The following is a 72089-nucleotide window of genomic DNA, read 5'->3' as shown; positions in this document are numbered from 1 at the left end:
AATTGATTAAATTCAAACATTATAGACAGAAGGGGCTTTCTAAAATAAGATGAAAATCTCCTGCCATTTTGGTGTTTGTTTTTTTATTTTATTTTTTTATTTGCCAATTTCATGCATGAACTCAAGATCAGGCTTTTTTTTTTTTTTTTTTTTCCTTTAGAAAGAATCTTTTGGGTGAAAAAATAACGAGCAGAATTTTACCCCTTAGAAACTGTTGATGGGTGAACTGTAAACTTACAAGAAAGCAAATGCAGAGGATGTTTTTCCTGTTAGATATTTTCCAAATGTAGACCGCTACCAGAGGCTAGAGTGCCAGAAAAAAAAAAACAACTAGACGGCAAAGGAAATTATCCTGTACTCTTGTAAAGGATACAAAGCAAAGACATATGACAAATCCATCATCGGTATCATTTTTCAAACAATTGACATGTTTTTAAGTACATGTGGCAGGATGTTGGGGAATGGGCTGAAACATCTGAAGGGCAAAGTCTGAAATATATTATTTCAGGGATGAGAAAATGAAGAGCCAATATGCAATCAGAGGACCTGGAGAATTATGTCCTAGACAGGGGTTGAGCAAAGAGAGACTGAATCATAATTCAACTAAGTCCCTATCAAGTTTAAATTCTAATTGGATTAGAATGATCAATTCCTTATCAGCTGGAGGAAAATCTTTTTTGTGTGTGAAAAATAACTTCTTGACACATTATCCATCAAAAACCCAACAATTACTAGACAGGCAACATGGCAATAATATATGGCTGGTAATTAACAGAAACAGTAGGTAATAGATGGATATCTGCAGTTTTCCCACATATTGGACTTAACAGAAAATAACTGTAATTAATATGTCAAAGAAAAAAATTTTAAATGGATAAATGGAGGAAAAGATAGAGAACATCTCTAAAGGACTAGAATATGTAAAACAGAATCAAGACACTCTGTAATTAAACTTTGCAAATCTGATATTAAAGAATTCAATCTTTGGGTTAAATTACAGATTGGATGGAACGGAACAAGATTATTACACTCAAATATAGATCAATAGAAAATATACAAATTGAAGTACCAAGATTAGGAAGGTTGGTTGAAACAGAACATAGTACAAGGAATATCTGAGCAAAAATTCAAATTTAGTCTAAACTTAATTCAAGTCTAATAAGGGAGATACAGACAAAATAAGGTAAAAGAAATATCTGAAGCGAGAATGGCTGGACATTTTTTAAAACTGCTAAAAGACATCAATCTACATACTTAAGACCTCATCAAAGCAAAACATGAAAAACATACAGACAGGAAAGAAAGAAAGGAAGGACCGGGTAGAAAGAATAGGAGGGAAGGGAAGGAAGAAAGAGAAAGTAAACAAAGTCATATAAATATATCATAGCAAAACTGCTAAACAAAAACAAAAAACAAAACAAAACAAAAAAAGAAATTCAAAACAAAAAATATAAGATAGCCCATAGGAATGGGGGGGCTGGTTTTAGAAATGTTAACCTAGAAGGTACAGTAATAAAACTAACACCTGAGTTCTACAGAAGTGAAGACACTCAGAAGACACAATGAAATGGTCTCCTAAAAATACTAGAGTCAGAGGAGGAGATGAGTCTGAATTCTACACCCATATAACCATGAACAGTAAAATTCTGTACTCATGGGCAATATTCTTAAAAACAGGATAAAACTTAAATTTTTCAGGCAAGAATTGAGATAAATTTCTAGCCATAGCCATGAATGCATAAATTGATAGGTACATGACAGACAGAGGGATACACCCATAAAAGCAGAGAAGGAAAATGACCCTAAGGGAAATTAGAAAATTAAAGGAATACTAATTAACACCAGAATGGTAAAAATGTGAGTAAATATAAATTAATACTTATCATACAATTCAGTAATTGTAATGTCTTCTGGAATTTTGCTTCTGTAAAGAACTAAAATAAATGACAATAACATAATACGGGGCAGTTTAAGGTTAAAAGAAATTTCAGGGCTTTAAGGATCTATTGGCATCAAGAAAATGGTAAAATAATAATTTGTGTTAGACCATAATGTGATAAGAATACATGTTGTAATCTCTAGGGTAACCACTAAAAGGAAATTAAATCAATGTACAAATTGAAGAGGAAATAGGGTAAAGGGGAAATAATGGGATAATACAAGTATCTGCTTAATTTTTAAAAGAGAAAAGGGAAAAAACAGAAATAAATGTAACACTAGAATACAAGTACGTCCTTTTACATAGGTATATAATATATATTGCTAAATAAATCAGTATTACACTAAATTTAAGTGTACTACACACTCTACAAAAAAGTCCAAGGATGTTAGGAAAATACAACAGAAAAGACCCAAAAAATGTGTGTTCCTTAGTAGAGATATATCCTAAAATAAGGACACAGGCTGATAAAATGATGGGAAAAGATATAGAAAGAAAAACTAAGTATACTAAAGCTGATATATCTATACTGCTATCAAGCAAGATGTCTTCAAAGCGAGATGATTTGATGTAGACATACATTACACATGATAAAAGAAGTCAATCAACAGGAAAATGTAGCAATTACAAATTTATATGCATGTTAACATAATTTCCAAAATGAAACAAGGATTGATAGAACTAAAAGGATAATTAGACAAATTTCAATCAAATTGAGAGACTTGAACACACTCTTTCAATAATGTGAGATATAAATAATCTGATAACAGAATTAACAAACTTTACCTAATTGAGATTTATAGAAAGCTGCAACCAACACAAACAGAATATATAGTATCTTCAAAGGCACATGAAGCATATCCTGATTAAAAAAAAAAAGTTTATTCTCTCCCCAAATTGGATACCAGCTAGTAATCCATTAGAAATACCTAACTAGACAAATTCAATATTATTGAAAATAAACAGTACACTTTAAAATGATCAGCATGTAATACAAGAATTGAAAACAGAAATACAATAATATTTTGAAAGGAAATAAAATAAATATATTGCAGATAAAATCTTGTGAGATATAGATTTTTTTAAAAAAGTGCTTGGTGGGGATTTATACACTAAATAGGTATTAGCAAAGAGAAAAGCTAAAAATCAAGAATTTAAGCTTCTAACTCAAGAACTTAGAAAAAATAACTGCAAATGAAAACTAAGAAATGGAGGAACCTGGGTAACTCAGTCATTTAGTGGCTTGTTTGGCTCAGCTCAGGTCATGACCCCAGGCTCCTGGGATCCAGCCTCATATCCTGCTCCAAGCTCAGTGGAAAGCCTGCTACTTCCTGTCCAGCTCCTCTCCATGCTTGTGTTCCTTCTCTTGCTATCTCTCTCTATCATAAGTTAGATATTTTTCTAAAAAAAGAAGAAAACTAAGGAATGTGTAAGAAAAAATAATAAAAATAACAGAAGTAACAAAATGGAGAACATACAGTACATGAAATTAGAATGTAAAGTTAGTTATTTGACTGCTAAAAAATTGATAACTCAGAAATACTGCTCAAGAGGAAAGAAGGAAAACAATTATAACTCAGAAATTTAAAAAGGGGGGAATCACTACAAATCCTAGAGACATGAAAAAATCAATTAAGATGATATTATGAAAAGTGTAATATCAATAAGTTCAACAATTTAATTATACAAGTTATTTTTTAATACTTCTTCATGAAGTTGATAGAACACATAAATAATCTAATACCTATTAAAAAAATGAATTTCTTTGGGTGTTGAGTTTGCTAAGTTCTTTATAGATTTTGGACACTAGCCCTTTATCTGATATGTCGTTTGCAAATATCTTCTCCCATTCTGTCAGTTGTCTTTTGGTTTTGTTAACTGTTTCCTTTGCTGTGCAAAAGCTTTTGATCTTGATAAAATCCCAATAGTTCATTTTTGCCCTTGCTTCCCTTGCCTTTGGCGATGTTCCTCGGAAGATGTTGCTGTGGCTGAGGTCGAAGAGGTTGCTGCCTGTGTTCTCCTCAAGGATTTTGATGGATTCCTTTCTCACATTGAGGTCCTTCATCCATTTTGAGTCTATTTTCGTGTGTGGTGTAAGGAAAGGATCCAATTTCATTTTTCTGCATGTGGCTATCCAATTTTCCCAACACCATTTATTGAAGAGGCTGTCTTTTTTCCATTGGACATTCTTTCCTGCTTTGTCGAAGATCAGTTGACCATAGAGTTGAGGGTCTATTTCTGGGTTCTCTATTCTGTTCCATTGATCTATGTGTCTGTTTTTGTGCCAGTACCATGCTGTCTTGATGATGACAGCTTTGTAATAGAGCTTGAAGTCCGGAATTGTGATGCCACCAACTTTGGCTTTCTTTTTCAATATTCCTTTGGCTATTCGAGGTCTTTTCTGGTTCCATATAAATTTTAGGATTATTTGTTCCATTTCTTTGAAAAAAATGGATGGTACTTCGATAGGAATTGCATTAAATGTGTAGATTGCTTTAGGTAGCATAGACATTTTCACAATATTTATTCTTCCAATCCAGGAGCATGGAACATTTTTCCATTTCTTTGTGTCTTCCTCAATTTCTTTCATGAGTACTTTATAGTTTTCTGTGTATAGATTCTTAGTCTCTTTGGTTATGTTTATTCCTAGGTATCTTATAGTTTTGGGTGCAATTGTAAATGGGATGGACTCCTTAATTTCTCTTTCTTCTGTCTTGTTGTTGGTGTAGAGAAATGCGACTGATTTCTGTGCATTGATTTTATATCCTGACACTTTACTGAATTCCTGTACAAGTTCTAGCAGTTTTGGAGTGGAGTCTTTCGGGTTTTCCACATATAGTATCATATCATCTGCGAAGAGTGATAGTTTGACTTCTTCTTTGCCAATTTGGATGCCTTTAATTTCCTTTTGTTGTCTGATTGCTGAGGCTAGGACTTCTAGTACTATGTTGAATAGCAGTGGTGATAACGGACATCCCTGCCGTGTTCCTGACCTTAGCGGAAAAGCTTTCAGTTTTTCTCCATTGAGAATGATATTTGCGATGGGTTTTTCATAGATGGCTTTGATAATATTGAGGTATGTGCCCTCTATCCCTACACTTTGAAGAGTTTTGATCAGGAAGGGATGCTGTACTTTGTCAAATGCTTTTTCAGCATCTATGGAGAGTATCATATGGTTCTTGTTCTTTCTTTTATTAATGTGTTGTATCACATTGATTGATTTGCGGATGTTGAACCAAGCTTGCAGCCCTGGAATAAATCCCACTTGGTCGTGGTGAATAATCCTTTTAATGTACTGTTGAATCCTATTGGCTAGTATTTTGGTGAGAATTTTTGCATCTGTGTTCATCAAGGATATTGGTCTGTAGTTCTCTTTTTTGATGGGATCCTTGTCTGGTTTTGGGATCAAGGTGATGCTGGCCTTATAAAATGAGTTTGGAAGTTTTCCTTCCATTTCTATTTTTTGGAACAGTCTCAGGAGAATAGGAATTAGTTCTTCTTTAAATGTTTGGTAGAATTCCCCCAGGAAGCCGTCTGGCCCTGGGCTTTTGTTTGTTTGGAGATTTTTGATGACTGTTTCAATCTCCTTACTGATTATGGGTCTCTTCAGGCTTTCTATTTCTTCCTGGTTCAATTGTGGTAGTTTATAGGTCTCTAGGAATGCATCCATTTCTTCCAGATTGTCAATTTTGTTGGCATAGAGTTGCTCATAGTATGTTCTTATAATTGTCTGTATTTCTTTGGTGTTAGTTGTGATCTATCCTCTTTCATTCATGATTTTATTTATTTGGGTCCTTTCTCTTTTCTTTTTGGTAAGTCTGGCCAGGGGTTTATCAATCTTATTAATTCTTTCAAAGAACCAGCTCCTAGTTTCGTTGATTTGTTCTATTGTTTTTTTGGTTTCTATTTCATTGATTTCTGCTCTGATCTTTATGATTTCTCTTCTCCTGCTGGGTTTAGGGTTTCTTTCTTGTACTTTCCCCAGCTCCTTTAGGTGTAGGGTTAGGTTGTGTACCTGAGACCTTTCTTGTTTCTTGAGAAAGGCTTGTGCCGCTATATATTTTCCTCTCAGGACTGCCTTAGTTGTGTCCCACAGATTTTGAACCATTGTGTTTTCATTATCATTTGTTTCCATGAATTTTTTCAATTCTTCTTTAATTTCCTGGTTGACCCATTCATTCTTTAGAAGGATGCTGTTTAGTCGCCATGTATTTGGGTTCTTTCCAAATTTCCTCTTGTGATTGAGTTCGAGCTTCAGAGCATTGTGGTCTGAAAATATGCCGGGAATGATCCCAATCTTTTGATACCGGTTGAGACCTGATTTAGGACCGAGGATGTGATCTATTCTGGAGAATGTTCCATGTGCACTAGAGAAGAATGTGTATTTTGTTGCTTTGGGATGAAATGTTCTGAATATATCTGTGATGTCCATCTGGTCCAGTGTGTCATTTAAGGCCTTTATTTCCTTGTTGATCTTTTGCTTGGATGATCTGTCCATTTCAGTGAGGGGAATGTTAAAGTCCCCTACTATTATTGTATTATTGTCGATGTGTTTCTTTGATTTTGTTATTAATTGGTTTATATAGTTGGCTGCTCCCATGTTAGGGGCATAGATATTTACAATTGTTAGATCTTCTTGTTGGACAGATCCTTTGAGTATGATATAGTGTCCTTCCTCATCTCTTATTATGGTCTTTGGCTTAAAATCTAATTGATCTGATATAAGGATTGCCACTCCTGCTTTCTTCTGATGTGCATTATCATGGTAAATTCTTTTCCACCCCCTCACTTTAAATCTGGAGGTGTCTTTGGGTTTAAAATGAGTTTCTTGTAGGCAATATATAGATGGGTTTTTTTTTTTTGTTTTTTTTTTTTTATCCATTTGGATACCCTGTGTCTTTTGATTGGGGCATTTAGCCCATTAACATTCTGGGTAACTATTGAGAGATATGAATTTAATGCCATTGTATTGCCTATAAGGTGACTGTTATTGTATACTGTCTCTGTTCCTATCTGATCTACTACTTTTAGGCCCTCTCTTTGCTTAGAGGACCCCTTTCAATATTTCCTGTAGAGCTGGTTTGGTGTTTGCAAATTCTTTCAGTTTTAGTTTGTCCTGGAAGCTTTTTATCATTCCTTCTATTTTCAATGATAACCTAGCTGGATATAGTATTCTTGGCTGCATGTTTTTCTGGTTTAGTGCTCTGAATATATCATGCCAGCTCTTTCTGGCCTGCCAGGTCTCTGTGGATAAGTCTGCTGCCAATCTAATATTTTTACCAATGTATATTATAGATTTCTTTTCCCGGGCTGCTTTCAGGATTTTCTCTTTGTCACTAAGACTTGTAAATTTTACTATTAGGTGACAGGGTGTGGACCTATTCTTATTGATTTTGAGGGGGGTTCTCTGAACCTCCTGGATTTTGATGCATTGGGGAAATTCTCTCCAATAATTCTCTCCAATATACCTTCTGCTCCCCTCTCTTTCTTCTTCTTCTTGAATCCCAATTATTCTAATGTTGTTTCGTCTTATGGTGTCACTTATCTCTCTAATTCTCCCCTCATGGTCCTGTAGCTGTTTGTCCCTCTTTTGCTCAGCTTCTTTATTCTCTGTCATTTGGTCTTCTATATCGCTAATTCTTTCTTCTGCCTCATTTATCCTAGCAGCGAGAGCCTCCATTTTTGATTGCACCTCATTAATAGCTTTTTTTATTTCAACTTGGTTAGATTTTAGTTCTTTTATTTCTCCAGAAAGGGCTTTTATATCTCCCGAGAGGGTTTCTCTAATATCTTCCATGCCTTTTTCGAGCCCGGCTAGAACCTTGAGAATGGTCTTTCTGAACTCTAGATCTGACATATTACCAATGTCTATAGTGATTAGGTCCCTAGCCTTTGGTACTGCCTCTTGTTCTTTTTTTTGTGGTGAATTTTTCTGCCTTGTCATTTTGTCCAGATAAGAGTATATGAAGGAGCAAGTAAAATACTAAAAGGGTGGCAAGAACCCCGGGAAAATATGCTTTAGCCAAGTCAGAAGAGATCCCAAATCATGAGGAGGGAGAAAGGGGATAAAAAGGTTCAGAAAGAAGGAAAAAAAAAAAAAAGAAACCATTAAAAAAAGAAAACCAATAAAGAAAAAATATAAAAAGAAAAAAAAATATATATATATATTAGATAAACTATTTAAAAAACATTAAAAAAGAAACCAGTAAAAGTTAAAAAAAATTAGCAGAAGAAGAGAAAAAAAATTGAAAAAGAAAAAAAAAATTAAATTAACTGCAAGGCTAAAGAATCATGGGGAGAAAGCCATGAGTTCTGTGCTTTGCTTTCTCCTCCTGTGGAATTCCGCTGCTCTCCTTGCTATTGAAACTGCACTCCTTGGTAGGTGAACTTGGTCCTGGCTGGGTTTCTTGTTGATCTTCTGGGGGAGGGGCCTGTTGTAGTGATTCTCAAGTGTCTTTGCCCCAGGAGGAGTTGCACCGCCCTTACCCTGGGGCCGGGCTGAGTAATCTGCTCGGGTTTGCTTTCAGGAGCTTTTGTTCCCTGATTGCTTTCCGTAGAGTTCCGAAGGATGGAAATAAAGATGGCGGCCTCTCAGTCTCCGCCCCAGAGGAGCCGAGAGCCTGGGGCCCCACTCCTCAGTGTGCCCTCAGAGAACAGCGCCCAATTACTCCCGTCACCCTGCCTCCGGCCGTGCTCCGAGCTGACCAAGCCTGCGACCAGTTCAAGGTAACCCAGAGCTTAGAGCTCACTCCTTGGCTCTGTCTCTGTAGCCGGCTTCCCCGTTCTAATACCTGTAAGCTCTGCGACACTCAGACACCCCTGATCCTTCTGTGACCCTGTGGGACCTGAGGCCAGGCTAACCCCGCATGGACTTCACCCCGGTTAAGCCTCTGGAGCGATGTCCCTCAGCAGAACAGACTTTTAAAAGTCCTGATTTTGTGCTCCGTTGCTCCACTGCTTGCCGGGAGCCGGCCCCTCCCCCCGCAGTCTATCTTCCCGTCGCTTTGGATTCACTTCTCCGCCAGTCCTACCTTTCAGAAAGTGGTTGATTTTCTGTTTCTAGAATTGCTGTTCTTCTTCTCTTTGATCTCCCGTTGCATTTGTAGGTGTTTGCAATCTTTAGATAAGCTATCTAGCTGATCTCCCGCAACCTGAAGTAGTCTTAGCCTGCTACTTCTCCGCCATCTTGACACCTCCTTGTGTGTTAATTCTGAGAACAGTCAAGTGATGGTGCTGTTCAAGTCAACTGTGCCCTCCCTTACAGATTTTCCATATGTTAGAGCAGTGTTGAGGTCTCCAACTATAATGGTAGAATTGTCCACTTCTTCTTGCTGTTCTATCAGTCTTTCTCCATGTCTTTTTATGTTCTGTTATTAGGTGCATACACAATAAGAATTGTTATGGCTTTTTGAAGAGTTGATCCCATTAGCATTATGTAATGTCCCTCTTTATCTCACAGTTTTCCTTGTTCTATGTTAGCTTTGTCTGAAATTAATATGGTTATTTTAGCTTTCTTTTAATTAGAGTTAGCACGTATACTTTTATCCAATTTTTTATCTTTATTATCTTTATATTTAAAATGAGTTTCTTATAAACAACAACATTTTGGGGGTGTGGTTTTTAATCCTCTTTAATAATCTCTGTTCTTTTAATTTGTGCATCTAGACCATTTACATTTAAAGTAATTATAAAGCTAGTTCATTAGTATCTACCATGTTTGTAAATTCTTCTATTCACTGCATTTGATCTTCGTTTATTTTTAATCTTCCCCTATTTTTCTGCCTGGTCTGGTTTTAATTGGGCATTTTATATTATTCTGTTTTGTCTCATCTCTTATCATATCAATACGTACCTTTTAAGTTATTTTTAATGGTTACTCTATAGTTTGTAGAACACATCACAGCTAATCTAAGTTCACTTTCAAATAGTACTATACTGTTTCACAGGTAGTATATATACTTTGTAACAGAATATTCTTAATAATTCCCTGTACTGTACAATATTGCTGTCATTCATTACACTTCTTTATATGCTATCATCACTCAATAGTTATTCAAAATGCTGTCATATTATTATTTTGAATGAAAGGTTATCTATTAGATCCATTAGGAATCAGAAAAAAATAGATTTTTGTAACTTCACTTATTCCTTTTCTAGTTTTTCTCATTTATTTATATCAGAGATTCTGACCTGTATTACTGCCCTTCTCTCTGAAGAACATTTTTCAACATTTCTTGTAATGCAGGTCTGCTGGTGACAAATTCCCTCAGTTAACGTTTGTCTGAAAAAGTATTTCTTCTTTATTTTCTTTTCTTTTTTACCTTTTTTTAAAAAGTGGGCAGAGACTGTAACTGTTTTTATTGTGGTAAAAAAAATGCAAAACCTAAAATTTAGCATTTTAACCATTTTTAAGGGTGCAATTCAGTAGTGTTAAACATTTTCACATAATTGTGAAACAGATCTCCAGAACTTTTTCATCTTGCAAATCCAAAGCCCTATACCCATTAAACAACAGCTCTCCTGCCCTGCCAAACCCTGTTCCTTTCAGTATCTTAGTTAACCACCATTCTGCCTTGTCTCTCTATGAATTTGGTTACTTTAGATACCTCATGAAAGTGAAGTCACATAGCATTTGTCTTTTTTGTGACTGGTCTAGTTCACTTAGCATAATGTCTTCAACGTTCAAGCATGTTGTAATATGTGACAGGATTTCCTTCATTTTTTAAGATTGAATATCATTCTATTGTATTCATATACTACATGTTTTATCCATTTATCCATTAGTAGTCATCTGCATTTCTTCCATATCTTGGCCATTGTGAATAATCCTGATGTGAACATGGGTGTGCAAATGTATCTTTGCGACCCTGTTTTCAGTTCTTTTAGATACATACCTAGAAGTAAAATTGCCGTTTACATGATAGTTCTATTTTTCATTTCCGAAGAAATTCATGCTATTTTCTATAGTAGTTATACCATTTTACAATTCCACCAGAAGTATACGAATGTCCCAATTTCTCCCATACTCACCAATGTTTGTTAAGTTTTTGGTTTTGTTGTTGTTCTTATTGTTGTTGTTTTTAATAGTAGCCACCCTAGTGGGTGGCTATCCTTCACCTTTAAAAGGTAATTTCACTCGGCTTCCTGTGTATGAAATTCTCTCTTTCTTTTCCCTCTGGTATCCCCATGACATGTATGTCACACCTTTCATAGTTATCCGTTCTTGGCTATTCTGTTCCATTTTTCTCATTTCTCTTTTCATTCAGTTCAGTAATGCCTATTGACGTATCTTCAAATTTACAGATTTTTCCCTTCATCATGTACAGCCTTCTGAAGAGCCCATCGAAGGCACTCTCTATTTAGTTACTTTTTTTTTTTTTTAAGCATTTCCTTTCGGTCCATTCTTATGGTTTTCATCTTTCTGCTTATATTATCCATCTTTTCTTTTATATTGTCTACCTTTACATTTATGACTTTACGTATTACCTATAGTTAAATTTCCTATTTGATAATTCTATCATCTGTGTCATATCTGAATGTGGTCTAGATGCTTGCTCTGTTTCTTCAGATTATGCTTTTAGGATGCCTTGTAATTTTTTGTGGAAAGCTGGTGATGACATACTATATCTGGTAATAGGAACATTTAAGTAAGTATTCCTATTTCTGGTTCCAATACATCTGTTCCCAGATGGCGGATCTTGCTGTAACTCTCTGTTTCCACCTATATCTCTAGTTTTTAGGGTGTTGGTTTTCCCTATGACCCAAGTTCTCTTGACAGATCCAAGAAAAGTCATTGGGTTTCAGCTATTTCAGCCCGTTTTTGTACTGTGAAAGTAGGAATGATAATTCCAGAGCTCTTCACATGTTAGAACTGAAACTGAAAGTCCTAAGTGTTGTTTTTAATATTGTTTTTGTCATGATCAGAGAACTAATCTTTCCATACATAATACATATTTGTACTTTTTTATCTTGCAGAATATAAAAGTTCAAGTCAACCATAGTTTAACTCCTTTTTCATCTGATTTACATGAAATAAGAATGGAGTGTTTTTATCTATTCAATCCACTGGTTTTCCCACTTTTCTCAGGGCTAATTATTATTTTCTATCAGTTGTGTATCTTTTATGACTTTTACCTAAAGGTATACAGATGCCTACACAAACTTTTTAAACAAAAATCCAATCACATTTTATTTATTGGTCTCTTATTTTAAGATACTTAATTCCATATAGAGGAATAATCATAGGAATGAAAGTAATAGGGTTTTTTTATTACATAATAACTATTGTAGGGGTGTTTTGGCAACTTTTATAATGGTTATTATCAATAAGTATTTGCTGAGCATCTATTACATGCAAAGCACCCTAGTAAGTACTCTGATAATAAGGATGGCTTGGGGGAAGAAAAAAGTACATATTCAGATACATATCTGAATATTGAACTAGCAATTAAAGGCAGTATAGTATTAAAAAACAAATAGCACAAATTTAGAATTGTCCTATTTCACAGGAGAACAAGATCACTATCCCATGCAACAAAAAGGTTTTCACTTGGCTAGGATCTGGAACAGGAAAATGTGGCAATAAGTTACATACAATGTGTGAAAGAAGTTTTGAACCAAATAAATATTTAAAAAATTAAAAACTTATACTAAGCATTTATGCCTGTTCTGTTCAAGATACATTACATATATTAACATGTACTATTCAACAATCTCATAAGATAAATACTCCTATTATCGCCATTATACCTCTGAGGAAACTGAGTGAGGTTTAAAGAGTGAAATAACTTACCCATGATCATGCAGGCTTTAAAGCAGATAATATGAAGAACTAGAGCTTTTAACACTGCTAAATCCTGCAGGTGGCTGTGTATATCATTTAGAGAAGGACGGAGGTTGGACTTACATTTTGCAGGCTTCTGAATGCCAGGCTAAGTATTTTGAATACTTTCCTCCAAGCAATGAGGTATCAATGAAAATCCAATCAGACGAACAGCTTGCACAAAAGAGTGTTTTAAGAGAATTAATTTAATAGCAGTATATAGAATGGATTGAATTTTAAGAAGATAAAAAAAGTAGAGTAATTATTGAGAAATGTGATTCAATAGTTAAGTAGCAAAGGGGTGAATGCTTATTTCAGGGTAAAAGCAAGAAATAACAAAATCAAAGGACAAGCATTATCATCATATTACTCCCTTAATTCTATCAAAGGCACTATTATCACACCACCAAGGAAAATGGCTTTCTTGAGTTCATAATGTCAGATGTCAAACTCAAGAGATTTTACCTCTTAGTCTAGCCAAAGTTAAAAAAATAAAAGTTTGTATATATCACAGTATGGGCAGATGAAGAAAATTCCAATTGCCATGTAATGCATTTACCAACATTCAGCATTTCCTAAAAAGTGTTTCATAATACAAAATTGTAAAATGGTATATACTTGAAGAGCTGAAAAATAAAGGTACTTAGAATGAGGTCAAAGTACATATATTAATGTGCCATATATTATTTTTAGTGAAAGAACCATTCTCAATAAAGTAAGCAGAAAAAATCTTTTAACAGAGGCAGCACAAATCAGGAGAAACTTATTAAAGCATAAGCACCTGAGAAAATGAAAGAATACAAAAATAAAAGCAAGATCTGAAAAACAGATATTTTCAGTCAGAAAGCAGAACATTCAATATAATAGGAAAAGGCATCATAATAGAAAAAGGAGAAAGAATAAACACCTCTAGTACACACACAAAAATAATAATTGTTTTTAGAAACTAGGAGATGGGTTCCAATTTCCATAACTTAATAAAAAGACACTTTACATGCAAAAGAGCCCTAGAAAAGATTAGAGACTGAATGACCTAAAATAATGCTTTAGAATTGCCCTGCCTTTTTTTTTTTTTTTGGCCAAAATCTCATATTATTCAATATAATCATATATACAAAAAAAGTAATCTAGCAACAAATTAATTTCTAGATGCCTGAATATAACAGAGAAGGACATGTGCAAATAAACTCAGCAGGTAGTTAATAGCTGGCTTCTCCAAAGAACCGATTGTCATCTTTACATGTGGAAAAAAAAATCAGGGTACTGCCTTTGGGAATATCACTAACATATTTATACTGGTGATTTACCTCACTAGTTAATGGACATCAATATCCTGGCTCCAAAATAGAAGTACTGGGAAGAGATTGAAATGAGCTCAAAGGAAACATTTCACTTCAAGATAAATGCCATGAAAATATAGTCAATTGCAGTTTCTCGGGCATAAATTGCCATGTGTACATACTTCATTAAAAATGAGTTTAATATAAAAAACGATTCTTGGTACTCCACTAATGTGCTCCCTCTCCCCACCTCCTAGAGCAGCACAGCTTAGCTGATGACTTAAATGATAAAAAATCATGATAGTGAATAGAAATGGAGCCAAGAGCTACTTGGGAGGCTTAATGATCAGGATTAAAGTAACTAATTTTCCCAGAAAGACATCCACATCCAAATCCCAGTAGCAATTCCACCCTCTATTCTTGAAAGATCCATGAACTATGTTCCAAGATGCTTTAGGCAGAACTACGAACACATAACACTGTCTTAGGGAACATGGTATAAAATTCATATTATAATTTGAAAAACTTTATATTCAAAATTTATGTTATTTTAAAGTTAAAAATGCATTTTTTACCATTGTTTTATCTTTCCATAGACTTATGATATGACCTCAGGTTAAAATATGGAATTTTATGATTCTATCAATGACTGGTTATTAAAAATAAAATGTCTGGTCTTACTGAGCCACTCCCTGCTAAGACTTCATAGGCTTTCTCTCTTAATGTGTTTAAATAACTCACCTGGCTATCAAAATGCTGTCCACACAATTGCTACTAATAACTTCATAAACAAAGTCTCAGACCTATGATGAATACCATTTCCAGTACCCGAAGAAGTTCAAAAACCGTAACATCTTGGACAAGGTATCTTAGCTCTCTGGACTGGATTTTGATCATACTTGATGATCTTTAAGGAGACTTTCCGTTCTTGGTTGCTACAATGTCACATGCATACCAGCATTTTTAGATTCCAAAGTAAGGAAGAATGTCAAGTGTGATGAGCTGAATGTTGCACAAGATTCAAGCACTGAAATTTTATGAGGTGTCACTAGGACAAAGTAATTATTTTAAACATGTTGGCTTTTGTGTACCAGAGTGCCTAGAGTTTGTGGTACACATGGTAAAAATGCTTTCATAGACTGTCAAATTCAAATTCAACCTAACACTGATTGAGCAAAATCTATGTGGTACGATGCTAGGTCCTGCCATACAAATTATCTGTTTAACATAATACTTACAAAAATTCCTAAATGTGTTGTCATTATCACTATTTTAGACTTGCAAAAACTTCTGCAATATATACTACTAAATAGAAGAATGACATTTTGAATACCCATCTTATGGTCCATATACTTAAGATTGTTGTGATATGTGTGTGTTTGTGTGTATGTATGTAGTATTTAGGATGTACCATTATTGAACACTTGCTATTGACCAGACATTGTGCTACATATATTGTGTGCATGCATGTGTGTATGTATGTATATTTCAAGGTAGATGTTATTTGTTAAAACACAAAGATTTAATATCCTCCTCAAAATAACAAGGCTATTAGGTGGAACAACAGGGATTCAAATTTAGACAAGTTTAATTTATTTCCTTCCTTCCTTCCTTCCTTCCTTCCTTCCTTCCTTCCTTCCTTCTTTTCTTTATAGAAAAGAGTGGGGAGAGAGAGAATCCTAAGCAGGCTCCAATGCCCAGTGCAGAGCCTATGCAGGGCTTGATTCAGAACTCTGAAATCGTGACATGAGCCAAAATCAAGAGTGGGATGCTTAACCAAGCCACCCAGGAGCCCCACCAAGTTTGATTTTAGAACCCATACTCTCAGTTACTTCATCATACTGTCTCCAGACCGTAAAACTATTTCCCTTCTCCAATTTCCATTTTACATCCATCACTATTGGACCACAACTCCAAAAAATCATTAGGAAGTTATTTGAATCCTGTACAATACAATGCAGGATAAGACCTGAATATGTCCTATTATCACCTTCTGAAGTCACCTAATTCCTATCAGATAAACAAGATTCTGATGTGGAAAAAATATTCCTTGCTAGGTCTATGCTTTTGTTCTTTAAATGAATTAAGATATTTGCATATATGTGAATACTATGTGTATGCACCTAAGATGTTTAAAGCAGGACAGGAACTGTTGATCTAAACTGGGGTGGTAGGGATTGTGAAGACTTTGTGATCATTCTACTCTTTACTCGTGATCCTGTTACATTGTTAAAACGTGGGAGGCAGGGCAGGGAAGCAAACATACATTGCTGTCCCACACCATATCTGATCTTTCAATTCACACCTGAAAGAAATGGCCTATAGAAATAGCACTGCTTAAATGCAGATTCCTTTCAGCACAGTCTTGTAGATGACCAGCCACATATATATGCATGGTTTCACTCTCACAGATACACTCCAACTGCAGCTGCAATCTACCTTTAAATACCACATTTTCCCTTTGAAAAAAAAAAAATTTTCATTTTTAAAACTTAGCCTCAGTTCTTCAAAACAAAATTTATCAATCTCCCTTGTGTTTTTAGTAGCAACAATGAAAAGAGACAATTTCTTAAATGGAGAATTGACAAGTGACAGTGATTAATGACATTTTGTTTATAGGTTTGGCTGTAGGCCAAGTATGAAACAGTGCTTCCCTAGACCCCTTGTTGGTAAAATTGCAGTGAAAACAGGTGCAAAAACATTACACATAATGTAGTAGAAAAGGGCTTACTTCCAAGAAAGTCTACCCATATTAGTTTACATATTTTGTACTTCACTAAAGGAGAAATGTGGATCAAATTTGTTCCAACTCAGTTGGAAGCTCTATTTTTTCAGTCCACATATTGTTTAAAAAACCAGTCAAGATAAATGTAAGAGGCTTATGCTAGTTTCTATTTTATAATTATTTTGTATTTTTCACAGCTCTTTCTTTTTCATTTTTTGGGGGCTACTTTTATTCTTCATTTGAAATATATAAATAATCAAATCAAAGAATATTCATCAAACAGTGACTTTCCGTTCGTTTCTTTATGTGCTACAGGAAATTGTTTCTGTCCCTGAAAAACTTTCATTCTGATCAGGAAAACTAAACATGCAGCATAGTGTGCTCTCTTCCCTAACTAGATAGCAGTTTCTGCAGTTCCATCAACATCCCACTTGCTTCAATTACACTATTTATTTCTCTTTCTACCATCCCATCACCTAGATACCAGATTTGTAATATTTATGCATCAAATCTTCTCATTAAAGTTATTGACTGCCTTGTCCCCACAGGAGAAAGAAGTCAACTTTAGCACTCATGGTCTACAGACACAGATAAAAGGTGGTAAACAACAACGAAAACAGTGACTCATTTTTACTGAGGGAGAAATAAAGTGGGAAACTTCTGATGAAAAGAAAGCCCATAATATGCAAGTACTCAGGTATATTAGATAAATAAAAATTATTTTGTAAGCCAAAATAGGCTTATAAAAGAAAACAACCATAATTTCAAAAATGTATATATATTTTATTTGATACTGGACATCTTGGGGCCTTGAATGTTCCCTAACATTTTCTAAAAATCATCCATGTGCTCTAAAATGTTCTGTGAATTTTTCCTGGCATACTCTCTGGATTTGGATATTATTAAAGTATTTATTCCTATCAATTAAATGAATATATCTCCAATGGAACCGATACCTAGACTTGGGTTTGCAACCCCCTACTGCATACTGATATTGTGAGAAAGAAATAAAGTTATATTAGCAATAACTTTAATATGTTGAAATTGTGTTATGATTTTTAAAGTCTTTTACCCTTAAGGGCATTTGAGCAGCACAAAGATTGAAGAGAGAATTTGAAGCACAACCATAATCCATCACCAACTCTTTAAAATGTAGTTCTGTCAAACATATCCAAACCATCAATCCCCATTTCATTGTCAAAGTTACCCCATAATCAAACCTTAGCTGAGTGGTTTCCACCCTCAGAAAATTCAGCTCATTAGGGGAACTCAAAAGGGTGGGGGCATTTTAAATTCTGTAATAAAATGATGAATTATCCCAACAAAAATACTGATGGCACCCCTGCTAAAAAATTATTGCCTGAATCTAGCCCTTTCTCAACAGAAAAGACTAGAATAGAAATATCCTACATGAGTCAATGTCAACCCCAATTCTGTAGGCACACAAGGGTATCCCCAGTTATCTCAAGTGGACTAATGACATTTTCTAAAAACTTCTCAAAGTGGGATTTTAAGATCTTGTATTTAAAAGAAAACATTGCATTGCATTTTATGGTGAAAAGGTCTTGAGCTCAACTAGATAAAGTGCTGAAACTTCCAGTATCAGAGCCTGTATCATGTAAGCTATCTAAATCTAGCACTCACAGAAAAACTAGGAAACTGTCAATCATCTATAGCTGGTAAAAGATTGAATGGATGGGCTAAAAGAATGGATAAATATTTTGTTCAATGCAAGCTGCCACAGAGGATGTCAAAAAGAACATTTCCCTGTCCTCATGCAGCTTTATATTGAATTATGGGAAAATGAGTAACTACTTCAAAAATGTTGCTCCTTTAGTAATACAGAAAGTAATGATATTAAAGGTTTCTGAATGTCCCCAGGTGGTAATATGATAGGTAAAGCTTTTCTCTAGTATAACTGGTAAAAAGACAATGGCTGGGTAAAAATTTACACAAGTGATACTTCTTATTTGCTATTTAACAAATCATTGTAAGACTTTTTAAGTAAATCTATAATATTTTCTATCCATAACTTAAAAAGAAATAGTGTTGAACAAAGAAGTTATGGAAATTCAATTACTACCTTTCTTACAATTATAAATTGTACTGTTATCTATATTTTATTGTGGATTTTATTGGAGCATATTTCCATCTACTCATTTATTCATCTCTCTATCCAACCATCCATCCATCCATCCATCCACCCACCCCCCACCACCAAATAAGCTTCTGTTATGCAACTCATATGGGCAAAACTCTGAGCTAGACAATTTGGGAAAAATAAAGATATATATGACAAAAAAATCTATTTTCTAAGAGTTTACAAATTCCGGGTCCTATTTGACAAAATAAATAATAGAATCTTTTGCAACAATGTTGATTTGACAGCAAAGAAATTATTGGTGATGTATTAAATTGGGTCACTGTCATAGTTCAACATATACTTAGAAATGCCATTCAAATAGATTATAATAAATGTTCAATTTGCCATGCCCTATCCTGTCCTAAGTGCCCTTATGAAACCCAAAATTAGCCCCAAATAGCCTGATTATCTCTTTACTCTACTCACCAAAAAGAATGGTGACACCAAATTTGCATTACCTTAGAAAAATGTTCATAATTTACCATTTTTATGCTGATTCTAGGTTTCAAATAGACATTCTAATCTGAAGTAATGACAAAAAAGTAACACGGAATGATTGACCCTTTTACAGTATCTTCATCAGACACATTCAGTAAAATACTTTTCTCTATGCCTTTTTATACTTTTCTGCTATTATTCTGTCAGTCATCAGTTGAATACAAACTTTAAAATATGGTGATAGTTATTAAAGTCTCATTCTTGCCCCCCTCTTTCTATACTTATACATATATACATATACATTTATATACCCACACATACCATGCAAGTATATGTTTAGATCGGTACATAATGTATTATTCAGTTCAGCATATTTGTTTTGAATCTATTGATCATATTATTAAAAGAAGGCAGATGGGAAGAAGGGGGGAAGAAAAAAAAGGGTAGAAGAAAAAAGGAAGGCAGGAAAGATATATTTATCAGGTTCAGATATATTGGCCCAACATTGTATAACTTTATTTTATGTAACTTCACTCTGAAGAAAAGACAGCCCTGACACCTTTTTAAAGATCTTAAACTACGGGGGGATGCCTTTGTGGCTCAGTTGGTTAAGCATTTGCCTTCAGCTCAGGTCATGGTCCCAGGATCCTGGGATCCGGTCCCACATCAGCCTTCTTGCTCAGTGGGGAGCCTGCTTCTTTCCCTGCCAACCTCTGAGCATTCCCTCTCTCTGTCAAATGAATAAGTAAAATCTTATAAAAGATCTTAAATCATGGATACAATTCTAGGGAGACAATATTCCAAACTGTGAATGACATAGGACTTTGGATTTTCTTCCTTCTTCCTGTGCCTGTCTCTGGATAATGTTATAGATGAGCACATAAATCAAAGACTTGAAAAAAAACTTTAGAGATGAAATTGAAACCTATAAATTAATTTTGTGCATAACTCTGGCAGGAGCTTTGGTGAGTGAAAGATTTTAAACGACTACCACCTTGTATCATTTGGGTTTGCTTGATTATAATGGTGAACCCAAAACAAACACGCCAAAACCAGCCCCTCTTCAAACTATAATCTGTCTTCAATTTCCTTCTTTTTAAAATCAGATTCAAAAAAAAAAAGAAGAAGAAGAAGAAGCAACTGTTTCCACCCACAGACCCTCCCATTCTTTCTGTGACATTCCGCTTACACCTCTATTATTCTATTGAAACTCTTCTCTCAACAGCCATCTGTACACTCTTTTTTGTCAAATCCAATGGCCTCTGCTTAGTTCTCATTTTACTTGGCTGCATTTCCCAACATTTTCCATTCTAGAGCATTTCCTCTAGGAATTCTCCCTCTGGGTCTTATAAAAAAAAAAAAAAAGTCCAATGGCTGTTTAGTCCTCCAACCTCTCTGAATGCTTGTCATTCTCCTTCTAAGCTGAGTGGTCAGTCAACAAGACTTTCCCACACATATTCAGTTTCCAGTGTCTTAATCTTTAATATGATGCATAGCCAATGGCCACAGGAAATCTGAGGAAAGCCTCAGGAAATAAAGAGCCAAAAATAAAACATAAATAAGGAAAAGGGAAATTAGATAATCTTGAGATAAGACAGTATATAGGGTAGAGGTGGGGGAAAGCAACAACAAAACAACTCTTTATTAAGTGATTTTTCTGAATTCTTTTAGGTCTGCATCCTTCGTTCATTGAACTCTTTGTTTAGTAGTGGTCAGGTAATGATTGGACAGAGGTTTCCTTATGTGCCTGGAACCAAAAAGTCTCCCATTCTTTGTGCGGTGATCTGTGTACTGCTGGGCCAGACTTTTACCACTCTGCCAGGCAGTTTTCAACCATGCCTTTGCTTTTACTTCCTTCTTGGTCAGAACCTCAAGAGTAGACAGAGGTAGAAGCATATGCTCCTGGCTCATTCCTGAACACAACACACACACAGTGCTGGGCATGTACACAACTGTACACACCTAAATGCATTGCCTTCAAGATTTCCAGGGATATGTTTAAGTTTTCAAAGTTCCTATGGACATCTCATACCCTCAGATTTTCCTTATAAGCTTTTTATGTAGCCTTTTGTTTGCCCAAACTTTTGTCCAACTCCACAGGGAGCTACAATGTTCTATTGTGTCAATGTATAACTCTTTCAGTGATGTTTAATTTTTTTTAAATGTCTCACTCTGATAAAAATAACTAAGTTAATAAAGTATTTAGAGAAGGAATAAATAGGGAAAAACTTTCACAAAGTCATGTTTCATTCACAATCACTCTATGCCTGGTTGATCTCTCACATTCTGCAAATCTCAGTGCAAGGTAATTTCTTCAACGGAGTCTTTATTGAGATTCCAAAACAACCTCAGGCAATGATTTACACTGCTATAAATCCTGGAAATTGATGGACCATATTACAGTGTATATATCTGAATATTTGTATATTTTTTTTACTATTTGTATAATTATTTGACTACTATTGTCTCCACCTTTCTTTTTACTTCCTTAACACAGAATCATTTATCTGTTTTGTTCATTCCTGTATCTTCACAACCTACACCACTTATTGTCACATAGAAGATTAAATATGTATTGCATAATGGCATCTCTATATTCCAGCCATAGAGAACTTGTCTAATTCCATGACTTTATTTCCTCTACATACAACCATAATTCCAAACAGTCTCTGGAGGTCCAAATGCTGAGTTTTTCACTACCTGCTGAACTTCTCTACAACAGAGGTCCATTGGGAACTCAAAACTAAGTGTCCTCCCCTCAAATATCTATTTTCATCTTTTCCATATGCTAACTTATCATATAACCTTTATTGAGAATAGAAACTTAGGAACATTTTTATTTGCAGTTTCTTTTCACATTCTTTATCTGGAATTATGTCTTCCTATTATCAACTATACAATTATCAATTTGTTTTCAAACATGCTACTAGAGATGTTTTTCAAATTCTATAGTAACTTTTCAAATGATATCTAAATTCCTAAAACTGAGGGTTTGTCCTTCCAATCTTTTTAAAATCTTAAGTCCTGTGTTCAATTCCATCCCTTGCACTTGCATATTATGAAATAAATACTGCACCAGATTTTTACTGATCCCTGAATGTGCCTCTCTAAATCTAAGCAGCCATTTTTAATTTATTCTTATTTAAGCATAACTGGCATAAAACATTAACTTTAAGATGTACAAAGTGATATGATAAATTTATATATTGCAAAGTGATTACCATCATAGCATTAGCTAACACCTACATCGTGTCACATAATTATCATTGTGTTGTATGTGACAGGAGAGAGAGAGAGAAAGAAATTAAAGACCTCTTCTTTTAACAAATTTCAAGTATGGTATTGTTAATTATAATCACAGTGCTGCAAATTAGATCCCCAAAACATATTTATCTTCTAACTGCAAGTTTGTAACCATTGGCCAACATCCCCCCAATTCTCCCATCCCCGTGTAACCACCATTTTACTTTGTTTAATGACCTCAGATTTTTTAGACTTCACATGTAAATTGTACCATTCTATCATACAGTATTTGTCTTTCTCTGTCTGAATAATCTCACTTAGCATTATGCCTTTAAATTTCATCCATGTTGTTGCAAATGGCAGGATTTCCTCCTTTCATGAGGCTGAATAATATTCCATTATATGCACATACATACTGCATCTTCTTCATTCATTCACTGATGATCACTTAGGGTGCTTCCCTATCTTGGTTATTGAGCATAACAGTGTAATAAACATGAAAATGCAGATATCTTTTTTTTTTCCAGATATCTTTTTAATATCTTGTTTTCATTTCCTTTGCATATATACCCCAAAATTAAAACTAAGTTTGAGAGTAAATTTCCTACTATTTTCCATAATGGCTGAACCAATTTACATTCTCCCCAATGTGGCAGAAAAGTTCTCTTTTCTTCACAACCTCACAAATACTTATTTATTGTCTTTTTGATAATAGCCATTCTAACATGTATGAGAAGATATCTCATCATAACTTTGATTAGTGATGTTGAGTATTTTTTCAAGCATCAGTTGGTCCTTTGTATGTTCACTGGAAAAATGTCTATTCAGATACCATGTCCATTTTTTAATTGGACTTCTCTTTTATTCTTACTGAGTTGAATGAGTTCTTTATATAATTTGGATATTAACACTTTATCTGATGTATGGTTTTCAAATATTTCTCCCATTTCACAGGCTGCCTTTTCATTTTTCTTTAGATTGCTTCTTATGCTGTGCAGTAGAATTTTAGTTTGATGTAGTCCTGTTAGTTTAATTATGCTTCTTGAGCTTTCAATACCATATTCAAAGTATCATTACCAAAACCAATGTCAAAGAGGATTCTTCTATTTTCTTCTAGAAGTTTTATGGTTTGGGTTTTATGTTTCAATGTCAGTCTACGGTGAGTGCTGTGCTGTGAAGTGTGTAAACCTGGCGTTTCACAGACCTGTACCCCTGGGGATAAAAATATATGTTTACAAAAAATAAAATTAAAAAATAATGTTAATCTATTTTATTTTTTTAGAGTAGAGTAAGATAATTGTCCAATGTATTTATTGATTTCCCAAAACCATTTATTGAAGAGACTGTCCTTTTCCCATTAAATATTCTTGGCTTCCTAGTCAAGTTTTGTCAGCCTCATATGTCAGAGTTAATTTCTGGATGCTTGATTCTGTTCCATTGAACTATGTGTCTATTTTTATGCTGGTACCATAAGGTTTTGATTACTATACCTTTGTAGTATAATTTGAAATAGGAAGTATGATGCCTTCATGACCATGGGATATTTCTTTTATCTTCAATTTCTTTCATCAAATTCATGTAAGTTTCAGTGTTTTTTGATGATATTGTGAATGGATTGCTTTTATTATTTTTCAGATATTGTGTTGCTAGTTTATAGAAACACAACTGATTTCTTTATGTTGATTTTATATCCTGGAACTTTACTAAAACCATTGATTAGCTCCAACAGTTTTCTGGTTGAGTCTTTAGGATTTTCTATATATAAGATGATATGATCTGCAAATAAGACAATTTTACTTCTTCCTTTCTGATTTGTATGCTTTTAATTTCTTTATCTTGCCTGACTGCTCCAGGTAGACCTTTTAGTACTGCATTGAATAAAATTGGTCAAGAGTGGGCACCTTTGTCTTGTTCCCAATCTTAGCAGAAAAGCTTTCAGCCTTTCACCATTGAATACTATTTTAGCAGTAGATTTGTTTTACGTGATCTTTATTGTGATTGTTCTTTCTATACCCAAGTTGTTAAGGATTTTTATCATGAGAAGATGTTGTGAATTGTCAAATGCTCTCCCTGTATCTGTAGACATATATATATAATTTTTATATTTGTGTCAATTATGAAAGGTATATCCCTTGAATCTCAGGATTACATCCCACTTGATTATGCTATTGTCCTTCTAATGTGCTGTTCAATTTAGTTTTCCAATATTTTAAAAACTGTTACCCCTATTATTCACCAGGAATATTGAACTATCTTTTCTTGTAGTATCCTTATGTGGCTTTAGGTATAAGGGTAATGCTGCCTTGTAAAATAAGTTTGGAAATGTTCCTGTTCTTCAATAATTTGAAAGATTTTGAGAAATACTGGAGTAATTATACTTTAAATGTTCAGTAGAATTCACCAGTAAATCATCTGGTTCTGGGCTTATGTGGGTTAGGAAGATCTGATTACCAATTCAATCCCTTACTCATTATTGGTCTGTTCAGATCTTTTTTTTTTTTTTTTTTTTAATTTCTCCATGATTCAGTCTTGGTAAATTGTATCTTTCCAGGAATTTGTCCTTTTTTTCCAGGTTACCCAATTTATTGACATATAGATATTCATAGCAATCTCTTATGATCCTATGTACTTCTGTGATATTAGCTGCAATGTCTCCTCTTTCATTTCTCATTTGATTTATTTGATTCCTCTATTTTTTTTTTAAAGACACCCAGGTGCCCTGATAGTTAGCATTTTTTAGAAATAAATATTTTCTTAATGGGGGGTACTCTAAACACTATTTTTAAGTTTTTATTACAATACCAGTTAGTTAACATACAGTGTAATATTAGTTTCAGGTATACAATATATGGTTGAACACCTCCATACAACACCAGGTGGTAATCACAACAAGTGTACTCCTTAATCTCTATCACCTATTTAACCCACTCCCTCACCCACCTCCCCTCTGGTAACCCTCAGTTTGTTCTCTATAGTAAAGACTTTTCTTGGTTTGCCTTTCTTTTTTTTTTCCATTTGCTCATTTGTTTCTTAAATTCCACATACAGAAAAATCATATGGTATTTGTCTTTCTCTGACTTAAGTTGTATACATTGATTTATAGACATAATGCTATTACACACTTAATAGCCTACAGTATAGTGTAAACATAACTTTTACATGCATTGGGAAACAAAAAACTTCTTTGACTCACTTTACTGCAGTGGTCTTGGAACCAAACTTGCAAGATCTCCAAAGCATACTTGTCCTTCTATTCTTAATTTATGGAACTAACAAAGGTCCCAAAACAATGTTAAATAGAATTATAAAGGCAGATGTTCTTATTTTGTCCTTGAAGTTTGAAGAGAAACATTCTATATTTTATTATTAAGCATGTTAGATGTGGGTTCTTCATAATCTGCCTTTTATTAGATTAATAAATCCAATATTATGTAAAATTTATAAGTTACATATATTTATATAAATTAAATATGTTTATATTAAGATTTTTCACATCTATAATCATAGGAGATATTGGTCTACAATTTTATTTTAATTTCCTTGTTAGGTTTTAGATCAAACTTACACTGTCTTCCTAATAAGTTAGGAAAGGTTTTCACATGTCAAATCATTTGGGACCTGAGTCATCTTTGTGAGAAAATTCTTTTATTAGAAATTCAAAGGGTGCCTGGGTGACTCAGTCAGTTAAGCATCTGTCTTTGGCTCACGTCATGATTCCAGGGTCCTAGGATCAAGCCAGGCATGCTGAGTGAAATAAGCAGAGAGAGTCAATTATCATATGGTTTCACTTATTTGTGGAGCATAACAAATAGCATGGAGGACATGGGGAGTTAGGAGAAGGCAGTTGGGGAAAATTGGAAGGGGAGGTGAACCTTGAGAGACTATGGACTCTGAAAAACAATCTGAAAGGTTTGAAGAGGTGGTGAGGGTGGGAGGTTGGGGGAACCAGGTGGTGGGTATTAGAGAGGGCACAGATTGCATGGAGCACTGGGTGTGGTACAAAAACAATGAATACTGTTATGCTGAAAATAAATTTAAAAAAATGATTATTAAAAAAATCCTTAGTAGGACTGAATTAAAAAATAGAATATATCCTCTATTTTTCTTAATCAGGCTAAAGGTTTATCAGTTTTGTTTATTTTTTCAAAACTAGCTCTTAAGTTTTTTTATATTTTCTATTGTTTTTCTGGTCTCTATTTCATCATTTTCAATCTGATCTTGTTATTCCCTTCCTTCTGCGAACTTTGGGCCTATTTTGTTCTTTTTTTTTTTTTCCATAGTTCCTTGAAATATAAACATAGGAGGTTTATTTGAGATCTTCCTTTTTTTTCTTAATAAAGACATTAATTGCTATAAACTTCCTTCTAAGAACTTGCTTTCACAGCATCCCATAGGTTTTAGTATGTTGTATCTCTATTTTCATTTGTTTTGAGATTTTTTTTTTAATTTTCCAATTTCATCATTGACTCATTAGCTGTTCAGTGTTGTTTAGCTCCCACATTTGTAAATTTCCCAGTTTTCCTCTTCTTAATTTCAAGTTTTATAACACCATGGTCAAGCAGATACTTGAAATGATTTCAATATTCTCACATTTCCTAAGACTTGTTTTGTGGACTATCATGTGATCAATCCTGGCAGGTGTTCTGTATGCACTTGAGAAAAATGTATATTCTGCTGCTGTTGGATGGGATGTTCTGTATATGTCTGTTAGATCCATTTGGTCTAAAGTACGGAACAAGTCCAATGTTTCATTTTTGATTTTCTGTCTGTATGATCTATCCATTGCTAAAAGTGGAGTACTGAAGTCACCTACTGTTACTATATTATTTCTCTCTTCAGATCTGTTACAATTTGCTTAATTTAGGTGCTCTAATGTTGGGTGAGTACATATTTACAGTTCTTGTATCTTCTTGATGAGCTGACACCTTTATATAAAGATTATAAGGGGACATTCTTTGTCTCTTATTACCATTTTCGGCTGAAAGGCTATTTTGTTTGTTAGAAGTATCAGTACCACTGCTCTCCTTTAACTTCCATTTGTATGGAATATCTTTTTCCATTGCTTCCCCTTGAGTTTATGTGTGCCCTTGAAGCTGAAGGAAGTACCTTCATATAATTTGTACCAGCATATAATTTGGTCTTTTTCTTTGTTAATCCATCCAGCCACTCTGTACCTTTTGATTAGAGAATTCAACCTATTTATATTTAGAGTAATTATTGATAGACTCACTAATGCCATCTTATTAATTACTTCCTATTTTGTCGTTTCATTGTTCTTTTTTCTTGTCTCATTGCCTTCTTCTGTAGATTGGTGATTTTTCCACGGTGTTATGCTCTGCTCTCTTCTCTTTATATTTTATAAATCTTCTACAGGTTTTTACTTTAGTTGTTACCATGAGGTTCACAAATAACATCTTACAAATACAAGCCTGTTTCACACTGATAGCTACTTAACATCAATCTATCCCTTCCTCCCAATTTATATTTGTGATATCATAATTTACCTCTTTTTATATTGTATATTCACTGACAAATTATAGTAGCTATAGTTTTTTAAAATAATCTTTTTATTTAATCTTTAAACTATCAGTAAGAGGTTAACACTATCACATTACAAAATTAGAGGTTTTTACATCTATGTAATTACCTTTACTATGTGCTGTATTTTTTTTTTATGTTTTCATGTTATTAATCAACTTCTTTCCATTTCAGCTTGAAAAACGTTCACTGTTCCCTGTTAGGCAGGTCTAGGAGTGATGAACTCCCACACCTTTTGTTTGTCAAGGAAAAACTTAAAATTTCTTATGTTCTGAAATATAACTATACCAAGCAAAGTATTCCTGGCTGGCAATATTTTTCTTTCAGCATTTTGAATATTTCGTCCCACTTCTCCTGACCTATAAGGTTTCTGCTAACAAATCTGCTAATAGCTTAATGAGGATTCCTTTGTATTTTGCACTTGTTTTTTTTCTCTTACCACTTTTAGGACTTACTCTTTGTCTTTTATTTTTTACCACTTCATTATAATGTGTCTGAGAGAAGATTGTTTTGGATTGAGATAATGAGGTGATCTTTTAGCTTCATGGATTCCAATGTCTAAGTCTCCACGTATGATACGATTTCAACCATTATCTTTAAAAATAGACTTTCTGTCCCCTTCTTCTGGAATTCATATGTTCTAATATTCATTCATTCTTTTGATGGTTGTTCATAGACCATGTAGGCTTTCTTTGCTCTGTTTTTTGTTTGTTTTTTGTTCTCTATGTTATTTCAAATTTCTATACTCTAACTCACTGATTCATTCTTCTGCATCATCTATTCTGCTATTGATGCTCTCTTTTGCATTCTTCACTTCCTTCATTGACTTGTTCATTCTCTATGATTTGTATCTCATTATTCATTTTGTCCATGTAGTATTTTCCAGATTTCTTTGAATTATCTTTGTTTTTTGGTTTTATTAAGTTTCCTCAAAATAGTTACCTTGGTTTTTTTATCAGGTAAATTTCAGATCTCCATGTCACCGTTTTTAGTTACCGTTGGAATACTGTCACCTTCTAACCTCTGTGTCTTTGATTCTTCATGTTCCTTGGAGTTTTATACTACTTTTTTGCACTTGAAACCATAGTCACCTCCCCTAATCTTTACCAGCTGCCTTCAGGTAGGAGATATTTTGTGTTGGTTCTACTATAAATTTAGAGACCTGTGGCCTTTTTAGATATACCTGTTTCACATTTCTTGCACACTTTGTGGCAAAATTCTTCTTCAGTTCTTAAAACTCACCAGACTTGCTACTAAAAACTTTTTTCCTCTGAGGTGGCATTATAGTTATGATTGTCATTTCTCTCTTATCCACAGACCCTGGCCTGTTTTTTGCACAGGTCCCCTGTCTACCTGAATTTGCTCCCAAGGCCACCCTTGGGATTGTATGCAAGGAACCAGCTGAAGCGGGGAGATGTGGATTTTGAACTTGAGAGATTTGAGGTGTATGTGAGCCAGTTAAAAGAATCCTTAGGTGAGGTTTTCCCAGCAGATGGCAAATGGGCTTACTGCTGGAATCCAGAACATAGTAGAGACCCCGTCCCTTTAACATCCTCTGATATTTTTATCTGCCTCATTCCTGATGTCCTCCTCCTACCTGAGTTATGGAGCTCTCATTTCAATACCCTAGGGTGTGAGACAAATGGATTTCCTTAGCAGCATCCCATAGAGTTGAGAAATTGGGTACTCATTCACTGTTCTCCCTTTCTCCCATGAAAGAGATTGTGGGCCTCCTCTAACTCTAAACTGTACAACCTTATGGGGAGGGATGATGCTATCAGAGTTCCTTTACCCATGCTAATGTCTCCAAATTTATATTTTTGTTTTCCTTTTTCAACCAGGTGTTCAAATTTCTCCTCTGGAAACCTTGACTTCTACAAGTGTCTCTCATCTGTGGGTATCTTCCAAAGTCAGTATTCTACAGGTACTCCCAGCCTGGAGTCCAGAGGGGTTAAAAGCAATTCACAGGTACCTGCCAATTCCACAGCCTGAACCAAGGTTTGTCTACCTATTAACCAGTGCACAGTGGGTGTCATTCAACATAGGCATATGGAATTAAAATTTCCTAATAAAAGCTGGTATGTTCCTCAAATCTTGAGAACGCATATTATTCATTCTCTATATAAGGATAAATGGGTGAAAAGTAAGATATCTAGTTACTTGTCATCTCTCACATATAGAACATGAGAGAACATAATTTTATTAAAACTGATGTCATCAAAACTGCTATACTGTAGTCACATTATATAGATATAGAAACCTGATGTTATAGTATGAACTAAAGAGGTTCATTGAGGAATCTCCACACTGTTTTCCAAAGTGGCTGCACCAACTTGCATTCCCACCAACAGTGTAAGAGGGTTCCTCTTTCTCCACATCCTCTCCAACACACATTGTTTATGGTCTTATTAATTCTGGCCATTGTAACTGGTGCAAGGTGGTATCTCAATGTAGTATTTTAGTTTTTTAAATTTTTACTTATTTTTTAAATTTCTTTTCAGTGTTCCAGAATTCATTGCTTATGCACCACACCCAGTGCTTCATGCAATACATGCCCTCCATAATACCCACCACCAGGCTCACCCCAACCTGCCACCTCCAGCCCCTCCAAAACCCTCAGATTGTTTTTCAGAGTCCACAGTCTCTCATGTTTAGTTTCCCCCTCCGATTTCCCCCAACTCCATTCTCCTCTCCATCTCCCCATGTCCTCCATGTTATTCCTTATGCTCTACAAATAAGTGAAACCATATGAAAATTGACTTTCTCTGCTTGATTTATTTCACTCAGCATAATCTCTTCCAGTCCCATCCATGTTGATATGAAAGTTGGGTGTTCATCCTTTCTGATGGAGGCATAATAGTCCATAGTATTTATGGACCACATCTTCCTTATCCATTTGTCCATTGAGGGGCATCTTGGTTCTTTCCACAGTTTGGCGACCGTGGCCATTGCTGTTATGAACATTGGGGTACAGATGACCCTTCTTTTCACTACATCTGTATCTTTGGGGCAAATACCCAATAGTGCAATTGCATTTTCATAGGGAAGCTCTATTTTTAATTTTCTGAGGAATCCCCACACTGTTTTCCAGAGTGACTGCACCAACTTGCATTCCCACCAACACTGTAACAGAATTCCCATTTCTCCACATCCTCTTCAACACACGTTGTTTACTGTCTTGTTAATTTTGGCCATTCTAATTGGTGTAAGGTGGTATCTCAATGTGTTTTGATTCAAATCTCCCTAATGGCTAGTGATGATGAACATTTTTTCATGTGTCTTTTAGCTATTTGTATGTCTTCTTTGGAGAAGTGTCTGTTCATGTCTTCTGCCCATTTTTCGATATGTTTTGTGTGTGTGTGTGTGTGTGTGTGTGTGTGTGTGTGTGTGTGTGTTGAGTTGGAGGAGTTCTTTATAGATCCTGGATATCAGCCCTTTGTCTGTAGTGTCATTTCTGAGTATCTTCTCCCATTCCGTGGGTTGCCTCTTTGTTTTCTTGACTGTTTCCTTTGCTGTGCATAAGCTTTTGATCTTGATGAAGTCCCAAAAATCCATTTTCACTTTAGTTTCCTTTGCCTTTGGAGACATATCTTGAAAGAAGTTGCTGTGGCCGATGTTGAAGAGCTTACTGTCTAGTTCTCCTCTAGGATTCTGATGGATTCCTGTCTCACGTTGAGGTCTTTTATCCATTTCGAGTTTATCTTTGTGTATGGTGTAAGAGAATGGTTGAGTTTCATTCTTCTACACATAACTGTCCAATTTTCCCAGCACCATTTATTGAAGAGACTGTCTTTTTTCCACTGGATATTTGTTCCTGCTTTGTCAAAGATTTTTGACCATAGAGTTGCAGGTCCATATCTGGGCTCTCTACTGTGTTCCACTGGTCTATGTGTCTGTTTTTATGCCAGATACCATGCTGTCTTAGTGATCACAGCTTTGTAGTAAAGCTTGAAATCAGGCAATGTGATGCCCCTAGTTTTGTTTTTCTTTTTCAACATTTCCATAGCAATTTGGGGTCTCTTCTGATTCCATACACATTTTAGGATTATTTGCTCTAGCTCTTTGAAAAATGCCAGTGAAATTTTGATTGGAATGGCATTGAAAGTATAGAGAGCTTCCCAATACCCTGCAATTGCACTACTGGGTATTTGCCCCAAAGATACAGATGTAGTGAAAAGAAGGACTATCTGAGGGTTTTGGAGGGGCTGGAGGTGGCAGGTTGGGGTGAGCCTTGTGGTGGGTATTATGGAGGGCATGTATTGCATGGAGCACTGGGTGTGGTGCATAAGCAATGAATTCTGGAACACTGAAAAGGATTTAAAAAAATCAATAAAAATTTAAAAATAAATAAATAAATAGGTTTACTGCAATGTATTTGTTTTGTTAAATCATAAAATTGTTATGTGCAAGAAGGTATAGTTAGTTAAAATATTCATTTTCTTTTATAGGTTTTATTGTAACTTTATTTCAAGTTCATTTTATTACTAGACTTATAATGATAAAGAAAAATAGGTACATAATTAAAAATTAGAATAGAATAAATAGTATATAATCAACCTAACATTTTCTAATGTTTTTTATTTTCTCAGAAACTTTCTATGTATTTGTGAACTTTTGTAGGCCTAAGAGCAAACACATACACATACACACAGACATATTCACAGACATGTGTCTTTATTTTCACATAACACAAAAGATGTAATAAATACCAATCACAGATTCTACACAATGTATAAGAGGAAATGTTTTGTTTCTTTATATGGTAGTGGAAAGTAAGAATTCTGGTCAATTGGAAATAAGACTGAACAGAAAATAGTGTATGTGATAGAATAAATGTTGTTTTGATGCATTTGTGTATCTAAAGTAATTTGAATGTGGTTTTTACATTACTTTCTAAATGATATGTTGGTCACTTGAGGTGAGAGGGGAATAGCAGAAAACAAACCCAATAATGGCTTTTCAATAGAAATTGCTTGTTTTCTAAGGAAGTAAATAATTTTGCCAGTAGTCTGCCATCATTTATGGGGCTCCTGTCTTCACACTGAATCCCAGAACAACTTGACAGCATTTTCTTTAGAAAAATGCACCAAAATAACTGATATGGAATAATTAATGGCTAGAAATGGTAGGAAAAAATATAACTTCTAGGTTCAGATGAGCTCTTTTAATGATTTTTCTTAGGCTATAGAGGAAATTGCAGGGGGAAAAAGGATATTGACACTTAGGATGAAGGAAAAGAAAGAGATGTTCTGGAAATAAATTTCTAAGAAATTTTCAAAATACGAGTTTTTAATCTATCTTCCTTCAGTGAAATGTCAACTTTTCAAGTGTTGGTCCTGTTTATAGTCTAAACAAGCTATGTGTTGTCAGCCATTATTAAAGGATCACTGAATGATGGAAAGTGTCATATCACTTAGTCTAACACTTGAAACATGGTCATTTTTATTAAGGTAAGAAAATTCCCCCACTTTATTCACATTTTCCATTTTGTATCTTTAGATCTAACTAATGCTTCCTGTCTACATTGTCTTAAAGTAAGAAAGTTTTCACTATACATTTTACTTTTATTAATTTATTTTGTCTCTAGTTCATTTTGAGAGTATCTTCTCCACACTAGGTTCAGACAGAGAAATCCAATGCCCTTAGCTGGCAAAGATGATCCACCAGCATCTATTCTTCATATCTTGTTCAGAAGGCAGAAATGCCTTCCAAACTTTAACTGAGTCTTTTCACCTTCGCAGCCCTGTCTACTTTATGACCAAGCTTTAGTCCAGTGAAATTGAGCAGAAGTTTTACAGGAAATTTCTGTGACATCATCTGTGTCAAAACTCCTGCCTAGATTTTATCTTTCATTTTTCCCTTCCCACTGGTTAAAGTTCAGGAGGGGTGTTAGTGATCTGTCTTGTCCAAGCAAAAACACTAGATCTTCACTATATATTAACTAGAATTTTAATAAAAACTTGAAACAAAACAAAAATTAACACTAGATCTTAAAATCACATGAAAACCACATGTTGAGGATTAAAAGCCCCCCCTGGCAAACAAAAATCTTGGATAATCAACTGGACCAGGCTCCACACACCCTTCCTGGACTATTTTTGGAGAGAAAGAAAGGGAAACAAAACAAAACAATAATAACAAAAAACAAACAATGGACAAAAACAAAAAACTGCTGATTTATTTATGCCACAGTATTCTGAGGTCTTAAAGATTTCATGGTTTTACCTACACACTAAATGATGCCAAAACTGGCAATGGAAATAGTATGCTGCTACTAGTTAAACAAACAAACAAACAAACAAAAACTAAAAGTGGATAGTAAGAAAACCTGTGTTGCAAACTGGAAAGCTATAAACCTTGTTATGTTATGGTCAAGTATTTCAACTGTTATCTGCAATAACTTAGAAAGCAGATCACATGCTTTAAAGAGAATGTGATTCTAGGGCTTGGGAATGGAAACAGAATGTTGCCACTATTTAATGTCCCTTAATGCTTTTAGCAAGGAATTATAAGATATAGATAAGCCCAGTCAAAAAACAACAAATTCCTATGCAGAGATGGAATAGACTATAATTCCTTAAGGAAGGTTTTATCTACCTTTGGCCCAAGTTAGTGTAATAATTTTTAGTAAGCAGGAGTGGAAAAGTCATCTGCTTATTTAATTCAAACAATGGAAAATAATACTGCAGATATTTCTCCAATGGCTCTCATTATGACTTTTCAAACAGAAAAATGGAAGCTAGCCTAATGGTAAAGATCCAATTAAGGAGTATTACCTTACCCCATTAACCATTTTTTTTTTTTTTTTAGATTGTAACCACTGAAATGAAGGAAAAAGGGGATCATTCTGAAATAGAAGCCAGTATTTATTATAGGTTTAGAGAACTATGTCCAAAAATTAACTTTGGTATGACTGATGGGACATGAAAGTTATTGAAACTATATTAATCTGAAGTTTTTTAAAGAAATTATATTGTCAAAGAAATATCCAGCCAAACTTTGAAAACCCATGTGATTGATTGAATCCTAAAATTATTCCTAAACTTTGAAATCTGCACTAGCAGAAAGTGGTTGTAGAAGCTGGACAGTTCTGTAATGCCCACTCCAATACAGTCACAAAAGATAATGAACATGAAAGACTGATCTAAAAGACTAAATTGGGGCTCATGGAGAACAAGATCAAGTTATCTCTTTCCAAAAAAGAGTACCAACAGCTAATAAAGAAACTTGTTCCACTGCTAGAACAGAGAATTTGTGCAATTTCTGTTCAGCAAGACCTTGTCATTGATATAAATGATAATTCCATGTCTCCTAGTTTTCCCTTTTCCAAATGGAAAGATGTTTTGGCATTTATATATACTACTCTCCTTTAATGATAGTTATATCTTGGGAACACTGAACATGGACACCCTTAAGACCAAGGAAACTGGAGAGTAGAAATTGTGAACTATTCCCCAGATGCATTTTCCCACTCATACTTCTAGTAGTTAACCCTCTTTACTTACCTTTAGCTAAGCACATATCTGCTCAACCTGAGACTATATTTCTCAGTCTTCTTAAAGCTAGGTATAATCATGTGACTAAGTTCAGTAAAAAGGTATTTGAATAGAAGTTATATATTCAATTCCCAGGTTATCTACCTTACATTTGAAGCTTCTTGCCCTAGATTTCTTGCTGACTGCTTTGCATGGGCATGGTATTGATGAACTTCTGTTTATCATTTTGTAAGTATGGATCAACCAGCAAATTAAGTCCAGACCTGGAAACCACATGTTGATAATAAAAGTTGAGTAGTATCAACCTACCAGCTTAGCTACTAACCTATGATTAGTTCCTGAATAAACTTTTAGAGTATAATCTTCCTATCTTTTCTGAACTCTTATGGGGAAAAACACACTATCATCTTATTTAAGATACTACATTTTAAGAGTATATTAGTTAAAGCAGCTTACTTTATACTTTAACCTACATAACAATAGCATTATATTATCAAACTACAATCGCTTATTCCTTGTGTTCTGCCAAACCAGAAACCCCTCTGTGTTAAAAGGTTATTTGATTTCATATTTTCTGTTGCTCCTTAGCAGTTCTATTATGACTACTTCTCCAAGCCTACTGTGATGGTTAATTTTATGTGTCAAGTTGGCTGGTCAAACATTACTGTGGATGTTTCTGTGACAGTGTTTTCCTGGTTGAAATTAACATTTAAATTGACAAATTTTGAGTAAAGCAGATTACCCTTCATAATGTGGGTGGGCCTCTTCCAATAAGTTGAGGTATTAATAGATCAAAGATTGACCTCTCCTGAACAATAAGGAATTCTTCCAGCAAACTGGCTTTGGGTTGCACTCTATTTAACAATTCCCAACGTCTCCAGCCTTGCCAATCTTCTCGACCAGATTTTGGATGCACAAAGCCTCTAATTCCTTAAAAGTTCACCTCCCATTCTCTATCCCTCTCTCACCACACATACATATTGCTTCTGTTTCTCTGGAGATCGCTTATAAATACATCTACCATGCTACTTCTCAGTGTTTAAGCCCATTTAAAAAAATCACCATTTTGCTACAGACCGTCTATATCTCAAATTTGGATTATTCCTTTTTGCTAAAAATGTTTACTGAAGATTTATTATGTACCAGACTCTAACTTTGAAATACAAATGAGTCTCTGTCTCATAGGGCTTACATTCTGGTGGAAGAGACAGATAATACACAAATACACATACACACACCCCTAAATACATACATACAGGCATACATACATAAAATGGTTAAAGTTTTGTAAAGAAAAACCAAAAAAGCTCAAGAAGAACTGAAAGGGAGTCCCATTAGAGAGAGTGTCAGGGGAGAGTATCTCTTGATGATTCAAGAGCTGAGTGAGGAAGTTGGCCATGAGGACACTGTTATAAAAAAGAAGTCCAGGCTGAGGAAATAGTAAGGGCAAGTATCTCATGGTACTTTTGAGGAACGTTCAACTAGAATGTAGTGGATGGAGTAGCCTGAAATTTATGCTGCAAGGGGGTTTCTATATTTGAGATTCTAAATTCTGCCCAAAAAGGCAGAAGTTAAACTATGGACAAGAATCCCTTGGTATTTCTGAGACTACCTTTCCAGAGTATATATTTTGAAATTTCTGGATATGTTTGGAAGTCATCTCAACATTTCTAAGAAATAAGGCCTCTTCCACATGTTGATAACTAGTCAAGAAAAATTCCTAAAAGTTTCCTCATGTTAAAGGTGAGATAAATGTTTCATGCTGTGTTTATATAGTTGCATTCCACCTTTTATTTTTTTTTTAATTCCTGGTAAATTTTCTAGAACTGAAGTGGACTAACCTAGCTTCAGTAGCACTTAGGAATTAGGAGAACTAGTATGAGCTCCAACTTTGATGCTAGTCCAATGCACTAATCAACTGAAGAGCCACCACTTGCCCCCAAGCCTAGAATAGTAAGGAAGTGAAACCAGTCTTTAGGGGAACAGAGGGAGAAGCTTGAGGACCAGGGTTATCTATCAATATGGAAATTCTTACTTTACCAATAGAGAGGGTCTGATTGTATTTTATTAAAGTGATAGCATGTTTTCTTACAATGTATAGATATTCTTGTATCCAATCTTCTAACTCTGGATTTTAGTCCTCAATTGTCCACTTAGTCCTGGTTTTAACCACCAGGACTTATTAGCAGAGGTGAAAGTTGAAAAACAGAGCCTCCAACTCCATTGTTATTAATTATTTTATGACAACTTCAGGAGGATGAGGCCTCCTCACAAATGTTGCCCTTAAATTATCATATAACAAAATGTGGATCCTCCATATAAGCAAGCAAAAGAGAATCTCAGTGCTGAGTCAAAAAGCCAATCACTTTTTTTCCCCCCCTTTCAGGAAGTTGTTGGAAATGGTAGCCCTTTCATGCCAGATACTACATTTAAAATATAGTAACTCAAAGAGGTTTAAATTTAAAAGAGACTCTACAAAGGCATAGCTTTAGCTGTGTGATAGAAGTAACTTTCTATCACCATTCCAGGCCCAAAGGGGGAAAAGGAAGGAAACGCTATTAGAACACACTGGAACAGAGACACAAAAAATTTAAAAAACAATTGAGAGGAATAGTAAACCTTGTCCATAAAGTGTTTTTTGTTTTGTTTTGTTTTGTTTTGTTTTTTAATCCCTGTCCTTACACTGAGGTTTACTATTGCTCTCAACTGTTTCTTAATCTAGCTAGGGAAATAAGTGTTCTGACTTCACTCTTCTCACTCCTTTTTGTACCCTGCAGAGATGCCCCTGTAAGTCAAACTCAACAGTAAGACAGAAGGTGTATGAACTGTGATTGAATCTGGAATAGTGAGCAAGACAGAGAAGGATCAAAAATTAACCTGGGAGAGGAAATGGGAACTATCAAACACATTTACCTCTCTCTAGCTAGACAGCAGAATCTGTCCCAAGGTGATTTTATTAAGTGAAATCTCTAAAAATGAGATAGAAATAATTATTTATTTCTTCCTATTATTGATAGAGATAATATGTGAGAGATAAACTAACTGCCCTACTTCAGTATACCAAAGAAGGGTAAACTTTATATCCATATATTAATAACTATTCCTTGGTGGGGGGAGAATGAGGTGGAGGTAGACAGAGATATTGGAAATGTTTTTTAAATCACTCCACCACCCCAGTTCGAAGGAGAGCTTCCAGTCAATGGGCTCAAAACTTGGAAAGAGGAACATCTCTACTTACAGTGTCCACAGATGCAAGCATACAAAATTAATAATTTTCACAAGACAAAATTGTCCAGACACATTTATCATACTCATAATATCCAGATTCATTTGTCATTTTTAAAGAATAGTATAGTTAATATTGGAAATACATTTGCTTCCTTTCTGAAATGAGGATTCTGAGCCTGACCTTAGGCTACTCTTTAAGGATTTGCAAAGTGAAGCCTTAAATGAAAAGATGAGTCTTTTCAGTTCTTTTTAAAGGTCACTTTGCTGAAGATCATAGTAACCTTTATTTTGTGAGTCCCAAAGCACCAGAAACACCCATGTAATATAAACTAAGATTTTTCTTTATTTCAAAATCTAGTGTTATTCAATAAAGTTTGAATTTAAAATATACGTATTTAAAATTCTAAGGAAGTATGTATATACCTCATGAACAAAAATTAAATTAAACTAAGTTTTTAAAAAACTACTCAAGTGAGATCTTGCTTCAGTTAAACATCTTTGGATGGAAAAAAAACATGATTGTTTTTCTTTCATTGAAAATCCCAGATGAGAGTACAATACTATATCCTATATTTCTTATTGGTTTATAATTCACTTACAAAGCATATTATGTTGCATATTATATAATTGCATTATAATACTTTTAACTACAGAGACATGTTTTCATTTATACCACAGCCGACACAGGTACTGGTACATTTACTAACAATAAAGAAACAGCATTAAAAAAAAAAGTACTGATTTGATAACATTATCAAAAACACTATGAACAAAACCCAAAGTCAAATAGCAAACAAAAATATCTACAAAAAAGTAACAAATAATTTTAATATATAAAAAGAGCTTACCAATCAGAATTTTAAAAAATATTCAACTTAATTGAAAAAAGTTTTTTGTACTTTTTTTAGATTTATTTATTTGAGAGAGAGAGAGAGCATGAGCAGGAGGGAGGGAGAAAGAATCTCAAGCAGACTCCATGTTTCCATGGAGCTCAAGGTGGGGCTCAATCTCATCACCCTGTGTGGAAACCGAGTCAGAACTCAACCAATGTGCCACCCAGTCACCTCAGAATTGAAAACAGTTTTAAAGCCAAATTCACACATCAAATTTGTCTACATCTCTCAATTTCCACCTTAGTCCTCATCGTCATGATTTTTCTCTCTCCTATACTATAAAAATAGCCTGTTAACTCTTCTAGTAGCTTCCACTCTTGCCTTTCTGGTTAATCCATTACCCACATATCAACCAAAGTAATCTTAGTAACACATCAAACTGATCATGCTCCTTCCCCCAACTTAAAAGTTTTAATTGCTTACCACTACCCTTAAAAGTAATTGATAATTTTAACCCATGGTTAAAGAATATTTCATGGGATTATTTCTACACACCACTCTGATTTCTTCCCTTTACTCTCTTTTCCCCTAGCTAGCTTTGCTCTAGTAATATCTATATATTTCCACTGAACACCCCAGGCTTGTCCCCATTTTAGACTTATCCCTTCTCTTTGGAAAGCCCTTCCCTGGAAATGGCTTGTGACTCACTTCCTAACTTAATTCTGATCTCTGCTTATATTCACCAAGTTTTTTTCTCATCTCAGGATCTTAACATATACTGCCAAATCTTCCTTAAGTTTTTTATCTATTTCATTATAAACATCTGGTTCCTTATTATTTTTCTATTTTCTAATTATGCATAAACTTTATAGAGTCAACCTCCATAAACTTTGTATCTAAAAGATATTCCACATTTATAGCTTTAAAAAAAGGCTGTCCTGTCTTCTACTCATAGCATGATCAATGAGAAAATAATTTTTCTTCTATAGTAGATGGAAATATCTATGCTGTGAACAGACTTCTATGATGCCCTCCCAATATCTGTTCCTGGTACATACACCTCATATAATCTCTTCTTGTTGAGTGTATGTGGGGAATGAGAATAGGATGGAATATTGCTCCTATTATTAAGTCACTAAGTAGTTGATTACGAATTCGTCATAAGAGAGATTATTCTGGAAGCATCTAATCCAAGCTGATGAACCCGTTTAAAAACGTGAGGAAAGACATTCTTCTGATGGACTCAAATTTGAAGGAAACTGCCATGTTGTAAAGAAGAGAACCTTAACCTATTATGATAACCAGATAAAGACAAGGCCAACAACAAAAATCAGAACAATATCCTCATGACACTGGCTCAAACAGCTTTAATAATATATTAAATCAAATCTAGAAACATGTAAAAATATAATACATGATGAACAAATGGGATTTAATCTAGGAAGGCAAGGTTAGTTCAATACCTGAAAATAAGTCAGTTATTTCACCATAACAACAAACTGAAAAACAAAACAAAAACAAAAAAAAAAGAAATCTTAATAGTGTCAGAGAAAGCATTTGCCAAAATTCAACATTCATTCATAAGAAAACCTTGATGCATACTAGGAATAGAAGAAAATTTCCTTATTCTCATAAAAGACATTAGGAACAAACCTATCTATATCTATATCTATATCTATACTTACCACTAACAGACCGAATTCATTCTTTCTAAAATCCAGGAGGAGGGTAAGATGACTCTCATTTCCATTAACATTGTACCAAGGGTCTAGCCAAAAAATATTAACTAAAACTTACATTGGGAATAGATACAAAACCCTTTAGGTAACCCAGCTCATTTGAGTGAGTTTGGTAGTCTGTATTTTATTTTTATTATTTTTTAAATTTTATTTATTTATTTATTTGACAGACAGAGATCACAAGTAGGCAGAGAGACAGGCAGAGAGAGAGGAGGAAGCAGGTTCCCCGCTGAGCAGAGAGCCCGATGTTGGGTTTGATCCCAGGACCCTGGGATCATGACCTGAGCTAAATTAAAGGCAGAGGCTTTAACCCACTGAGCCACCCAGGCGCCCAGTAGTCTGTATTTTAAAGAATTTGTCCATTACATCTTACCAAATAAGGCAAGAAAAACAAAAAGCATACAGATTAAAATAAAACTATATATTTGCATACTCTTGCCCAAATAATTCCAAAGATAAAAAAAAATACTGTTATCAATAATTGTATTTATCAAGGTCACAGGAAACAAGGTGAACACTAAAAATCTAATTTCATTTCTATATAGCAACAAGAAATGAACAGAAACAGACATTTAAGTGTATGTATTATATATGTGTGTGTATATATATTATGGAAATATACATATATATGTATATTATATATATATATATATAAATTTTGCATTGAAAAATCACAAAGTTCTTAGGGATAAATTTGCAAACTTTGTGTAAGATTCGCAAACCAAAAACTATAAAATATTTCTGGAAAATATTTAAAAGATCTAAATCAATGGAGGAAATGTATTGTGCCCACAGATCAGAAGACTCAATATCATTAAATTGTTAATTCTTCTCCAATTAAACTACGGATTCAAAACAAGATGGATCAAAATCCCTGTGATATTTTTGTATTTGCTGTTATTATTATTGAAAATTAGAAAATACAAAGGCTTGACAGAAGACATAGATTATATTTAAATGTACTGCTAAATTTAAAAAGGAAAAGTGATAAAATCTTGAAATTATATGGTAGAACACAATTTTAAAGATATTATATGATATCAAATATATAATCAAATAATCAAATAATAGAAGTGTAAATATATTCCGTTATATAAAAGTAAAAACTTAAAAATATTTATAACCAGAAAAAACTGAATTGTAAAGGAGAGAAAATATATAAAAATGTATTATTTTCATTTCTTTTTACTAGTAAGATAATGAATGCTATTTTAAAAATAGAGCATTATACATACGCAATCAGCTTTAGTTATGTATTTACTGAAACAAAATACATATCCATGTAAATTATCACAATAAGCAAAACAAAGAAATTCAATGTAATAAATAAGACAAACAACCAAATAACAGAAAACGTAACTAAATCTGACTACAGAATTCAAATCAAACATTTCTGTTAAATCAAAGGAAACATTTTTAATAGAGCATTGGTTATATAAGTTATGTTGCAGCCATACAATGAAATATATACAGTACAGATGTAGCCATTGAAAAGAACAAGTCAACTCTGTATATACAGATGAGAATAGTCTTCCAGTAAAAATTACAAAATGAAGAAAGGCGATTGAGTTCATATTTTTCTTTTAAATCACACACATACACACAGAGTATCTCTGAGAAGATGTAGAAGTTATAATTGAATATTGATTTCCTTTGAACACAGAATTTGGAAGAGACTCTAGAGAGACACTTTTCATAGTATATGCTTTTATATATTTTAAATTTTGTGCATGTACATTATTTTATTGATTAAAATACAAATAACATTGTTTTTAATAGATATTTCCCGCTTTTCTATCACAACATCTCATTCACATCTTTCAGAAAATAAAAATTTATAATAAGAAATAAATCTGTTTTCGTGTTTATTAATTATCAGGCCTATGAGGTCATAAGCTTTTTATATAATGAAGGCAAGTATATTTCCTACTGTGCAGAACCTGGTCTACAAGCAGACTCTAAATGTACACATTTCGCAGGACGGAATGAACATAATCAAGTTAATAAAAGATAGATGACTGAATCAACCAAGAGAAAAGGAGTCAAGTGAGTTTCAAAAATTATTTATAATATGAAGCAACCACATACAAGTTAAAACCAAAAAGAAATATCATTTTGCCTACCTAATATTTGAAACACTTTATTATATCCAATACTTGTGCATGTATGCAAACAGACACTTTCAAACGTTGCTGTGTTAAAAATAATAATGTCCATCAGAGAAATTTTCATAAAATAGAAAAACTGGACTTAACACTTAATATGAAGTTCCAAACAATAAAGCATTGACTAAAATATCAGGTATAAAACATATGATGAAACACTATGATGAAAAACAAATTTATAATAATGCTACAGATTTTTTTTAACATATAAAGAACCAACCTGTTTATAATTCTGAACATATTTTCCAAAAGAAAAACTATATGAACACAGACACACATACATTGCAAAAATACTGAAAATACCTGAGTGGCTCAGCTGGTTAAGCATCTGACTCTTGATATATTTTTTTTAATTTTTTATAAACATATTTTTTTCCCCCAGGGGTACAGGTCTGTGAATCTCCAGGTTTACACACTTCACAGCACTCACCATAGCACATACCCTACCCAATGTCCATAACCCCACCCCCCCCACTCCCAACCCCCCTCCCCCCAGCAACCCTCAGTTTGTTTTGTGAGATCAAGAGTCACTTATGGTTTGTCTCCCTCCCAATCCCAACTTGTTTCATTTACTCTTCTCCTACCCCATTAACCCCCCATGTTGCATCTCCTCTCCCTCATATCAGGGAGATCATATGATAGTTGTCTTTCTCTGATTGACTTATTTCGCTAAGCATGATACCCTCTAGTTCCATCTACATTGTCGCAAATGGCAAGATTTCATTTCTTTTGATGGCTGCATAGTATTCCATTGTATATATATACCACATCTTCTTTATCCATTCGTCTGTTGATGGACATCTAGGTTCTTTCCATAGTTTGGCTACTGTAGACATTGCTGCTATAAACATTCAGGTGCACGTGCCTCTTCGGATCACTACGTTTGTATCTTTAGGGTAAATACCCAGCAGTGCAATTGCTGGGTCATAGGGTAGTTCTATTTTCAACATTTTGAGGAACCTCCATGCTGTTTTCCAGAGTGGTTGCACCAGTTTGCATTCCCACCAACAGTGTAGGAGGGTTCCCCTTTCTCCACATCCTCGCCAGCATCTGTCATTTCCGGACTTGTTAATTTTAGCCATTCTGACTGGTGGGAGGTGGTATCTCATTGTGGTTTTGATTTGTATTTCCCTGATGCCGAGTGATATGGAGCACTTTTTCATGTGTCTGTTGGCCACCTGGATGTCTTCTTTGCAGAAATGTCTGTTCATGTCTTCTGCCCATTTCTTGATTGGATTATTTGTTCTTTGGGTGTTGAGTTTGCTAAGTTCTTTATAGATTTTGGACACTAGCCCTTTATCTGATATGTCGTTTGCAAATATCTTCTCCCATTCTGTCAGTTGTCTTTTGGTTTTGTTAACTGTTTCCTTTGCTGTGCAATAGCTTTTGATCTTGATAAAATCCCAATAGTTCATTTTTGCCCTTGCTTCCCTTGCCTTTGGCGATGTTCCTCGGAAGATGTTGCTGTGGCTGAGGTCGAAGAGGTTGCTGCCTGTGTTCTCCTCAAGGATTTTGATGGATTCCTTTCTCACATTGAGGTCCTTCATCCATTTTGAGTCTATTTTCGTGTGTGGTGTAAGGAAAGGATCCAATTTCATTTTTCTGCATGTGGCTATCCAATTTTCCCAACACCATTTATTGAAGAGGCTGTCTTTTTTCCATTGGACATTCTTTCCTGCTTTGTCGAAGATCAGTTGACCATAGAGTTGAGGGTCTATTTCTGGGTTCTCTATTCTGTTCCATTGATCTATGTGTCTGTTTTTGTGCCAGTACCATGCTGTCTTGATGATGACAGCTTTGTAATAGAGCTTGAAGTCCGGAATTGTGATGCCACCAACTTTGGCTTTCTTTTTCAATATTCCTTTGGCTATTCGAGGTCTTTTCTGTTTCCATATAAATTTTAGGATTATTTGTTCCATTTCTTTGAAAAAAAATGGATGGTACTTCGATAGGAATTGCATTAAATGTGTAGATTGCTTTAGGTAGCATAGACATTTTCACAATATTTATTCTTCCAATCCAGGAGCATGGAACATTTTTCCATTTCTTTGTGTCTTCCTCAATTTCTTTCATGAGTACTTTATAGTTTTCTGTGTATAGATTCTTAGTCTCTTTGGTTATGTTTATTCCTAGGTATCTTACAGTTTTGGGTGCAATTGTAAATGGGATAGACTCCTTAATTTCTCTTTCTTCTGTCTTGTTGTTGGTGTAGAGAAATGCGACTGATTTCTGTGCATTGATTTTATATCCTGACACTTTACTGAATTCCTGTACAAGTTCTAGCAGTTTTGGAGTGGAGTCTTTTGGGTTTTCCACATATAGTATCATATCATCTGCGAAGAGTGATAGTTTGACCTCTTCTTTGCCAATTTGGATGCCTTTAATTTCCTTTTGTTGTCTGATTGCTGAGGCTAGGACTTCTAGTACTATGTTGAATAGCAGTGGTGATAACGGACATCCCTGCCGTGTTCCTGACCTTAGCGGAAAAGCTTTCAGTTTTTCTCCATTGAGAATGATATTTGCGATGGGTTTTTCATAGATGGCTTTGATAATATTGAGGTATGTGCACTCTATCCCTACACTTTGAAGAGTTTTGATCAGGAAGGGATGCTGTACTTTGTCAAATGTTTTTTCAGCATCTATTGAGAGTATCATACGGTTCCTGATCTTTCTTTTATTAATGTGTTGTATCACATTGATTGATTTGCGGATGTTGAACCAAGCTTGCAGCCCTGGAATAAATCCCACTTGGTCGTGGTGAATAATCCTTTTAATGTACTGTTGAATCCTATTGGCTAGTATTTTGGTGAGAATTTTTGCATTGTGTTCATCAAGGATATTGGTCTGTAGTTCTCTTTTTTGATGGGATCCTTGTCTGGTTTTGGGATCAAGGTGATGCTGGCCTTATAAAATGAGTTTGGAAGTTTTCCTTCCATTTCTATTTTTTGGAACAGTCTCAGGAGAATAGGAATTAGTTCTTCATTAAATTTTTGGTAGAATTCCCCAGGGAAGCCGTGTGGCCCTGGGCTTTTGTTTGTTTGGAGATTTTTGATGACTGTTTCAATCTCCTTACTGGTTATGGGTCTGTTCAGGCTTTCTATTTCTTCCTGGTTCAGTTGTGGTAGTTTATATGTCTCTAGGAATGCATCCATTTCTTCCAGATTGTCAAATTGTTGGCATAGAGTTGCTCATAATATGTTCTTATAATTGTCTGTATTTCTTTGGTGTTAGTTGTGATCTCTCCTCTTTCATTCATGATTTTATTTATTTGGGTCCTTTCTCTTTTCTTTTTGATAAGTCTGGCCAGGGGTTTATCAATCTTATTAATTCTTTCAAAGAACCAGCTCCTAGTTTCGTTGATTTGTTCTATTGTTTTCTTGGTTTCTATTTCATTGATTTCTGCTCTGATCTTTATGATTTCTCTTCTCCTGCTGGGTTTAGGGTTTCTTTCTTGTTCTTTCCCCAGCTCCTTTAGGTGTAGGATTAGGTTGTGTACCTGAGACCTTTCTTGTTTCTTGAGAAAGGCTTGTACCACTATATATTTTCCTCTCAGGACTGCCTTTGTTGTGTCCCACAGATTTTGGACCCTTGTGTTTTCATTATCATTTGTTTCCATGAATTTTTTCAATTCTTCTTTAATTTCCTGGTTGACCCATTCATTCTTTAGAAGGATGCTGTTTAGTCGCCATGTATTTGGGTTCTTTCCAAATTTCCTCTTGCGATTGAGTTCTAGTTTCAGAGCATTGTGGTCTGAAAATATGCAGGGAATTATCCCAATCTTTTGATACCGGTTGAGACCTGATTTAGAACCAAGGATGTGATCTATTCTGGAAAATGTTCCATGTGCACTAGAGAAGAATGTGTATTTTGTTGCTTTGGGATGAAATGTTCTGAATATATCTGTGATGTCTATCTGGTCCAGTGTGTCATTTAAGGCCTTTATTTCCTTGTTGATCTTTTGCTTGGATGATCTGTCCATTTCAGTGAGGGGAGTGTTAAAGTCCCCTACTATTATTGTATTATTGTCGATGTGTTTCTTTGATTTTGTTATTAATTGGTTTATATAGTTGGCTGCTCCCACGTTAGGGGCATAGATATTTACAATTGTTAGATCTTCTTGTTGGACAGATCCTTTGAGTATGATATAGTGTCCTTCTTCATCTCTTATTATAGTCTTTGGTTTAAAATCTAATTGATCTGATATAAGGATTGCCACTCCTGTTTTCTTCTGATGTCCATTAGCATGGTAAATTCTTTTCCACCCCCTCACTTTAAATCTGAAGGTGTCTTCGGGTTTAAAATGAGTTTCTTGTAGGCAACATATAGATGGGTTTTGTTTTTTTATCCATTCTGATACCCTGTGTCTTTTGATTGGGGCATTTAGCCCATTAACATTCAGGGTAACTATTGAGAGATATGAATTTAGTGCCATTGTATTGCCTGTAAGATGACTGTTATTGTATATTGTTTCTGTTCCTTTCTGATCTACTACTTTTAGGCTCTCTCTTTGCTTAGAGGACCCCTTTCAATATTTCCTGTATAGCTGGCTTGGTATTTGCAAATTCTTTCAGTTTTTGTTTGTCCTGGAATCTTTTAATCTCTCTATTTTCAATGATAGCCTAGCTGGATATAGTATTCTTGGCTGCATGTTTTTCTTGTTTAGTACTCTGAATATATCATGCCAGCTCTTTCTGGCCTGCCAGGTCTCTGTGGATAAGTCTGCTGCCAATCTAATATTTTTACCATTGTATGTTACAGACTTCTTCTCCCGGGCTGCTTTCAGGATTTTCTCTTTGTCACTAAGACTTGTAAATTCTACTATTAGGTGATGGGGTGTGGACCTATTCTTATTGATTTTGAGTGGGGTTCTCTGAACCTCCTGGATTTTGATGCTTGTTCCCTTTGCCATATTGGGGAAATTCTCTCCAATAATTCTCTCCAATATACCTTCTGCTCCCCTCTCTCTTTCTTCTTCTTCTGGAATCCCAATTATTCTAATGTTGTTTCGTCTTATGGTGTCACTTATCTCTCAAATTCTGCCCTTGTTGTCCAGTAGCTGTTTGTCCCTCTTTTGCTCAGCTTCTTTATTCTCTGTCATTTGGTCTTCTATATCGCTAATTCTTTCTTCTGCCTCATTTATCCTAGCAGTGAGAGCCTTCATTTTTGATTGCACCTCATTAATAGCTTTTTTTATTTCAACTTGATTAGATTTTAGTTCTTTTATTTCTCCAGAAAGGGCTTTTATATCTCCCGAGAGGGTTTCTCTAATATCTTCCAAGCCTTTTTCGAGCCCAGCTAGAACCTTGAGAATCGTCATTCTGAACTCTAGATCTGACATATTACCAATGTCTGTATTGATTAGGTCCCTAGCCTTTGGTACTGCCTCTTGTTCTTTTTTTTTGTGGTGAATTTTTCTGCCTTGTCATTTTGCCCAGATAAGAGTATATGAAGGAGCAAGTAAAATACTAAAAGGGTGGCAACAACCCCAGGTAAATATGCTTTCACCAAATCAGAAGAGATCCCAAATCGTGAGGGGGGAGGAAGGGGATAAAAAGAGGTTCAGAAAGAAAAAAAAAAAGAAAAGGAAAAAGAAAAAAGAAACAAATAAAAAAAGAAAACCAATAATGAAAAAAATATAAAAAGGAAAAAAAATATATATATATTAGATAAACTAGTTAAAAATGTTAAAAAAGAAAGGGGTAAAAGTTAAAAAAAAATTAGCAGAAGAAGAGAAAAAAAATTGAAAAAGAAAAAAAATAAATTAACTGCGAGGCTAAAGAATCATGGGGAGAAAGCCATGAGTTCTGTGCTTTGCTTTCTCCTCCTCTGGAATTCCGCGGCTCTCCTTGGTATTGAAACTGCACTCCTCGTAAGTGAACTTGGTCCTGGCTGGGTTTCTTGTTGATCTTCTGGGGGAGGGGCCTGTTGTAGTGATTCTCAAGTGTCTTTGCCCCAGGCGGAGTTGCACCGCCCTTACCAGGGGCCGGGCTGAGTAATCCGCTCGGTTTTGCTTTCGGGAGCTTTTGTTCCCTGAGAGCTTTCCCTAGAGTTCCGGAGGGCGGGAATGAAGATGGCGGCCTCCCAGTCTCCGGCCCGGAGGAACCGAGAGCTCGGGGCCCCACTCCTCAGTGTGCCCTCAGAGAACAGCGCCCAATTACTCCCGTCTGCCTGGCCTCCGGCCGTGCTCGAGCTCACCGAGCCTGGGACCGGTTCAAGGTAAGCCCGAGCTGTGAGCTCACTCCTCGGCTCCGTCTCTGTAGCCGGCTTCCCCGTTCTAATACCTGCAAGCTCTGTGACACTCAGACACCCCGATCCTTCTGTGACCCTGCGGGACCTGAGGCCACACTGTCCCCGCGTGGGCTTCACCCCAGTTAAGCCTCTGGAGCAATGTCCCTCAGCGGAACAGACTTTTAAAAGTCCTGATTTTGTCCTCCGTTGCTCCGTGGCTTGCCGGGAGCCAGCCCCTCCCCCCGGGGTCTATCTTCCCATCCCTTTGGATTCACTTCTCCGCCAGTCCTACCTTTCAGAAAGTGGTTGATTTTGTTTCTAGAATTGCTGTTCTTCTTCTCTTCGGTCTCCTGTTGGATTTGTAGGTGTTTGCAATCTTTAGATAAGCTATCTAGCTGATCTCCTGCAACCTGAAGTAGTCTCAGCCTGCTACTTCTCCGCCATCTTGACTCCTCCCCCTGACTCTTGATTTTGATTCAGGTCCTGATCTTAGGGTTGTGAGATCAAGCACTGCATCAGGCTCCATGCATGGCTTGAAGCCTACTAAGATTCTATTTCCCAGGGGAAAAAAAAATTCTCTCCCAATTCTCTAATTTCCCTTTCTATATTTTCATCGTTAGTGTATAAGAAAGCAACTGATTTCTGTGCATTGATTTTGCATCCGGCCATTTACTATAGCACCAAGAATCATAAGATACCTGGGATTAAACCTAACCAAAGAGGTAAAGGATCTGTACTCAAGGAACTACAGAACACTCATGAGAGAAATTGAAGAAGACACAAAAAGATGGAAAAGCATTCCATGTTCATGGGTCACTAGAATACACATTGTTAAAATGTCTATACTGCCCAGGGCAATCTATACTTTCAATGCCATCCTGATCAAAATTCCACCGGCATTTTTCAAAGTGCTGTAACAAACAACCCTAAAATTTGTATGGAAAGAGAAAAGACCCTGAATTTCCAAGGAAAGGTTGAAAAAGAAAAACAAAACTGGGAGCATCATGTTGCCTGATTTCAAGCTTTACTACAAAGTTGTGATCACCAAAACAGCATGGTACTGGCACAAAAACAGACACATAGACCAGTGGAACACAGTAGAGAACCCAGATATGGACCCTCAACTCTATGGTCAAATAATCTTCAACAAAGCAGGGAAAAATATCCAGTGGAAAAAAGACAGTCTCTTCAATAAATGGAGCTGGGAAAATTGGAAAGCTATGTGTAGGAGAATGAAACTCAACCATTCTCTTACACCATACACAAAGATAAACTCGAAATGGATAAAAAACTTAACGTGAGGCAGGAATCTATCAAAATCCTGGAGGAGAACATAGGCAGTAACCTCCTTGACATTGGCCACAGCAACTTCTTTCAAGACATGTCTCCAAAGGCAAAGGAAAAAAGCAAAAATGGATTTTTGGGACTTCACCAAGATCAAAAGCTTCTGCACAGCAAAGGAAACAGTCAACAAAACAAAAAGGCAACCCATGGAATGGGAGAAGATATTCGCAAATGACACTACAGACAGAGGGCTGATATCTAAGATCTACAAAGAACTCCTCAAACTCAACACACACAAAAAAATCACACCAGAAAATGGGCAGAAGACATGAACAGACACTTCTCCAAAGAAGACATACAAATGGCTAACAGACACATGAAAAAATGTTCATCATCACTAGCCATCAGGGAGATTCAAATCAAAACCACACTGAGATAATACCTTCCACCAGTTAGAATGGCCAAAATTAATAAGACAAGAAATAACAAGTGTTGGAGAGGATGTGGAGAAAGAGGAACCCTCTTACACTATTGATGGGAATGCAAGTTGGTGCAGCCACTTTGGAAAACAGTGTGGAGATTCCTTAAGAAGTTAAAAATAGAGCTTCCCTATGACCCTGCAATTGCACTATTGGGTATTTACCCCAAAGATACAGATGTAGTAAAAAAGAGGGCCATCTGTACCCTAATGTTCATAACAGCAATGGCCACAATCGCCAAAATGAAGAAAGAGCCAAGATGCCTTTCAAAAGATGAACAGATAAAGAAGATATGGTCCATATATACAATGGAATATTGCACCTCCATTAGAAAGGATGAATACCCAAACTTTGTATCAACATGGACGGGACTGGAGGAGATTATGCTGAGTGAAATAAGTCAAGCAGAGAGAGCTAATTATCATATGGTTTCACTTACTTGTGAAGCATAAGGAATAACACATTAGGACATTAGGAGAAGGAAAGGAAAAGTGAATTGGGAGAAATTGGAGGGGGAGACGAAGCATGAGAGACTGTGTACTCTGAGAAACAAACTGAGGGTTTTGGAGGCAGGTGGTGGGAAAGGAGAGCCTGGGTTGGGTACTAAGGAGGGCAAGTATTGCATGGAGCACTGGGTATGGTGAATAAACAACGAATCTTGGGACACTGCAAAAATAAAAAAAAATTTTATAAATAAAAAATATTCTCTCTCCTGCTCCTTGTGCCCCTCCCCTACCACCTCTGTCTTTCTCTCTAAAAAAAAATAATAATAATTTTTAAAAATACTGAAAATATACAAAGCAAGAAGTTCAGATTGGTTACATCTTAATGCTGGGGGTATATGTATATTTAGATATTTTCCAGATATTTTATAGTGAATATATGTGAATTTTTAAAGATAAATTTGTAACAGAAAGTAAAAGGCTTGATTCTTAACTGGAAAAACAGTGAAACAAAACAAAACAAAACAAAAAGTAATAAAACATATAATTTCTATCATGAGGCATGGTCCTATAATGTTTTAAAGCATTTCTTTTGTATTTGGGGCAGGCAGAAGAGAACATTGCAGACAAGATGTGTTGGCATTTGATGTAATCTAAAGAGCATGAATTTGACTCTTGTAGAGTCCTGGATTCAAATATGTTTCCATGTTTCATCAGGACCCAGTCTGGCCTCTATGTACCAGACGGTGGATGAATAGTGGGGCTCCATAGGTACCTGCAAGATAAATTCCCTTTAACTTCTCTGAGTCTCAGTTTCCATATCCAAAGTGCTGAAGTGGTGCCAACACCCTCAAAAATTTAACAAAATAATGCTCATAAAAATGCTTAGAACACAGTTATCTTAATGAATGTACATACACCATACATGTATAAATTATAACGAACATAAACTTTCTATATGTAAATAGAGACACAGACGGGATGCCCATAAAAATGGAGTCTTAAAATCGCACACTGACAAATGGAAGTGCATTATGGAAACTACACTTTTATGAAGAACAGAATAGATATGCATGCAAGTGAAACATAAAAGGCCAGTGTATTTTCTATCTTACATAGGCAATTTTAAGAATAAACAGAAGGGATTTACAGAATTTGATTTATTAATAACACATTTTATTTTTGGTTCAAAACTAGGTTTATTCTTTTAGGATGGGCAGAAATGTGTGAGAAAGAAAGAAAGAAAGCCAAGATTTAAGGAAAGACTCTGAAATAAAATATGCACACACAGACTTGAAACAATCTGGTCCTAGGGTAACAAAGTAACAGGTTTTTCTCCACACATTTCCCCACCCCCAGATAGGCACTGAATTCCAGTATGCAAACAAAAGGGACATATTGTAGAGGTGATTCTTACAGCTGGAGAGACAAAAGGCTGCACTAACCAAAGCCAACATTTAACAACCGCCTATCATGAAAAACTTCTCTTTTTTGAGGAAAAGTGGCATGTTTGAATAAGTGACATATCCTTTAAAGTTTCCATTTTTAAACATTAACAAATATACCTCAAAATAACAACCAACTTTCTTTTTTTTTTATAGAAACCCAGTTTCTCATAAATATCTGTCTGTGCTTTCATCTACATATGTGCTGCTATCTTTCCATAAACTCAATCACAGTGTAATTTAGTCTGTATTGGTAAATGTAGAAAGGCTCTCAGATGGCTTAGAAGAAATAGAACAAAATTAGTTTGGATTTTTTTCCAAGTGGATTGTCACAATCTGTGCATGTTATTTCCCTTACCATTACATTTATGCAACATTCAGATTCCCTTTCCTCCTTTATCCATCTCCTATTTAACATAAACAGGGGAAAAATTAAGTGGTTATAATCACCTCTCAATCCTTTATAAATTTTATACAATAGCTAAGAGACTATAATGCTTGAATGGTTGTTATTGGTTTGAATTTGGCATGTGACATCAAAGCAATATATCTTCTGCTATGCCCAGGAAAATCTTAATCAGAGCTCCAAGCACAAATAAGCAAGGGGAAATTTTTCTGGCTATGCTGTCTTTTAAAATTCCTGAATCTGGTCTCTTTCATGATCATCCTTCAAAGGAACCTCCATTTAAACATAGTTGTCAACAGACTCCAAAAATTGGTATTAAAGGAGCTTGCTTAAGAGATGTGTTTAGTCTCATTTCCAAGAAAGTTTATATTGACTGAGCACTTATTTATTGTATTAAAATGATTATTTTTTGTTAAAAACCCCCATACACAAACATTTCAACTTCTTCTATTGAATGTTATTCTAATAAGAGGATGAGACCCAAGATTTAAGAATCTTTTTCTTAACCAATGACATTGTTATCAGGACTATTTGAAATAATCAGATTTAAGATGATTCTAATTCTCCTAGATTCAATTGATTTCTTATTGTGCGCCTCCTAAATGCTTTATTCACATTTTTATGACAAACACTTCCAAAATGAATGTCAATTATCCATTTATACTCTATTTTCTCACTTACTAGCACTCCCTATGGAGCATAGCTCCTGTCTCCTTCCCCTCTGTACCCAACGTTAAAATACAGTGCTGAAACATTCCTGTTATTCAATGAATTATCTATTGTGTGGTAATCTGGTTAAAAGTCCACAGTCACAATTCTGATGTGCAGAAAACTGTTTTCACCATACTGAATATCAGGCACCTCCATTTCTGCTAGGAAGTGGATAACTAACACCACCGTTTCAGATTCAAGATACCCCAGTCACTTTCAGGTTAATATGGTTTCCTTGGAGGAAATACTCACCCTTTTAGGATTTCTCTGCCTACTCCCTTCTCTTCATCTTTCATTAGAGTTTAGAAGAGGCTTGCATAATGGATAGGCATTAGAAGAGACAGGTTTAAAACAACAACAACAAACAAACAAACAAACAAACAACTGGGCAAATAGTCTATAATGTCCCATGAGGTTATCCAGGATTCAAGTCCCTTGGGGTATTTTTCTAGGCTCTACAGAGTCAAAGCTAACTCTCACCAGTACTCCATCCATGTTCCAGAGTGTAAGAAAGGAGGATGAGAGGAAGTGAAGGGTATAAATTATCCTATTTAAAGATATGGCCTGGAATGTGCCTCAGTACCTTTGCTCTGTAGCAGCCCCACACCTCCTCCTTGGTAATTTGAGTAATGATGGCTGAGCTGTCCATGGGGTCATGGGCTCAGCTCTGGCCAGACTCTGACCCTAGCACCACTCGTCCCTAGGGAGAGGGAGTGGGAACCCCACAAGCATTAGAGGGGATGGGAGCCAGGTTCTAAGGAGGATAGGGAAGGGAAGGGGGGGGTGGGAAGGGTGTGCATGCATGTGCGTGTGCACACACACACACACACACACACAGATATAATATGGAAGTTATACAAATTATTCTTCTTATATATAATTGACTGAAACTTAGTTTCATGGATTATGCTAACAGGAGAGGTATAGCACATACCTGAATAACTACATTATAAGGAAGAAATTATTTTCATAAAAATGTGTAAAAATAACATCTACAAATAGTTGAACAGGAAGCATTCATTCATCCTGAGCAATTAAGTAAAGGATTTGAGAGCATGTCTCCTATAAAATGAACTGAATGTATTACATTTGATTGATTTATTGAACTAGTATTTAGTGACTCTCATCTATGTAAGTAATGGGAAGTGAGCTAATAAGAAGATAAACAATTATTGTATTTTCCTTAAGTCAGTTATTAATCATTAATTTTTATATAATCTTATTACTTGACCAAAGTGGAAATATGAAGGTGAAATCTGGAATTTTTCAAGGTTTTTATATAGTTCAAAGTTTCTATGGGTCATAACATAGTCATACTCAATGTCATGAATCAGGGTGATGGCAAAAAAGATCTTTTAGTTGTGTCTTCTTTTTATCAGTAAATGGAGAACTTACATAGACACTCTCTAAAAGACCTAAATTTTTTCTTTCTTGACCAGAAGTGCAATATCTGAAAAGGAGATATTCTTACAACTAACCTAAACTGAAAATAGCTGGACTGATTCCATATGATGGTGTACATTGCCACTCTAATAAAATCAAGCTTTGTACAATAAGTAAATAGAGGAAGAATGTCTTTTGAGTAAGCAAATAACAGATTCTGTCACAGCTATGTGATCATCCAAATTGTGGCCTTTAAAATGGCTTAATTCTTGTGCAACTTAATGATTACAAAAATCCCAACGTCCACTGCCTCATCAGACAACTGACTTCATAAATGATTTCATTTCTCTCCTTAATCAATGATATATCTATCTTTCTACTTCCTCTTCACTGTTGGAATTATAAACATAATCTTGATCTACCAAAATAAAAATAAATAAATCTCCCCTCATTTCAATGATTGATACTAGACACCTGACAATTCCTCTCCTTCCCTCTATGGCCAAGTATTTCTTAAAGTACAATTCTTACTCATTGTCTCTGCTCATTTACTCCCCTTTCACTTTCTAATCCATATGAGTCTAACCTCTGCTGCCACAACCCTAACTATGCTGAAGTCAACGATGGCCAATGGTCTTCACACTTCCATTTCAATAGACAATTTTCCATCTTTATAAAGCTTAAGCGCTGTGCATCATTTCAATATGTTTCCTACTGCTAAAGTTATAGCTTTCTTTGGCTCCTGAGAAACTACTCCTCATTGGGTTTCCTCATACTTTCAGAACACATCTTGTTCATTTCAGTGATTTATGTCTTTTATTTGTATACCTACTCTATTGGTGCAGAATACCAATATGTTAAAAGTCTTCTACATTAGGGAATGTATAGAAATTCAAAGAAATGCCATATATCATGTCACTATGTTATGAATAGAACAGGTCTGACTTTGTTAAACCATTGAATTACCCCATCAATGGATGGAAATTTTAGGTGAACATGACAATCATCTGGAAATAAATTTATTCTTATTCTTTTAGCTCTCCATTCACTTGAGAAATATTCACCAGATGTCCACTATAAACCAGAAAGTCTTCAAGGCACTGCATATACAGAAGTGAACAGACAATGACAGGATGAAGATATAAAAGAAGGAAAATAAATCATAGTGAAAACTAGGATAGAAAAAAAATTAGTTAAAACCATAAAAGAGCAAAGTGAACAACTTACTCTCTGAAATTAAGAATTTAGAAGATATATGTTTAATATAATACTAAAATTGGAACAATACAGAGAAAATAAGGTTATTTTCTTATCACAGATGACATGCAAATCTATAAATATTCCTATACATTTTTTAGAATCAATACCTAAACCTGAGAAAGATATCATTAAAAAGAAATCTCCAGAATAATCTAATGAATATTGATTAAATAATCTTCAATAGCATCTCATCAAACAGAATTCAATACCTAAATAAAGATATTTTAATATAAACAATGTAGGAATGCAAGGATGTGTCACCGTAGATATTCTATTACTATCACCACAGTAAATTAGCTAAGGAGGAAAAGTATCAAAATGTGTCTAAAGATCATGAGAACGCCTAACAAAATTCTGAAGCCTGTAGCTGCCAAATATCACTCAGTAAAATAGGAATTGTGGAAACAATGAAATACCACGGATACTCACGAGAATGGCTAAAATGAAAAAGAGGGAGAATCCCAAATTTTATTAAAGACAAGGAGTAATCAGAACTTTCCTACACTGTTACAAGGAGTGTAGCTAGTACAGCAACTATGGAAAATAGTATAGCAGTATGTGCTAAAGGTGAATATTTGGGGTTCCTGGGTGGCTCAGTTGTTGGGCATCTGCCTTCCGCTTGGGTCATGATCACGGGGTCCTGGGATCACGCCCCGCTGCAGGCTCCCTGATCAGTGGGGAGCCTGCTTCTCACTCTCCCAGTCCCCCTGCTTGTGTTCCCTTTCTCGCTGTCTCTGTCAAATAAATGGATAAAATCTTTAAAAATAAAATTAAAAAATAAAGGTGAATATTTGTATAACTTATGATCCACCAGTTTTACTCTTAGGTATATTACTGATCCAGATGGCCTTAACATTTCCTCAACCTTTAACCAAATGTTAGACAAGCTTCTTTTTACTCTTGAACTCAATCTCCCTTTCCTAGAACATTTACTTTAGAAAACTTATTATAAATTCTTTCTTTGCTTCTTTGAATTGTAAACTTAAAAAAAAAAAAAAATTCTTGCCAGGTTTGTAACCCAAGACTGTCTTTCTTAAGGACCAGGAGCTATCCCTTTGAAATGTAACCAACAAAGAAGAGAGAACTCCTACCCAGTCTCTGCTGGAGGGTAGAAGCCTAGCTTCAACAGGTGCTTAGTTCCAAGCTGTAAGACTACCTCTTATCATGAACGTTGGTAATTAGGTAGTGCCAATTAGCAAACACAGACAGCCTATCATTCTCTTGGCTTTTAATTATTCTTCTGACTGTTGTTTCAGAGGAGTTGAGCTTAGATTGCATTCTAGTCTCTATTGCAATAGCCTTTAATAGTCTTTCTTTCTTTCTTTCTTTTTTTTTTCTTTTTTAAGTAGGCTCCATTTCTAGCATGGAGCCCCATGCAGGGCTTGAAATCACAACCTTGAAATCAAGACCTGAGCTGAGATCAAGTGGCAGACACTTAACTGACTCAGCCAAGGTGCTCCTTGAATAAAGCCTTTCTTACATGCCTTTGTCCAATTTTTGCTTTGGTGCTCTTATCAGAAATATAAATATACATGCTAAACAAACAAACAAACAAACAAAAATGTTCATATCAGCATTATTCAAAATAACCCAAACAAAAAAAAAAACTAGCCAATTGTCCAACAACAGTTGAGTTGAATGAATATATAAATTATGGCATATTCATAATATAATTCTATGGAACAATGAGAAAAATTGCACAACTGTAGGCAAACTATGGATCACTTTTTTTGTGTTTTTGTTTGCTTGTTTGTTTTTTTAAAGACTTATTTATTTTGACAGAGAGAGATCACAAGTAGGCAGAGAGGCAGGCAGAGGGCAGAAGGGGGTGGGGAACCAGGCTTCCCACTGAGCAGAGAGCCCAATGTGGGGTTTGATCCCAGGACCCTGAGATCATGACCTGAGCTGAAGACAGAAGCTTAACCCACTGAGCCACCCAGGCACCTCAGATCAGTTTTTAAAAACATAATGCTAAGTAAAAGAAGCTAGTTAGAAAAAAGTACATACTGTTTGATTCAGTTCACATAAATTACAAAAAGAGGTAAAGTTTATCTATGCTTCTAGAAATAGGGCATTGATTATCTTTGCTGGGGACAGTGACAGAGAATTATTCAAGAGTTTTCTGACTACAATCAAGAAGTATTCCAGTCAATATCAAGAAGCGTTGGTCGTACTCTGTTTTTTGATCAAGGTGCTGGGTACATGAGTGTGTTCAGATTGTCAAAACTCAGCACATTGTACTGTTATGAAATATGTACTTTTTAAAAAATGGATATAACACTTAACATTTTTAAAAATCACCCAAGGGGGGGAAAAATCACCCAAGGATCTTGTTAAATTTGCAGATTTCAGTGATACAACTCTAGAGATTCTGACTTAGCAAATCCAGTATGAGGCCAGGATATGTATATTTTAACAAGTAGGCGGTCTTTGAACCTTAAAGGGTGCCTTAAAAAAAAGTCCCTGTGCAATTTTCAGTAAATGTATTGCATTATATATTACATTTGGTTACTTTTACTCACCAGATGTAGCTTGCTATAATGCCAGAGCATCCTTTGCTGAACCAGGGGGAAAAAAATGCTACTTTGAGCTGTAAACCAAGGATTGATTTAAGATATAATACATATTTTATGTATTGCATCTAGCTTTATTTGTCAGATTTTAAAGATACCTCCATTTTCTTATTTGTGTATGTTCTAGGCAGCCTTCTCCAGAGGTGAAGAGTGGTCTTTGTCTCTCCAGCTTATATTCTGGTGAATTCCACCTTAAGTCATTTAATAAAATACAGTTCTACATGTTTTGCACACATGGTCCAAAGCTTTAAACCTTATAGTCAGAAAGTCTATGTGGGATCTTAACTATATTTTAACCTCTCTCCCTCTATATCAAATGGTAGTTTTAATAACAGAACTGTATCTGTTCTAAGTTGCTTGCATGGATTAGATTCATTTTATACTCACAAAAAGTCTATGAGAACTGTTAGCCCTGATTTGCAGATGAGGCACAGAGAGGTTGTACAACTTGCCTTAAACACACATAACTAGGGAGTAGCACAGAGGGGACTTGAATCCAGGTCATGTGGCTCCAGAGCTTGGGAGCTCAGCCACCTCACCCCACTGCCCTCCTCAGAGAGGGCCTGACATTGTTCTAGGCTCAGCCTCAGCACTTCCTGCCCTAGTTGCTGCATGGGGCCAGCCTGGTTTTTTGAAAAGTTGAAGTTATGTAATGTAAACATGTTGATGAGATATATTAGTGTAGAGTGTATTTTGAAATAGTGTGACCCTCCAGTTTTAAATTATAAAATAAAATAAAATAAAAATAAATAATAATACATTTTGTTCTACTTACAATCAGATGAGATGCCTATGAAAGTATAAACAGCAAAGAAATGTACAAATGCCAGTTAGTTCTGCATTATAAAAAGTTAACCCAAATGTGTGTCACAAGAAAGAGGGGTGATTGTCCACCATCAGCTACTTCAAATTGCCTACGGTCCCACACAAAAGTAGAACTTACTTCAAAGTATCAATTGTATTACCTACATTCTCTGCACCTATATCCAAAAAGATGGCCACCTCAGGAGAAAGTAGACAATCCAGCAGATTTTGCTATTCTAAATCCAAGCTCATTAAACCCACAGGGCCAAACTCACCCTGTTTCTCAATTTCCATTCCAATTCGCCTTAAAGACTCTGAAGCTTCCTCCACTCCTCTGGATTTCTACTGGATCTGATCTTCTCCATCTTCCCACCCTTCCTCCCTCCCTTCCTTCCTACCTTCCTTTCTTTCAAGATTTTTATTTATTTATTTGAAAGACAGAGATTGCCGAAGCAGGCAGAAGGACACAGAGAGACAGAGAAGCAGACTCCACACAGAACTCAATCCCAGGACCCTGAGATCATGACCTGAGCAGAAGTTAAACCGACTGAGCTACCCAGGCGCCCCTCTTCCCTCCCTTTCAACAGATGACTTCTCCCCTCATGTCCACTTTAGAAAGTACAAAGACTTGGTTGAGAAATCTTACAATCTATGACCATTAGGCTTACCAATATGTTTCCTTTCTCAATCTTTCCTATGGCAAGAAAGGTAGCTCTGAAATCCAGCTTCTCACATTGTGAAGTACTTCTGTGTGTTGAAGTTAAACATGTTAAATTAATCTTTTTCCTCCCTTTCACAGTCAAATTTCTTCACAGATTCAACACTTAATATTTCCACTTCTTAACATCCTACTCATTCCTCAACCCAGTGCAAACTGGCCTCTTCCCACTATACCATGAATAAGGGCTCTTTTAAACAAATGGAAAATATGATTATCTGCTTTTATCTCACGGCTTTTGTTTTTGTTATTTTCTTTCTTTTTCCTTGTTTCAAAAATAATTTAGAGGTGAAATTCACAAAACATAAAATTAACCATTTTAAAATGAGCAATTCAGTCGCGGCTGTTCATTCACATTGTTGTACAGCTACCACCTCTATGTAGCTCCAAAACATTTTTATCACTCCAAAGCAAAATCTCTTACCCATTACAGTCTCTCCCCATCTCCACCTTCCTCTCCAGCCTTAGCAACCACCAGTCTGCATTCTGCATCTATGGATTTATCTATTCTGGATATTTCATATGTCAAATGGACTCATACAGTATGTAGCACTGGGGCTTCTCACATGTGGCCTATTTTGGAGGTTCATCCACACTGTAGCTTCAGCACTTATTATACTTGAATACTATTTCATTGTATGTATTCACCAGAATTTTCTTATCCATTTATCTCCTTTCTTCTTGAAACATACCTTTCCTATGGTTTCTGGCACACCATACTACATTTTCCTCTTACACTTTGCAGGCCCAACACTTAGCATAATATCTTAGAGATTCATCATGATGTATAGCATACATCAGTATTTGATTTTTTATCAGTGAATAATATATTCCATTATATGCATTTGCCACATTATGTGTGTGTGTGTGTGTGTGTGTGTGTATTCATTCCCCTCCCCACCACCACCAAACTGTAAGTCCTGCATCTCTATCCCAGGTATTTCTTCTGAGCTTCAGACCCATATATCATATGGGCAAATTAGATACTGCCACTTGACAATCATACATATACCTGAAACACAACGAGAAAAAACTATACTTTCCAAAAGACCATACTTCCCTCTATTCCACATCCCCCTGCTCATTAAATGGCATGGCCATTCACCCTGGTAGCTAACTTAAAAATCTAGGTATTATTCTTATTTTTTTTTTTTAGCTTCCTCTTTCCTCTGTCACATTCAATCACAGATTTTTTTTTTTTTTAGTTTATCTTTTCTCTCTCTCTCTTTTTTTTTTAAGATTTTATTTATTTATTTGACAGAAATCCAAGTAGGCAGAGAGGCAGGCAGAGAGAGAGGAGGAAGCAGGCTCCCTGCTGAGCAGAGAGCCCAATGCAGGGCTCGATCCCAGGACCCTGAGATCATGACCTGAACCGAAGGCAGAGGCTTAATCCACTAAGCCACCCAGGCGCCCCTTTTTAGTTTATCTTTTTAATATTTCTTGAATCCAATCACTTCACTCCAACACCTTCAGCATTAACCTTGTCCAAGCCACCATCTTGGGTTGTATGGATTGAAATGAGTGCCTTTTCAGCTGATGCCCAAGCCTCCAGGCACAATCTGTTTTCTACATCACATCTAGAGTAATCTTTCTAAAACAAGTTTTGTTGTCAAACCTATAATAAAGAAATCTCTTCAAATGCTTCACATTGCCCTCAGGATAAAGTATAAATTCCTTTAAAAATGCATAGATTCTTTAAGTATTGACTCTGCTTACTTCTCTCTGGCCACCTTTTCCAGCATACTACTTCCCATGCATAACGGATTAATTTTAGTTCTTGGTCAGGGCCACACATTCTCCCTTTATTTAAAGGTCTTTGAACAAGCTGCTTTCTCTGTCTAGAACACTCTCCTCACACAAATAACCCACCACTTTAATCTTATCAATTCTTACTCATCTCTAAAAGGTCAAGCCTTTCCTCTTTGCCTTCAATAGAGATTTTATTCTGATGCTGTTTTGGTTGCCCTACAATCTGAATGACTGGTGTACTGTGTTACCTGTTTTGCCTCTGTCTTAGCCTCATGATTCCCTAATTTCTGTTTGATAGATCATGACTTTTTGCATCTTTTTTGACAATAATAAAGCACAGTTTTCTAAAACTTTCATTATTTGTGAATGAAAACATTTTTCAGATTATGTACTTCTTTCAGTCTTCCCTTTTATGGGTAGGAAGGTATACCTTTAAAGATTGTGACTGGGTCTCAATAAAGCAAATTTCCTGTACTCCCACTAACCTTCTACCTCTTCATACCTCAAGGTTAGTTTATGTAGAAAGACAATACACCCAACATGAAAAGGTATATCAAGGTACCCTTGTAGAAGTTTGAATTTTGAAAATTTAAATTTGAGGATTATGGTAAGAAGGGAAAATCATGGAACAGTCAATTAACTAGATTAATAGACTATTCAATCTATTAACTAATCAAAATTCAAAAAAAGCAATCGAATACAAATAGTAAATATACCTCACTATGAAAATCTCTTTACATGATTTATAGAAGTATAATACAAACTTTTTTTCTACTTATGATTCTGAGTGTTTTAAATAGAAAACACTCATTTAAATAGAAAACACTCAATTAGAAAATGCAAAGGAAACAAAAGTTTTTCTGAAGATTTTGGAAAAATCCCCAAAGGAAACAAAGTACTGGCCTGAAAAAATAAATGAAAAGCTCACAAGTATTAGTGTCAGGGGAAAAAGCAGTGAATAAAATCGGAAATGAACGCTTTGATTTCACTGTTTGGTCCAAGTGAAATAATAAAACAAGCAGCATGACTGATAAAAAGAAACGAGACTTTCCCATAAGTGATCCACATTTCCAAATCACCCACATGTGACTTTTAAAAAGTATAGCATTTTCAGTATCGAAACAAACTGAACAGTGCAGCTTTATCTTTTTAAAGTCCACAGAAGACACATTAGCATATTCTATAATTTAACATTTAAAAATCTCCTTATATTGTGTAAGTCTCATATAAAATGAATTCTAATATGGATCCACCAAGATATGGTGGAAAGAATCTTGTACCAATGTTCAAAGACCCAAATTCTAGCCTAAGACTTATGCCAACTATATAATCGTGAACAAAACATCTAACCTTCAGTTTCTTTGAGTCATATTTTCCTCTCCTATGAAGTAATAAGTGGTTGGGACTAAATGGTCTCCAAGATCACTTTCAGCTCAAATTCTAGCATGGAATAAAATTGAAAAGCAAATGTATTTTTCACTAAAATAATTACTTGCTACTGAGTATAATTGCTTCCTTTTGGTAAAAGGACATGCTCATTATACTCATTTTTATGTGCATAGCACTGTTTTCTGTTTACACAGTGTGCCTATAAAGCCATGTGATATTTTCAAATAAGCATAAAAGCACTTACTCTTCCAAATGAGTGTAGTCCCATCTTAGGTGCTAAGTCTAGAGTTGCAGACTTCTACTGATGCTGAGATTTATTGGCTTGAAACTCTTAAAATTATCTACCAAACTCAAAATACTTAAGTTTGAATTCACTTAATATTTCATGCATTTATTTGCTTACCAAAGATATCCTCTCTAAAGGTAAATCCTAACCTTTTGACTGTGTTTTTTTATTTTTTTCTTTTCCAGTAACAATGAGAAATATTTCATAGCCAGGTTTGGACATGAAGATAGAGTGATAAAGTTGGATAACATAGCACTTAGTTCCTAAAATGGGTGATTTAATTATAACATAAACGGATGAATTTTCTTATGTGGCTAGTAAAATAGTAATTTTTTTTAAAAGTCTCAGAAGAGTGATTCTAAATGTGGTTTGAAAAACCGTGGCATCTTTAGAATAAATATATGAATTCCCAGGGAGAATACTTTGAAGTTTAACATTTCACTGATTATGTAAGTTCTACTAGAGTTTGTTTAAAAAAATGTTGAATTACTCTATAAATAGACATATTTATAATAAACATAAAAATAAAACTTGTGCTCCAAAGAGTCTATATATACAAATATACATATATAATTTAATAACTTTGGAATTCCAGTTTCTTCCATTACTTTTGATCTTAAAACAGCTTCATCTCCAATTTCCAGAAAAAATAAATGATTAAAGGCAAATTTGGAAGTTTCCTTAGTAGAGCTATCTTTAAGCATTGTATAAGAGTAGATACTTAATGGATACTGTAAAGTTTCGCAGGCGAGGTAAACACGACACCAGGCAAGATAGGCACAAGGCAAGATTTATTAAAGGCAGTCTCGGGTGAAGTTTCAAGGCTCAGGAGAAGGGGAGCCAGGAAAGTTGCAGGGGGAGGAGGTGGGCACCCTTGGGCGAGGTTCCCTGACTCTGGAAAGCAGAGTGGGGAAGTCGCGCTGGGAGAGAGTTGGTGAGGTCCTTTTATCGGTTTGAGGTAGGGCATAGCCTTGCGTCCGTATAAGGCAAGGTATGCGGAGATCAGAGGGTATGGGGCGGGGAAAGTCCGAGATGGACAGTTCCCGATTGGGAAGTTCCTGGGTGGAGAGTTTCAGTTTCCTGGCGGTGACGTGGAGGCTGCAGTGAGGGTGGCGGGAAAGTCCGCCATCTTGGAGAGGGTCAGCGGGAAGATCCGCCATTTTGGAGCCCCAGTTTCCCAGCCAGCCCATCAGATACTTACTCCTATCACCTGAATACCAGGCCTTCACCTTCTTGTCAATACCATGACAAACTCTTCACCGCACTAAATTACACTTTTTTTTTTTTTGGTAAGATTTTATTTATTTATTTTACAGAGAGACACACAACAAGAGAGGGAACACAAGCAAGGGGAGAGGGAGAGGGAGAAGCAGGCCTCCCGCTGAGCAGGGAGCCCAATGAGGGGCTCAATCCCAGGACCCTGGGATCATGACCAGAGCCAAAGGCAGATGCTTATTAGGCCAAAGGCAGAGCCACCCACGTGCCCTAAATTACACTTTTCTTGAAAGCAAAGTCACATTTGAAAAGACAGGCAAATATTATTATTTATTCAGATGTATTTTTTTACTTCATATTTTTTTTTAATATAGGACATTAACTGAGAAAATATTTTATTAGGTCATAATTTGTGTTTCTTAGAGACAACTACCTTTTTTCTTTATGGATCATAAATGACTTCAAATGCTACAACTTCTAAAACCCATTCACATTTTTCTTGTTGGAACAAAGAAGACACATTACTACTGTTAAAGTCAATAAATTTTCCGTGTGAAAAAGTTCTTAATTTCTGAGAAGTGCAAGAGAAAAACATTTAGAAAATAAAAAATACAGCTGAGTTACTCCCTTCCATTCTCAAATTTTAGTCCCTTCACCTTCATATGATTCTATAAATTCTTTCACCCTTTATTTAATAATCTAGATATACTTTACATTCTAGATTCTACCATATTATTATTTTTCCACACTCAACACAAATCCTTTTAAATAGAATTTTTGTTTGTTTGTTTGCTATTGTTCAACATGATTTGTTAGCACATTCAACTTAAAATCTGGTCAAGGGGGAAAAATTGGCAGATTTTCTTTTTTTATTTGGGTTTTGCTTTTATACTATTGTCAATTCTGAGTCAACATACTGTTATAATCAACCAACAGATTTGTGATCACTTTCTGGAGGAAAATTTTAAAATAGCTGTGGATAAGCTGTATACTACTATGTATCATAATTTTACTTAATTTAAAATTTGACTTTATACTAAAGATAGCAAAGTCTTGTAATTCTTGGAACACAAACTCTGTACCAAATTTCCTAAAAGTTTATAGTATCCATCAGGCTAAAAGATCCTGGCTGAGCAATGTAATATGGAACCAATGATTAGTGATTCCCCAAGGTGAGCTCCATCCTTTACCGGACTAGAAAAAGCTTTTCCCATGTGTACTTAACACAGGTTTCTAAGGAGGTTATGTCTGTGTTTTTTATTCTAATTATGCAGTATACTAGTAACCAATGAATAATGTTGCTCTTTATCTATGAAAGAATAAGTTAATAGAAGGAACTTCCTGTGTCTCATAAACTCAGCAGCATTACATGAACTCCCACCCCAATATATGAAAAATAGACTTGAGATTCCAGAATCTATCCTTCTACACTTGCTTCAGCCCCATATTATTCATCCTACAGGCATGCTTAAGTGAGAGCCTTTCCCATTATCTAGTTAATTTTTACTCAATATTAAGTCTGTCTTGACATTATTCACCTCAAAAGTCTTCCCTGGTCATCTCAGACCAAGTGCAGTGATGCCATTTATGCTCCCATGGTAACCTCTACTAATACGCACTATAGCATTCAACAAGTCCATAACAATTTATCATTTCCAGGTGTGAGCAAGGACCATATTTTAGTCACCATTGTATTTCCAATTCATCCTACAGTTCTTGGTACATACTTGATAATAAATACTCTATTGAATCAATTCTCACTAAAACATGTTTGCCATCCCATTTTACCCTTAGAATAGTATGTAATCATCCACAGCTTTCCAACTGATTAATGTTGATCTTTGAATCCAGTTTCTCTACCAACACATCAAGAGTCGATAACACTGAAAGCGAATTCCTGGAATCTCAAACTTATTTATGAGCTACACTCTTTGATGACTGCTCCTTCATGTTCACTCAACTCATGCTAAACTAAAACACAAGCCTCTTGGCTTTGATATGGGACTCTTGTTCTTGGGTACTGACCTTGGCTTTCCTCAGCTTAGATTTGCCAACTGCCATTTAGACTCCTTCACTTTGAAGTATCCTCAGAAACAACATTCCAAAAATGACTGGTTTTGGTCCAGAACATGGCTTTGATTGAGTTTATCTTAGCCTTTGTGGACAGGAATTTCACAACATAAACATTTGATAAGGTTTTATGTCCGTGACATGACATGACAGCAGTGCTCTTCTAATTTTGTTTATTTTCTATTTCTGCAATATACTAAACTTTCTTCCTATCATAATACCTCCCTAACAACATAAAGATTAAATAATATGTTGAAGCCAAATATTTTAATCTTGTCAAATTATTGTTTTAACAAGTAACATTTTATTATTATGGGTAGGTGTTGTAAAACTGTAAGATATATAATTGCTTAATTGTTTTTATTTTCTTATAAAATGAAATGTCATCTACAAATTTTCTATATTCTTAGAGTAATCCATGTCTTTGACTCCCCATATTTACCATTAAAATGAAAGTGATAACACTAGATAACTGAATGAATCACAGTAGGATCCTCCCACCATTCTTTCCCAACTTAGTCCCTTGGAGAAAGTATGAAAAAAGTTCTAAATGTTTTTCACTTAGGTTGTAGCACACTAATAAATATTAATTCCACTATTTTACTTTGTCTTTGCTCTATTCCATTATTTCTCCAGTAGTATCAAATAGGAAAGCATCTGAGTTCATGTTAAACCCAAGAGAATTAGGAGGATGTTATGCACAAGCATATGAAAGTCACTGTCATCTGACAAAAATTCATGTAATATATTTACTATATAATTTTGGGAGATATAATATACATATAATACAGACATAACATACATATAATACAGACACACACAGAAACACACATACATATGATTTGTGCATCCAATTTTTTTTTTTTTTACTAGACACTACAGTTTGTTAAAATTGAAGCTTCAAGTGTTATTCTGACTTACATAATTCTGAAGAAAAACATTCTGGACTAGTATTCTAACATATTCTAACATATTTTCCATGTTTGAAAGCAAAAATCAATATTGAATGGAGATAAGGAAGAGAGAAGAAAAAGAAGCGTTCAGCAAAATACACAAAAAAAAAGAATATCAAGAATAACCTAAATTTAATTAAAATAGAATCTTTTTTGTGAAGTTGCTCAAATCCGATTATAAAAATATTAAAGACAGAGTGATCTATGACCAAAATATGTTTTAAAATTTCTTTTGACTGGTAATATATTTAAGTAGCATAACTGGACATCTTACATGGACTAGTGTATTTGATCTAAGGGAAAGTGATTTGTAGGGATTAAGAAGGCTTCTGGAAATACATTTAAGTATGACTTTTATTGGGGTTCAGACATATATGAGCATGATTTGCAAACACTGGGGCAGTCTGGGAAAAGATTATTTGCAGAGGGAACTGAATAGCAGTCTAGTCTCTCAGGAAAGAATAGGTCCTTAAAAAGAAAGAACTAACTGTCCTGCTAAATTTGAACAGGTAGATAAGAAAGCTTTAGCTGCTACAAAGAATTGGAACTCTTTAAAAAAATGGAGTTGTTACTATTAGAATCTCAGTTCCTAAATCATGCCTTAGTTCTAGGTTGAAGTATAGCATAATTCAAACACGATTTTGGTATCCTGAAGGGTTAGATCTGTTTCCAATAGCAAATTGTTGTACCTGGTGGGACTGTGGTTTAGTAGGATGGTGGTGGCCATCATCAGGCACCACAGTATGAATACCATAGAAGTAGATCTATATCTGAGCATATAGGAGATTCTCTCTCATACTCCAAGAAACACTTAAGGGAAAACACATTATTTACATGAAAAGAAAGAAATTAAACCAGGCTAATCTTAATACAGTAAGACATTTCCTAAAATATAAAGATGTCTAAGTCTACCAATCTCCAAGAGTTCTAAGCTCATTTGTTCCTTAATATAACACTGATTTTAAAATATTATTGGAGTGACATCAGCAAGATGGCAGAATAAAAGTTTTCAGCCATTATTAGCCCACAGGAACACTGATTTTGACAACCACCCAAGGACAAAAGCAGTACTGTGGGAGTCCAGGAGTACAGCAGAGAAATTCCAGCACATCACTTGAATAAAAATTTTAATAACATATGTATCAAAAAAGACAAGAACAGTATCACTCTATCTGTTTCACCCTCCCCTAAAGCAGCACAGCTCATTGTCAAAATGGAAACCTCTCAGCCCATAGATTTCTACCACTGGGTAGAGAATGTAGAGAGTGAGTGCCCAATCTTCCCAGCTATCTGGTACACAGCCCAGTCAGCTCACCTTTTTTTTTTTTTTTTTTTTTTTTTTCTCTCACCTCATCCAGAATACCCAGGGGTTTGGCACCCAGACTACTAAGGATTAGCAGAGTTAAGTGTTTGGAAGAGGCTAAGAGCAAGGTTGAGATGTGGAGACTTAGATAACAGGGTTTGGAACTCAATAATAGACCATTAATTCTAATACCTGCTTTATGGACTCTGCCAGGGGTAACACCTGGAAAACCTTTTCTACAGACTACTCCAACTGGCTAATGAGCACCCTCAATGCTCTGAATATATCACCCCCATTTGGCCAGCTTCCCCCATACACCTTCAGGGATGTCAAGTGTGAGTATTTGCACATGACTTGCAAGCACATGTAGACAGCCAGTTTGATTTGGCAGGATTGAGAGAAGTCACAGAAACTAGGGCATTTAAGGGTAATACCCTAGGGAAAATAAATAAGAAGTTCTCAGCATCCAGCTAGACATTGTAAAATTGAAAGAAGGCATATGATCTTATGAAATCCCCCCTTGCACTCCTGGGTGACTCAGCTAAGCGTCTGCCTTCAGTTCAGGTCATGATCTTAGGGTCCTGGGACTGAGCCCTGCATTGGGTTCCACACTCAGGGGGGAGTCTTCTTGTCTTTTTCCCTCTCTTTCTCTATCTCTGTCAAATAAATAAATAAAATCTTAAAAAAAAAAAATGTGGAGTCAGTGTATCCCTGGATATGACTTGGGAGAGCCTCTAATCTCTTGCCAGCATTCTGAATAGTGAAAATGTTTCTCTCCTGAAGCCAGTCAGTAAAGGGTGGAGGAGGGGTTTTCTTCCTCAAAAGGCAAAGACTTCTGTCTTGGAGGCAAGACATCAAGGAAAATAAAAATCAAAGGCCATTGACACCACCAAAAGAACACAATAATTTTCTCACAACTGATCCCCAAAAACATATATCTACTACTTGACCTGATAAAAGATTTAAAATAATTGTTTTAAGAAAGTTTAGTGAGGGGTACCTGGGTGGATAAGTTGGGTAAGCATCCAACTCTTGATTTTGGCTCAGTTCATGATCTTATGGTCATGAGATCAAAACATATCAGGCTCTATGCTCAACAGAGAATCTGTTTGAGATTCTCTCTTCTCTCTCTGCCCCTCATAGCTTTCTCTCTCCCTCTCTTTCCCTGCCTATCCCTTAAATAAATAAATAAATCTTTAAAAAAAGGAGGGATGCCTGGGTAGCTCAGCTGGTTAAGTGGCTGCCTTTGGCTCAGGTCATGATCCCAGTGTCCTGGGAACAAGTCCCACATCAGGCTCCTTGCTCTGCAGGGAGCCTGCTTCTCCCTCTGCCTCTACCTGCCACTCTGCCTGCCTGTACTCTCTCTATCTCTCTGACAAATAAATAAATAAAATCTTTAGAAAAAGAAAGTTCAGTGAAATTCAAGAGAACAGAGGCAAAATCAGGAACTCAACAGTGAGATACAAAAGAACTCAACAGAATCAGGAAAATGGTATGTAAAAAAATAGAAAATTCAACAGATCTAGAAATTTTAAAAAATTCTGGAGCTGAAGTATACAATGAATGAATAAAAATATAATACAGCACATTGAGAGCAGACTCAATCAAGAGAAGAAAAAATATGTAAACTTGAAGACAGGTGATTTGAAATTTTCTGGTCAGATGAGAAAAAAAGAAAAAAAAAGGAATTAAAAAGACTGAAGAAGTCTGCAGGCATATCACCAAGATAATTAATATACATATTGTAGAAGTCCCAGAAGAGGGAGAAAGAAAGAGGAGCAGTTTACTTAAAGAAATTATA

The sequence above is a fragment of the Lontra canadensis genome, unplaced genomic scaffold (genome assembly GCF_010015895.1).
Source record: "Lontra canadensis isolate GAN:19392208 unplaced genomic scaffold, GSC_riverotter_1.0 scaffold9, whole genome shotgun sequence".
In the NCBI taxonomy this organism is placed as follows: Eukaryota; Metazoa; Chordata; class Mammalia; order Carnivora; family Mustelidae; genus Lontra; species Lontra canadensis.
Note: the sequence above shows the minus strand (reverse complement) of the source record.